Source organism: Hordeum vulgare, chromosome 1H, assembly GCF_904849725.1.
Source record: "Hordeum vulgare subsp. vulgare chromosome 1H, MorexV3_pseudomolecules_assembly, whole genome shotgun sequence".
Taxonomy (NCBI): domain Eukaryota; kingdom Viridiplantae; phylum Streptophyta; class Magnoliopsida; order Poales; family Poaceae; genus Hordeum; species Hordeum vulgare.
The window spans coordinates 346,969,301-347,041,389 of NC_058518.1; the positions used below are offsets into that span (position 1 = coordinate 346,969,301).

The 72,089-nt window shown below is 44.3% G+C and overlaps 2 protein-coding genes and 1 non-coding gene across 5 annotated transcripts; all 3 read left to right on the forward strand.

Moving 5' to 3' along the window:
* The first annotated feature begins 23,170 nt into the window (after window positions 1-23,170).
* On the forward strand, window positions 23,171-24,677 carry LOC123410817 (protein SAR DEFICIENT 4). The gene has a single exon (XM_045103761.1). The coding sequence runs from the start codon at window positions 23,279-23,281 to the stop codon at window positions 24,275-24,277; it is 999 nt and encodes a 332-aa protein (XP_044959696.1). The 5' UTR covers window positions 23,171-23,278; the 3' UTR covers window positions 24,278-24,677.
* A 1,418-nt stretch (window positions 24,678-26,095) lies between these two features.
* Window positions 26,096-26,167, forward strand: TRNAH-GUG. Its single transcript has one exon. It is a non-coding gene; the product is annotated as a tRNA-His (tRNA).
* Window positions 26,168-26,208: 41 nt separating this feature from the next.
* LOC123435443 (GDP-mannose transporter GONST3-like) lies at window positions 26,209-29,574 on the forward strand. 3 transcript variants are annotated; one of them, XM_045115571.1, is made up of 3 exons: window positions 26,228-26,483; window positions 26,667-27,249; window positions 28,064-29,574. In XM_045115571.1, the coding sequence occupies exons 2-3, from the start codon at window positions 27,100-27,102 to the stop codon at window positions 29,168-29,170; spliced, it is 1,257 nt and encodes a 418-aa protein (XP_044971506.1). In that variant the 5' UTR covers window positions 26,228-26,483; window positions 26,667-27,099; the 3' UTR covers window positions 29,171-29,574. The 3 variants fall into 3 exon arrangements, with proteins under 3 accessions (XP_044971507.1, XP_044971506.1, XP_044971505.1); XM_045115572.1 differs by lacking the exon at window positions 26,667-27,249 and having other exon boundaries at window positions 26,209-26,483; XM_045115570.1 differs by lacking the exon at window positions 26,228-26,483 and having other exon boundaries at window positions 26,490-27,249.
* The last annotated feature ends 42,515 nt before the right edge of the window (window positions 29,575-72,089 follow it).

The window sequence follows — 72,089 nt, forward strand, 5'->3', positions numbered from 1 at the left end:
TCATCGTAGGCTTGCTGGACGGTGATGGGTTGGATGAGATCTATCATGTAATTGAGTTAGTTTTGACGGGGATTGATCCCTAGTATCTACTATGTTCTGAGATTGATGTTGCTACTACTTTGTCATGCTTAATGCTTGTCACTAGGGCCCGAGTGCCATGATTTCAGATCTGAACCTATTATGTTGTCGCCAATATATGTGTGTTTTAGATTCTATCTCGCAAGTTGTAGTCACCTACTATGTGTTATTGACCCGGCAACCCCGGAGTGACAATAGTCGGAACCATTCCCGGAGATGACCATAGTATGAGGAGTTCATGTATTCACCAAGTGTTAATGCGTTGGTCCGGTTCTTTATTAAAAGGAGAACCTTAATATCCCGTAGTTTCCATTAGGACCCCGCTGCCACGGGAGGGATAGACAATAGATGCCATGCAAGTTCTTTTCCCTAAGCACGTATGACTACATACGGAATACATGCCTACATTAGATTGACGAACTAGAGCTAGTTACTTATCTCTCCGTGTTATAACTGTTGCATGATGAATCACATCCGGCATAATCATCCATCACCGATCCAATGCCTACGAGTCTTTTACTACTGGTCCTTGCTACGTTACTTTGCTGCTACTGCTGTCACTGCTGCTACCGTTACTCTGTTGCTACTGATGTTACTTTGCTGCTACTGGTTACTGTTGCTACTGCTGCTATCACCCTACTCTACTACTGGTACTTTGCTGCAGATACTAAATCTTTCAGGTGTGGTTGAATTGACAACTCAACTGCTAATACTTGAGAATATTCTTTCGCTTCCCCTTGAGTCGAATCAATAAATTTGGGTTGAATACTCTACCCTCGAAAACTGTTGCGATCCCCTATACTTGTGGGTTATCAAGGCTTAAGTCAATGTTATATTCATGCCCCAATCATGAGCTCTCGAGAGAAATTATCATTCAGAACTTCTATGCTCGGCTTTCTCATGATGATCGCACCATGCTTGACACTTCTTGTACCGGTTCTTTTATGAAGAGAGATATTGACTTCAAATGGAATTTATTGGAAAGAATTAAACGCAACTCTGAAGATTGGGAGCTTGAAGAAGGTAAGGAGTGAGGTATGAATTTCAAGTTTGATTGCGTTAAATCCTTTGTTGAAACAAATACCTTTTGTGATTTTAGCACTAAGTACGAACTTGACTCTGAGATAGTAGCTTCATTGTGTGAATCATTTGCTGCTCATATTGATCTCCCCAAAGAGAAGTGGTTTAAATATCATCCTCCCTTAGAAGTCAATGTAGTTAAACCCAATCCAGTTGAAGAGAAAGTCATTGCCTATAATGATCCTATTGTTCCCAGTGCTTACATTGAGAAACCACCTTTCCCTGTTAGGATAAAGGATCATTCTAAAGCTTCAACTGTGATACGTAGAGGCTACATTAGAACACCTAGACCCCCTGAGCAAATTAGACTTGAACCTAGCATTGCTATTATCAAAGATCTCCTGTCCGACAATGTTGATGGCCATGATATTCACTTCTGTGAAGATGCTGCTAGAATTGCTAAACCTCACGCTACATAGGCATGTTGTTCGCACGCCTGTTGTTTCTGTTACGATAGGAGATCATTGCTATCATGGTTTATGTGACATGGGTGCTAGTGTTAGTGCAATATCTCAATCCTTATATGATGAAATCAAAGACGAGATTGCACCTATTGAGATAGAACCTATTGATGTCACTATTCAGCTTGCCAATAGAGATACTATCTGCCCTGTGGGAATTGTTAGGGATGTTGAAGTCTTGTGTGGTAAAACGAAGTATCCTGCTGATTTCCTCGTTCTTGCTACCGCACAAGATAGCTTTTGTCCCATCATATTTGGCAGACCTTTTCTCAATACTGTCAATGCTCATATTGACTGTGAGAAGCAAACTGTCACTGTTGGCTTTGAAGGTGTGTCACACGAGTTCAATTTCTCCAAGTTTAGTAGACAACCTCATGAAAAAGAGTTGCCTAGTAAGTATGAAACTATTGCCTTAGCTTCTATTGCCATGCCTCCTACTAATCCTTTAGAGCAATACTTGCTTGAGCATGAAAATGATATGCATATGGATGAAAGGGATGAGATAGATAGAGTTGTCTTGGAACAATATCCTATCCTTAAGAATAACTTGCGTGTTGAACTACTTAGGGATCCACCCCCACCAAAAGGTGATCCGTGTTCGAGCTTAAACAGTTGCTTGATACTCTTATGTATGCTCATCTTGATGAAAAAGAGATATATCCTATTATAATTAGTGCTAGCCTCTCAGAGCATGAAGAAAAGAAGTTACTAAAAACTCTGAGGAAGCACCGTGCTGCTATTGGATATACTCTTGATGATCTTAAGGGCATTAGTCCCACTCTATGCCAGCACAAGATTAAAACTGATCCTGATTCCAAACCAGTTGCTGATCATCAACGGAGATTAAATCCTAAGATGAAAGAGGTAGTAAGAAAAGAAATACTAAAGCTCCTGGAAGCAGGTATTATCTATCATGTTGCTCATAGTGATTGGGTGAGTCCGGTGCATTGCATCCCTAAGAAGGGAGGTATTACCGTTGTCCCTAATGATAAGGATGAATTGATCCCACAGAGGATTATTACTGGCTATAGGATGGTGATCGATTTTAGGAAATTGAATAAAGCCACTAGGAAAGATCATTACCCTTTGCCTTTTATCGACCAAATGCTAGAAAGACTGTCTAAACACACACACTTCTGCTTTCTAGACGGTTATTCTGGTTTCTCCCAAATACCAGTTGCACAATCTGATCAGGAGAAAACCACTTTCACCTGCCCTTTCGGTACCTTTGCTTACAGATCCATGCCTTTTGGCTTATGTAATGCACCTGCCACCTTTCAAAGATGTATGATGGCTATATTCTCTGACTTTTGTGAAAAGATTGTTGAGGTTTTCATGGATGACTTTTCCGTTTACGGGTCTTCTTTTGATGATTGCCTCAGCAACCTTGATCGGGTCTTGCAGAGATGTAAATATACCAATCTTGTCTTGAATTGGGAGAAGTTCCACTTTATGGTTAATGAAGGCATCGTCTTAGGACATAAAATTTCTGAAAGAGGTATTGAAGTCGATAAGGCTAAGGTTGATGCAATCGAGAAAATGCCATACCCCACAGATATCAAAGGTATAAGAAGTTTCCTTGGTCGTGCTGGTTTCTATAGGAGGTTTATTATAGACTTCTCTAAGATTTCTAGGCCTCTTACCAATCTCTTGCAAAAGGATATTCCTTTTGTCTTTGACGATGATTGTGAGGAAGCCTTCGAAATACTTAAGAAGGCCTTGATAACTGCACCTATTGTTCAACCACCTGATTGGAAATTACCTTTTGAGATCATGTGTGATGCTAGTGATTATGCTGTTGGTGGTGTCCTAGGGCAAAGAGTTGATAAGAAGTTGAATGTTATTCACTATGCTAGTAAAACTCTAGACAATGCCCAAAGAAACTATGCTACTACAGAGAAGGAATTTTTAGCAGTCGTGTTTGCATGTGAAAAGTTCAGGTCTTACATAGGTGATTCCAAAGTACCTCATGGAGAAGAAAGACGGTAAACCTAGACTTATCAGATGGGTTCTCTTGCTACAAGAGTTTGATTTGCACGTTGTCGACAGGAAGGGTGCTGATAACCTCGTAGCAAATAACTTGTCTAGGTTGGAGAATGTTCTTGATGACCCACAACCTATTGATAATAGCTTTCCCGGTGAGCAATTGAATGTCAGCAATGCTTCACGTAGTGCACCGTGGTATGCTGATTATGCAAATTATATCGTTGCCAAATATGTACCACCTAGTTTCACATACGAGCAAAAGAAGAAATTCTTCTTTGACTTGAGGCATTACTTTTGGGATGATCCTCACCTTTATAAGGAAGGAGTAGATGGTATTATTAGACGTTGTGTACCTGAACATGAACAGGGACATATCCTACAGAAGTGTCACTCTGAGGCCTACAGAGGACACTATGCAGGAGATAGAACTGCACACAAGGTATTGCAATCAGGTTTTTATTGGCCCACTCTCTTTAAGAATGCCTGTAAGTTTGTCTTGTCTTGTGACGAATGTCAAAGAATAGGTAATATCGGTAAACGTCAAGAAATTCCTATGAACTATTCACTTGTTATTGAACCATTTGATGTTTGGGCTTTGATTATATGGGACCTTTTCCAAAATCCAACGGGTATACTCACATCCTAGTTGCTGTTGATTACATCACTAAGTGGGTAGAAGCTATCCCCACTAGTAGTGTTGATCACAACACATCTATTAGGATGCTTAAAGAAGTTATCTTCCCTAGATTTGGAGTCCCTAGATATCTAATGAACGACGGTGGTTCACATTTCATTCATGGTGCTTTCCGTAAAACGCTTGCTAAGTAGGATGTCAACCATAGAATTGCGTCTCCCTATCACCCTCAGTCCAGTGGTCAAGTAGAGCTAAGCAATAGAGATATTAAACTAATTCTGCAAAAGACTGTCAACAGGTCTAGAAAGAATTTGTAACGCCCCGGACACACCCGCCGGCGGACGTTACTCCTCGCAGGATCTAGACTGGCCGCACATATCAATACTAGTCTTTTCTGTGCACTTTGTCCTCACTCATGCGCAACCGGGATCACTTCCTGGTCGGTCACCCATCCTAGAACTACTCCAAGCTGAGCACGCTTAACGTGGGAGTTCTGTTCGAATGGCTCCCGGAAAAGAAGGAATTCCTTATTGATATGAGTAGTCTATCATCCCTAATAAGCCAGGCTATCACAGAATTGGTCTAAGAAGCTCGATGATGCACCGTGGGCTTATAGAACTGCCTATAAGAATCCCATGGGCATGTCTCCGTACAAAATGGTATATGGTAAAGCATGTCATTTACCTCTGGAGCTAGAGCATAAAGCTTATTGGGCAATCAAAGAGCTCAACTTTGATTTCAAACTTGCTGGTGAGAAGAGGTTATTTGGTATTAGCTCGCTTGATGAATGGAGAACTCAGGCATATGAGAATGCCAAGTTGTTCAAAGAAAAGGTTAAGAGGTGGCATGATAAAAGGATACGAAAGCGTGAGTTCAATGTAGGTGATTATGTCTTGCTATATAATTCTTGTTTAAGATTTTTTGCAGGCAATCTTCTCTCTAAATGGGAAGGTCCTTACATTGTTGAGGAAGTATATCGTTCCGGCGCCATCAAGATCAACAACTCGGAAGGTAATTGTCCGAGAGTGGTAAATGGGCAGAGAATCAAGCATTATATCTCAGGTACTCCCATAAATGTTGAAAGCAATATTATCAATACCATAACTCCGGAGGCATACCTAAGGGATATTTATTAGCCTGTTTCAGACTCCAAAAACGAAGAGGTATGTGTTTCGGTAAGTAAACAGACTCCAAAACTTTTCCAATAGGAATTTTTCTCCGTTTTGGAATATTTAGAAAAATAGAAAAATTGGAAGTAGTCCGGAAAGCGCACGAGGAGGCGACAAGCCTGCCAGGCGCGGGCCCACCCCCTGGCCGCGCCTGGGGGGGCTTGTGGCCACCTCGTGTGCCTCCCGGACTCCATTTTCTTGCGGAGTACTCCTTCTGGTCGGAAAAAAATCATTATATATTCTCCTGAAAGGTCTGACCCTCGTATCACGCGATTTTCTTCTGTTTTCGTTTCGAGCCTGTTTTTTACCACAGATTTAGAGCAAGGATGCCGTCTCAGGAGTCTGTCAGGGAGAACAACCTCCCTCAAGTATATGGAGAAGTAAATGCTGATCTGAAAAGAATGGAGGTCATGGAGGCTAAGTAAAGGCTACCTAAAGAAGCCAAGGGCAAAACTAAGGAGAAGAATCAGGCGTGGGACGAAGTATAATGTGTGTTCAACAAGGAAGAAGTTGAAGAAGTGGATTTCCTCCAACCCTACCTCCACCTACTGTCTCCATCCTTGATTGAACTCTTGAGGTTTTGTGAAACAACTCGTGCTCGCAATACTTATCTCACTCGTCAAGTTGTTTTGCTGGAGCAACATATCACAGATCTCCAAGGTATAAATCAAAGATTAATGGCCCTCTTGGAATCAAAGATTGCAACAACTCCACCACCATCATTTCCAAACGAAGACAACTAAGCATGGGTATGGGCAATCCCCTTGGCTTGTGCCAAGCTTGGGGGAGTTGCCCCGGTATCGTATCACCATCACATCTTTTGCCTTTACCTTTGTTTTAGTTTGTTCCTTTTCAGTTTTCTCTTTCTCTAGTAGAATAAAGGTCTTAGTGTTTTAGGCTTGAGTTTTGCTTTGTGTCACCCCCGATGTATTCGAGCTCGTGAGCCATATAATAAAGAGTGTCTTAGTTGAAGGGCCTTGCCTCTTGCCATGATCAAAAGATTGAGAAAAGAACAAAAGCATGAAAGATCATGTAATGATCTTATGGGAAGTGATGTCTTCACATATAAAAATAATGTTGATTGAAACTTGTTGAGGGTAGACAAACGTAGACCTTGGTCATTGTTGCAATTAATAGGAAGTGATAAATAAGGAGAGGTTCACATATAAATATATCATCTTTGACACAATCCATGATTGTGAACACTCACTAAACTATTGCATGCTTAGAAGTAGATGTTGGACAAGGAAGACAACATAATGAATTGTATTTGCTTGGTTCCGAACAATGTTATATTACTAGAGATCCCTTAGCATGCGACGATTGCTTCCACCTCACATTAGCCAAAACTCCCGCACCAAGTAGAGATACTACTTGTGCATCCACAAACCTTCAACCCAGTTTTTCCATGAGAGTCCACCATACCTACCTATGGATTGAATAAGATCCCTCAAGTAAGTTGTCATCGGTGCAAGCAATAAAAATTTCTCCCTAATATGTATGATCTATTAGTGTGTGGAAAATAAGCTTTGTACGCACCTGTGATGAGGAAGACATAAAATCGACAGACCGCATAATAAAGTTCTTTATCACATGAGGCAATATAAAGTGACGTTCCTCCGCACTAAGAGGACATTACATCCAAACCTCAAAAGCGCATGACAACCTCTGCTTCCCTCTGCGAAGGGACTTTCTTGTACCTTTAATTTTTGCCCTTGAAAGAGTCATGGTGATCTACACCAATTCCTTATTTCGCCTTTATCTTGGCTAACGTCATATGCTAGGAAAAGATCTATATTCATATGTCAACTTGGAAGTAAGTATTCTTGAATTATTATTGTTGACATTACCCTTGAGGTAAATGGTTGGGAGGCGAAACTATAAGCCCCTATCTTTCTCTGGGTCCAGCTGAAACTTTGATCTCATGAGTACCACATGAGTTGTAGCAATTGTAGAGAACGAAAAGATGATTGAGTATGTGGATTTGCTTTACAAGCTCTTATTTGACTCTTTTTGATGTTGTGATAAATTGCAATTGTTTCAATGACTAAAGGCTATCGGTTGTTGATTCTCGGTAAGGTTCTTGATCCATGCTTTACTTTATGAAGGAATTGTCACTTTAGCATAAGAGATGATATGATGGTATTGCTGTTCTGATCATGATCATGATGCCTCATGTTCGTATTTTGTTTTGTTGACACCTCTCTCCCTAAACATGTGGGCATGTTTATTGATCAAGGCTTTCGCTTCAGGACAAATGAGATCTAAGCTTGGGGGAGTTGATACGTCCATTTTGCATCATGCTTTCATGTTGATATTTATCGCTTCTTGAGCTGTTATTTCACTTCACGGTACAATACTTATGCCTTTTCGCTCTTATTTTGCAAGGTTTACATGAAGAGGGAGAATGCCGGCAGCTGGAATTCTGGCCTGAAAAAGAAGCAAGTTTGAGATACCTATTCTGCACAACTCCAAAAGCCGTGAAAATCAACGTGGATTTTTTTTGGGATTTATAAAAAATACTGGGCCGAAGAAGTGCCGGAGGGCGCCAGCAGGGGGGCCACAAGTCTGTTAGGCGCGTCCACCCCCTGGCCGCGCCTAGGGGGCTTGTGGGCTCCCAGCTGGCCCTCTGGCTCCCCCCTTTTGCTACAAGAAGGGTTTCGGTCTGGAAAAAAATCAAGAGGAGGCTTTTCGGAGGATTCGCCGCCGCCACAAGGCGGAACTTGAGCAGAACCAATCTAGAGCTCCGGCAGGACGATCCTGCTCGGGAAACTTCCCTCTCGGAGGGGGAAATTGTCGCCATCATCATCACCAACACTCCTCTCATCGAAGGGGACTCATCACCATAAACATCTTCATCAGCACCATCTCATTTCCAAACCCTAGTTCATCACTTGTAACCAATCTCCGTCTCGCGACTCCGATTGGTACTTGTAAGGTTGCTAGTAGTGTTAATTACTCCTTTTAGTTGATGCTAGTTGGATTACTTGGTGGAAGAGTTTATGTTCAGATCTTTGATGCTACTCATTACCTCTCTGGTCATGAATATGATTATGCTTTGTGAGTAGTTACTTTTGTTCCTTGGGATAAGTCATGCTATAAGTAGTCATGTGAATTTGGTATTCGTTCGATATTTTGATGTTGGGTAACGTAGCATAAATTCAAAATTTTCCTACGCATGTTCAGATCTTCCTATGGAGAGACCAGCAACAAGAGAGGGGTAAGAGCATCTTCGTACCTTTGAAGATCGCTAAGCGGAAGCGTTGCTAGAACGCGGTTGATGGAGTCGTACTCGCGGCGATTCCGATCTAGTGCCGAACAACGGCACCTCCGCGTTCAACACACGTGCAGCCCGGTGACGTCTCCCGCACCTTGATCCAGCAAGGAGGAGGGAGAGGTTAGGAAGAAGTCCAGCAACACGACGGCGTGGTGTTGGTGGAGAGACGAGGTCTCCCGGCAGGGCTTCGCCAAGCGCCGGCAGAGAGGAGGAGGGAGAGGAGCAGGGCTGCGCCGAGAGAGAGATGAAAACCGTGTGTCAAACAGCCCCGAACCCTCATCTATATATAGGGAAGAGGGAGGGGGCGCAGCCCCTAGGGTTCCCACCCCCAAGGGGTGCGGCAGCCCCAGGTGGGAGAGGGGGCGGCGGCCAGGGCAGGGAGGAGGGGTGGCGCACCCCTCTGGTGGGCCTTAGGCCCACCTGTGCTAGGGTTCCCCCCTTCCCCCCTTTCTCTGGTGCGCATGGGCCGGGTGGGGGGCGCACCAGCCCACTTAGGGGCTGGTTCCCTTCCCCACTTAGCCCATCTAGCCTCCCAGGGTCGTTGCCCCCTTCGGTGGTCCCCCGGGACCACCTCCGGTGGTCCCGGTGGTCCCGGTACGTTACCGGTGACGCCCGAAACACTTCCGGTGTCCAAAACCATCCGTCCTATATATCAATCTTTACCTCCGGACCATTCCGGAGCTCCTCGTGACGTCTGGGATATCATCCGGGACTCCGAACAACTTTAGGTAACCTCGTACAACAATTCCCTATAACCCTAGCGTCATCGAACCTTAAGTGTGTAGACCCTACGGGTTCGGGAGACAGGCAGACATAACCGAGACACCTCTATGGCCAATAACCATCAGCGGGGTCTGGATACCCATGGTGGCTCCCACTAGCTCCACGATGATCTCATCGGATGAACCACGATGTCAAGGATTCAATCAATCCCGTATACGATTCCCTTTGTCTGTCGGTATAGAACTTGCCCGAGATTCGATCGTCGGTATACCTATACCTTGTTCAATCTCGTTACCGGTAAGTCTCTTTACTCGTTCCGTAGCACATAATCGTGTGAGTAACTCCTTAGTCACATTGAGCTCATGATGATGTTCTACCGAGTGGGCCCAGAGATACCTCTCCGTCACACGGAGTGACAAATCCCGATCTCGATTCGTACCAACCAAACAGACACTTTCGGAGGTACCCGTAGTGCACCTTTATAGTCACCCAGTTACGTTGTGACGTTTGATACACCCAAAGCACTCCTACGGTATTCGGGAGTTGCACAATCTCACGGTCGAAGGAAAAGATACTTGACATTAGAAAAGCATTAGCATACGAACAATACGATCTAGTGCTAGGCTTAGAATTGGGTCTTGTCCATCACATCATTCTCCCAATGATGTGATCCCGTTATCAATGACATCTAATGCCCATGATCAGGAAACCATGATCATCTATTGACTAACGAGCTAGCTAACTAGAGGCTTGCTAGGGACACATTGTGATCTATTCATTCACACATGTATTACTATTTCCTGTTAATACAATTATAGCATGAACAATAGACGATTATCATGAACAAGGAAATATAATAATAACCATTTTATTATTGCCTCTAGGGCATATTTCCAACAGTCTCCCACTTGCACTAGAGTCAATAATCTAGTTACATTGTGATGTATCGAACACCCATAGCATTATGGTGTTGATCATGTTTTGCTCGTGGAAGAGGTTTAGTCAACGGGTCTGCAATATTCAGATCCGTGTGTACTTTACAAATATCTATCACTCCACTCTGGACATGGTCCTGGATGGAGTTGTAGCGGCCCTTGATGTGCTTCGTCTTCCGGTGAAACCTGGGCTCCTTGGCTATGGCAATGGCTCCAGTGTTATCACAGAAGAGTGTCATAGGACCCGACGCGCTTGGAACCACTCTAAGGTCGGTGATGAGCTCCTTCATCCAAATTCCTTCATGAGCCGCTTCTGAAGCAGCTATGTACTCCGCTTCACATGTAGATGCTGCCACGACTTCTTGCTTGCTGCTGCACCAGCTCACTGCCCCACCATTCAACACATATACGTATCCGGTCTGTGACTTAGAGTCATCCGGATCTGTGTCGAAGCTAGCGTCGACGTAACCCTTTACAACGAGCTCTTCGTCACCTCCATAAACGAGAAACATTTCCTTAGTCCTTTTCAGGTACTTAAGGATATTCTTGACCGCTGTCCAGTGTTCCGTACCGGGATCACTTTGGTACCTCCCTACCAAAACTTATGGCAAGGTTTATATCAGGTCTGATACATAGCATGGCATACATTAGAGAGCCCACGGCTGAAGCGTAGGGGACAGAACTCATCTTCTCTCTATCTGCTGCCGTGGTCGGCGACTGAGTCTTACTCAATCTCATACCTTGCAAAACTGGCAAGAACCCTTTCTTTGAGTTTTCCATATTGAACTTCTTCAATATCTTGTCAAGGTATGTACTTTTGCGGAAGACCTATGAGGCGTCTCGATCTATCTCTATAGATCTTGATGCCTAATATGTATGCAGCTTCTCCAAGGTCCTTCATTGAAAAACTCTTGTTCAAATAGGCCTTTATGCTCTCCAACATCTCTATATTATTCCCCATCAATAATATGTCATCTACATATAATACGAGGAAAGCTACAGAGCTCCCACTCACTTTCTTGTACAGACAGGCTTCTCCGTAAACCTGTATGAACCCAAACGCTTTAATCACCTCATTAAAGCGAATGTTCCAACTCCGAGATGCTTGCACCAGCCCATAGATGGAGCGCTGGAGCTTGCACACTTTGTTAGCACCCTTAGGGTCGACAAAACCTTCTGGTTGCATCATATACAACTCTTCCTTAAGGTTCCCGTTAAGGAACGCTGTTTTGACGTCCATTTGCCAAATTTCATAATCATAAAAGGCGGCAATTGCTAACATGATTCGGACTGATTTCAGCTTCGCTACGGGAGAGAAAGTCTCTTCGTAGTCAACTCCTTGAATTTGCCGAAAACCCTTTGCGACAAGTCGAGCCTTGTAAACGGTTACATTACCGTTTGCATCAGTCTTCTTCTTGAAGATCCATTTATTTTCTATGGCTCGCCGGTCATCGGGCAAGTCCATCAAAGTCCATACTTTGTTCTCATACATGGATCCTAGCTCGGATTTCATGGCCTCAAGCCATTTGTTGGAATCCGGGCCCGCCATCGCTTCTTCATAGTTCGAAGGTTCACCGTTGTCTAACAACATGATTTCCATCACAGGGTTGCCGTACCACTCTGGTGCGGAGCGTACCCTTGTGGACCTTCGCGGTTCAGTAGTAACTTGATCCGAAGCTTCATGATCATCATCATTAACTTCCTCTTCAGTCGGTGTAGGCACCACAGGAACAACTTCTTGCGCTGCACTACTTTCCTGTTCGAGAGGGGGTGTAATTACCTCATCAAGTTCTACCTTCCTCCCACTTACTTCTTTCGAGAGAAACTCTTTCTCTAGAAAGGATCCGTTCTTGGCAACAAAGGTTTTACCTTCGGATCTAAGATAGAAGGTATACCCAATAGTTTCCTTAGGGTATCCTATGAATACGCATTTCTCCGCTTTGGGTTTGAGCTTTTCTGGTTGAAGTTTCTTCACATAAGCATCGCAGCCCCAAACTTTAAGAAACGACAACTTAGGTTTCTTGCCAAACCATAGTTCATATGGTGTCGTCTCAACGGATTTAGACGGTGCCCTATTTAAAGTGAATGCTGCAGTTTCTAATGCGTATCCCCAAAATGATAGCGGTAAGTCGGTAAGAGACATCATAGATCGTACCATATCTAATAAAGTGCGATTACGACGTTCAGACACTCCGTTGCGTTGCGGTGTGCCAGGCGGCGTTAGTTGTGAAACGATTCCACACTTCCTTAGGTGTGTGCCAAACTCGTGACTCAAATATTCTCCTCCACGATCAGATCGTAGACATTTAATTTTATGTCACGTTGATTCTCAACCTCCCTCTGAAATTCCTTGAACTTTTCAAACGTCTCAGATTTGTGCTTTATCAAGTAGATATACCCATACCTACTCAAATCATCGGTGAGGGTGAGAACATCACGATAACCACCACGAGCTTCGACGTTCATTGGACCACACACATCAGTATGTATTATTTCCAATAAGTCGGTTGCTCTCTCCATTATTCCAGAGAATGGAGTCTTAGTCATCTTGCCCATGAGGCACGGTTCGCATGTTTCAAATGATTCAAAGTCAAGAGACTCTAATAGTCCATCAGTATGGAGCTTCTTCATGCGCTCAACGCCGATATGACCAAGGTGGCAGTGCCACAAGTATGTGGGACTATTATTATCAACTTTGCATCTTTTGGTACTCACACTATGAATATGTGTAACATCACGATCGAGATTCATCAAGAATAAACCATTCACCAGCGGAGCATGACCATAAAACATATCACTCATATAAATAGAACAACCATTATTCTCTGACTTAAATGAGTAGCCGTCTCGCATTAAGCAAGACCCTGATACAATGTTCATGCTTAAAGCTGGTACTAAATAACAATTATTAAGGTTTAAAACTAATCTCGACGGTAGATGTAGAGGTAGCGTGCCGACGGCGATCACATCGACCTTTGAACCATTCCCGACGCGCATCGTCACCTCGTCCTTGGCCAGTCTCCGCTTATTCCGCAGTTCCTGCTTTGAGTTGCAAATGTGAGCAACAACACCGGTATCAAATACCCAGGAGCTACTACGAGCGCTGGTAAGGTACACATCAATAACATGTATATCACATATACCTTTAACGTTGCCGGCCTTCTTGTCCGCTAAGTATTTGGGGCAGTTCCGCTTCCAGTGACCCTTTCCCTTGCAATAGAAGCACTCAGTCTCAGGCTTGGGTCCGTTCTTTTTCTTCTTCCCGGCATCTGGCTTACCGGGCGCGGCAACAGCTTTGCCGTCTTTCTTGAAGTTCTTCTTACCCTTGCCTTTCTTGAAACTAGTGGTCTTGTTGACCATCAACACTTGATGCTCTTTCTTGATTTCTACTTCTGCAGACTTGAGCATCGAGTACAACTCGGGAATGGTTTTCTCCATCCCTTGCATGTTGTAGTTAAGCACAAAGCCTTTGTAGCTTGGTGGGAGAGACTGGAGGATTCTGTCAATTATAGCATCATCCGGAAGTTTGACTCCAAGTGAAGTCAGATGACCGTGTAACCCAGACATTTTGAGTATGTGCTCATTGACAAAACTGTTCTCCTCCATCTTACAGCTAAAGAACTTGTCGGAGACTTCATATCTCTCGACACGGGCATGAGCTTGAAAGACTAGCTTCAGCTCCTGGAACATCTCATATGCCCCGTGTTGCTCAAAACGCCTTTGGAGCCCCGTTTCTAAACTGTATAACATGCCACACCTGACCAGAGAGAGTCATCACTCCGCGCTTGCTAGACGTTCAGAATGTCCTGGGCTGCTGCGGGAGCGGGAGGGTCACCTAGCGGCGCATGAAGGACATAAGCCTTTTTAGCTGCTTCAAGGATGAGCTTCAAGTTGCGAACCCAGTCCGCATAGTTGCTACCATCATCTTTCAGCTTGTTTTTCTATAGGAATGCGTTGAAATTGAGGTTGACGTTGGACATCTACAATATTTATAAAGACAACTTTTAGACTAAGTTCATGACAATTAAGTTCATTTAATCAAATTAAGTATGAACTCCCACTTAAATCGACATCCCTCTAGTCATCTAAGTGATACATGATCCATGTTGACTAACCCGTGTCCGATCATCACGTGAGACGGACTAGTCACCATGGTGAGCAACTTCATGCTGATCGTATTCAACCATATGACTCATGTTCGACCTTTCGGTCTCTTGTATTCGAGGTCATGTCTGTACATGCTAAGCTCATCGAGTCAACCTAGGTGTTTCGCGTGTGTAAATCTGGCTTACACCCGTTGTATGCGAACGTTAGAATCTATCACACCCGATCATCACGTGGTGCTTCGAGACAACGAACCTTCGCAACGGTGCACACTTAGGGGAATACGTTCTCGAAATTTTAAGAGGGATCATCTTATTATGCTACCGTCGTTTTAAGCAATAAGATGTAAATCATGATAAACATCACAATGCAATCATATAGTGACATGATATGGCCATTATCATCTTTGCTCTTTCGATCTCCATCTTCAGGCATTGCATGATCATCATCATCACTGGCGTGACACCATGATCTCCATCATCGTGTCTCCGTGAAGTCGTCACGCCAACTACTACTATCACTACTACTGTGGCTAACCGTTAGCAATGAAGTAAAAGTAGTAAGCACATGGCGTTGCATTGTTGGGGAACGTCGCATGGGAAACAAAAAATTTCCTACGCGCACGAAGACCTATCATGGTGATGTCCATCTACGAGAGGGGATGAGTGATCTACGTACCCTTGTAGATCGTACAGCAGAAGCGTTAGAGAACGCGGTTGATGTAGTGGAACGTCATCACGTCCCTCGATCCGCCCCGCGAACAATCCCGCGATCAGTCCCACGATCTAGTACCGAACGGACGGCACCTCCGCGTTCAGCACACGTACAGCTCGATGATGATCTCGGCCTTCTTGATCCAGCAAGAGAGACGGAGAGGTAGAAGAGTTCTCCGGCAGCGTGACGGCGCTCCGGAGGTTGGTGATGACCTTGTCTCAGCAGGGCTCCGCCCGAGCTCCGCAGAAACGCGATCTAGAGGAAAAACGTGGAGGTATGTGGTCGGGCTGCCGTGGAAAAGTCGTCTCAAATCAGCCCTAAAACCTCCGTATATATAGGTGGGAGGGAGGGGGCCTTGCCTTGGGGTCCAAGGACCCTCAAGGGGGTCGGCCGAGCCAAGGGGGAGGACTCTCCCCCCCCAAACCGAGTTGGACTAGGTTTGGTGGGAGGGAGTCCCCCTTCCTTCCCACCTCCTCCTTTTTTTTTCTTTCTCTCTTGATTTTTTTCTCCTTGGCGCATAGGGCACTTGTGGGCTGTCCCACCAGCCCACTAAGGGCTGGTGTGTCTCCCCCAAGGCCTATGGGCTTCCCCGGGGTGGGTTGCCCCCCCGGTGAACTCCCGGAACCCATTCGTCATTCCCGGTACATTCCCGGTAACTCCGAAAACCTTCCGGTAATCAAATGAGGTCATCCTATATATCAATCTTCGTTTCCGGACCATTCCGGAAACCCTCGTGACGTCCGTGATCTCATCCGGGACTCCGAACAACATTCGGTAACCAACCATATAACTCAAATACGCATAAAACAACGTCGAACCTTAAGTGTGCAGACCCTGCGGGTTCGAGAACTATGTAGACATGACCCGAGAGACTCCTCGGTCAATATCCAATAGCGGGACCTGGATGCCCATATTGGATCCTACATATTCTACGAAGATCTTATCGTTTGAACCTCAGTGCCAAGGATTCGTATAATCCCGTATGTCATTCCCTTTGTCCTTCGGTATGTTACTTGCCCGAGATTCGATCGTCAGTATCCGCATACCTATTTCAATCTCGTTTACCGGCAAGTCTCTTTACTCGTTCCGTAATACAAGATCCCGCAACTTACACTAAGTTACATTGCTTGCAAGGCTTGTGTGTGATGTTGCATTACCGAGTGGGCCCCGAGATACCTCTCCGTCACACGGAGTGACAAATCCCAGTCTTGATCCATACTAACTCAACTAACACCTTCGAAGATACCTGTAGAGCATCTTTATAGTCACCCAGTTACGTTGCGACGTTTGATACACACAAAGCATTCCTCCGGTGTCAGTGAGTTATATGATCTCATGGTCATAGGAATAAATAATTGACACGCAGAAAACAGTAGCAACAAAATGACACGATCAACATGCTACGTCTATTAGTTTGGGTCTAGTCCATCACGTGATTCTCCCAATGACGTGATCCAGTTATCAAGCAACAACACCTTGTTCATAATCAGAAGACACTGACTATCATTGATCAACTGGCTAGCCAACTAGAGGCATGCTAGGGACGGTGTTTTGTCTATGTATCCACACATGTAAATGAGTCTTCATTCAATACAATTATAGCATGGATAATAAACTATTATCTTGATACAGGAATTATAATAACAACTATACATTTATTATTGCCTCTAGGGCATAATTCCAACATGCATCTCATACAATAAATTAAGACAACTCCTATGGCTCCTGCCGGTTGTCATACTCATCGACATGCAAGTCGTGAAACCTATTACAATAACATGATCATCTCATACATCATACATGCAACATCACAACTTTGGCCATATCACATCACATGTCAAAACCCTGCAAAAACAAGTTAGACGTCCTCTAATTGTTGTTGCAAGTTTTACGTGGCTGATTTGGGTTTCTAGCAAGAATGCCTTCTTACCTACGTGACAACCACAACGATGATATGCCAAAGCTATTTACCCTTCATAAGGACCGTTTTCATCAAATCCAATCCGACTATACACCCGCTAGCCACCTTTATGCACGATGTGCATGTTTGTCGGTGGAACCAGTATCACGTAAGCGTACGTGTAAGGTCGGTCCGGGCCGCTCCATCCCACAATACCGCTGGAAAAGAATAGGACTAGTAACGGCAAGCAAATTGACAAACCATCGCCCACAACTTTTGTGTTCTACTCGTGCAAAGAATCTACGCATAGAAAACCTGGCTCGGATGCCACTTTTGGGTAACGTAGCATAAATTCAAAATTTTCCTACGCATGTTCAGATCTTCCTATGGAGAGACCAGCAACGAGAGAGGGGTAAGAGCATCTTCGTACCTTTGAAGATCGCTAAGCGGAAGCGTTGCTAGAACGCGGTTGATGGAGTCGTACTCGCGGCGATTCCGATCTAGTGTCGAACAACGGCACCTCCGCGTTCAACACACGTGCAGCCCGGTGACGTCTCCCGCACCTTGATCCAGCAAGGAGGAGGGAGAGGTTGGGAAGAAGTCCAGCAACACGACGGCGTGGTGTCGGTGGAGAGACGAGGTCTCCCGGCAGGGCTTCGCCAAGCGCCGACAGAGAGGAGGAGGGAGAGGAGCAGGGCTGCGCCGAGAGAGAGATGAAAACCGTGTGTCAAACAGCCCCGAACCCTCATCTATATATAGGGAAGAGGGAGGGGGCGCAGCCCTTAGGGTTCCCACCCCCAAGGGGTGCGGCAGCCCTAGATGGGAGAGGGGGCGGCGGCCAGGGCAGGGAGGAGGGGTGGCGCACCCCTCTGGTGGGCCTTAGGCCCACCTGTGCTAGGGTTCCCCCCTTCCCCCCTTTCTCTGGTGCGCATGGGCTGGGTGGGGGGCGCACCAGCCCACTTAGGGGCTGGTTCCCTTCCCCACTTAGCCCATCTAGCCTCCCGGGGTCGTTGCCCCCATCGGTGGTCCCCCGGGACCACCTCCGGTGGTCCCGGTGGTCCCGGTACGTTACCGGTGACGCACGAAACACTTCCGGTGTCCAAAACCATCCGTCCTATATATCAATCTTTACCTCCGTACCATTCCGGAGCTCCTCGTGACGTCCGGGATCTCATCCGGGACTCCGAACAACTTTCGGTAACCTCATACAACAATTCCCTATAACCCTAGCGTCATCGAACCTTAAGTGTGTAGACCCTACGGGTTCGGGAGACATGCAGACATGACCGAGACACCTCTCTGGACAATAACCATCAGCGGGGTCTGGATACCCATGGTGGCTCCCACTAGCTCCACGATGATCTCATCGGATGAACCACGATGTCAAGGATTCAATCAATCCCGTATACGATTCCCTTTGTCTGTCGGTATAGAACTTGCCCGAGATTCGATCGTCGGTATACCTATACCTTGTTCAATCTCGTTACCGGTAAGTCTCTTTACTTGTTTCGTAGCACGTCATCGTGTGACTAACTCCTTAGTCACATTGAGCTCATGATGATGTTCTACCGAGTGGGCCCAGAGATACCTCTCCGTCACACGGAGTGACAAATCCCTATCTCGATTCGTACCAACCCAACAGACACTTTTGGAGGTACCCGTAGTGCACCTTTATAGTCACCCAGTTACGTTGTGATGTTTGATACACCCAAAGCACTCCTACGGTATCCGGGAGTTGCACAATCTCACGGTCGAAGGGAAAGATACTTGACATTAGAAAAGCATTAGCATACGAACAATACGATCTAGTGCTAGGCTTAGAATTTGGTCTTGTCCATCACATCATTCTCCCAATGATGTGATCCCGTTATCAATGACATCTAATGCCCATGATCAGGAAACCATGATCATCTATTGACTAACGAGCTAGCTAACTAGAGGCTTGCTAGGGACACATTGTGATCTATTCATTCACACATGTATTACTATTTCCTGTTAATACAATTATAGCATGAACAATAGACGATTATCATGAACAAGGAAATATGATAATAACCATTTTATTATTGCCTCTAGGGCATATTTCCAACAATGTTGTATGTTGTTTTTCCTCTAGTGGTGTTATGTGAACGTCGACTACATAACACTTCACCATTATTTGGGCCTAGAGGAAGGCATTGGGAAGTAGTAAGTAGATGATGGGTTGCTAGAGTGACAGAAGCTTAAACCCTAGTTCATGCGTTGCTTCGTAAGGGGCTGATTTGGATCCACTAGTTTAATGTTATGGTTAGACTTTGTCTTAATTCTTCTTTCATAGTTGCGGATGGTTGCGAGAAGGGTTAATCATAAGTGGGATGCTTGTCCAAGTAAGGGCAGTACCCAAGCGCCGGTCCACCCACATATCAAACTATCAAAGTAACGAACGCGAATCATATGAACATGATGAAAACTAGCATGACAGAAATTCCCGTGTGTCCTCTGGAGCGTTTTTCCTCCTATAAGAGTTTGTCCAGGCTTGTCCCTTGCTACAAAAGGGATTGGGATACTTTGTTGCACCGTTGTTACTTTTGTTACTTGCTACGAATCATCTCACCACACAACCACTTGTTACCGATAATTTCAGTGCCTGCAGATATTACCTTGCTGAAAACCACTTGTCAGATCCTTCTGCTCCTCGTTGGGTTCGACACTCTTACTTATCGAAAGGACCACGATAGATCCCCTATACTTGTGGATCATCAGACGGTTCGAGGGACGTGAAGACGTTCCACTACATCAACCGCGTTTCTTAACGCTTCCTGCTGTGCGATCTACAAGGGTACGTAGATCCAAATCTCCTCTCGTAGATCGACATCACCATGATAGGTCTTCGTGTGCGTAGGAATTTTTTTGTTTCCCATGCAACGTTCCCCAACAGGTCCATCCAGACATCGGCGCAGAAGGCGCCGAGTAGGATCTCTCGAGAGGGGGGACCACATCGGCTGGCCCACCAGCACGGGAGGCCATAACCTCCTTTTTTTTGTTTTTTTTTGTTTTTTTTGTTTTTTTACTTTTGTTATATATATATATATAAACACTATTGAAATGTTTGAATAATGTTGAACAAATTTTGAAAATTGTTGAATTGGTATTTGAAAAATGTTGATATTGTATATAATATGTTAATAGAGCATTTGAAAAAAAATGTTGAACAAGTATTTGATTTTTTTTAATAAATATAAAAATGTTTAACAAGTATTAAATAATGTTGAACAAGTATTTGAAAAAATGTAGATCATGTATATAAAAATGTTGAACAAGTATTTGGATAGTGTTGAAAAAGTATTCAAAAACGTTGAATAAGTACTAAAAATGTTGAACAAGTATTTGAAATTGTTGAATAAGTATGAAATATGTTGAACAAGTATTTTTGAAAATGTTGAGTAAGTATTCACAAAATGTTAAACGTCTATTTGAAAAATATTGAACATGTATTTAAAAAATGTTGAATAAGTATTAAAATATTGAAGAAGTATTCAAAAAAATAGCCCACGAGCTAGCAGCCCTTAGAAAAGAAACATTGAAAACTCAGTTCGACTCTTTTTAAGTTGGTCCAACCTACTAGTTCATCACCAATGTAATCCTAGCCCCTTGGCTAGCAACCCTTGTTGCGAGCGAGGAGATCATGGTTTAAATTCCTCCCGACGCTCTTTTTCTTTTTTATTCTATTCAAGAGCCCATTATTGGGCTGGTCCGTTATTGTAGCGTCGACATGATCGAACATTCTCACCTCGCTTAAGGCAAAAAATAGTCGTCGCGCATCCCCGCTACCTATTACGGGGTAGGCCCATGTTGGTCAAAATCTAATGGAAGCTCGTGGCCCAAGCCTATATCTTATAAAGGTATCGAAACACCATCCACGCGTCAAGAAATGTAGCCTACTCAGACGAAGTCACGACATTGATTCATTGGGATGAGATACGTATGAGCACGCGGGTGAATCACCACTTGGGCAGAAGATGCACACCAATCAGGAACATTAACTAAAGTGTTATGATCGTCGGTGGAAGTGTGAGTTACTAGGCATCATTGGAATGATGTTTGTGAATTTTCATCTGCATCACGAGCTGTGGGATCTAGCCTGATCTACTATCTGAGTTAGCTAGCGCACATGGGATTGGGTGTGTTGAACCACACAACATTGGTGACTCTTGTTAGAGTATATATAATATAGCCAAGTACCCTTTTGTACTTATCCCATTGTATAAGGAGTTTTCTGCATATATTCCATACCTGTATATATATATATATATATATATATATATATATATATATATATATATATATATATAAAATACAAGTTGCTTATTCTTAACATGGTATTACAGTCTACGTTTTTTAGCATGTGCAACTCGTGCTTGATCCTCTTCTCGTCACCGCCGCCGCCGTGTTTTGTCTGGTCCGGCTGCTGCTTCCTCCTCCCGGCCAAGGATCCAGTCGCGCTGGTTGATGTTGTCGATCGCCTCTGCCCTGCAGTCGATCTCGGGCCGCCCAGTCTCCCGTCCCGATCTAGCCACCGACCGCTGGGTTTCTCCCGATTGGATCGACCCCCCTCCGGATCGCAGTCAACCCCGCCACCAACCCCGCTCCGGATCCAACCACCGGTCGCTGGGTTTCTCCCGCTCGCAGTCAACCCCGCCACCAACCCCGTTCCAGCCAACGCTCGCTGGATTTTGCCTCCAGGTGTCCTCTGCTACAGTTCCGCCGGATTCCGCTGGCGGTCTCGCTGGACTTTGACGCAGCCTCCGTCGTGCCGGTCCTTCGCTGCCCCAATCCGGTCTCGCCCTCGCCGGTCCTCTGCTGTAGCCGCCGATTTCGCCGGATCTCGCTACTGCTGCTGCAGCACTCCGTCGTTCCTCCAGGCCGGGTGGATTTCCAGATCGCGCAACCTCCAGGTCGGGTTCCAGATCGAGCAGAGTAGCCTCGAGGCCGGGTCCCGGATTCCCACGCAACAGATTGATTCTGCCCTGCCCGCACGAGTGTCGAGTGCGAGTGCGAGTTGATGTTTTCTATGTGTTTTTTACTTTTGAGGTTTATAATACCAAACGAAGTCGAGTTGCCTCAATTTTTTATGATATTTCCTAGACCAAAAGAAGACGTGGAAGCTTCGGGAGAGGGCTGGAAGTCACACGAGGGAGGCACAAACCAACAGGGCGCGACCGGGGGGTCGACACGCCCTGATGGCTTGTCCCTACCTACTATCCCCTCCACCTCCATTCTCTACCATATAAATTCACATATATTTCAAAAACCCTAAATATTAAAGAGAAATACTTTTTTCGTCGTCGCAGTCTCTGTTCCATGACGATCCCATCTGGAGCTTCGTTCTGGCACCCTTTCGGAGGGGGATCAATCACGAAGTGCCTCTTCATCTACCTTGCTGCCATCGTGATGATGTGTGAGTAGTTCACCAAAGACCTATGGTCCGTAGTTAGTACCTAGATGGTTATCTCTCTCTTGATCTTCAATACAATGATCATCGCATCTATGCTTTGATCTATCTAATGTAATTCTTTTGTATGGTGTGTTGTTGGGATCCAATGAATTATGGGTTTATGTTTAGATTATTCACGAAAAGTATTTGGGTCTTCTGTGAAGTTATTATGATTCTTATTTGCATGATCATCATACCTTCGTAATTCTCTCTCGTATAATGAATTGCTTAAGCCAAATAGTTTGGTATTCCTTCAATGAGAAGGGTGCCGACTGTCTCGGCTGGTGGCGGCAGGGCCCGTTGCTCCTGTCCATTCCATCGCGGAACAGCGCTGCAACGGGATTCCAGGTCGGCTGCCTGAACCGATGGCAGCAGACTCCAGCTGCCTCGCCCGGCATGTGCTACACATCACCTGACGCATGTGTCGTCAGAATGGTACGGAGTCTTTTCTCGCAATGCACTTCACGGATGGTCTTTTCTCGCAAATCGATTCATCTAGTGGTGCCTTAAACAAAAATCCCTGTGTATCGAGTGTGTATGGCTGAGAAAGCACGGGACGGAGGGGGATGATGCCACGTTTGTCATCTCGTAAAAGTCCGTTAAGGCTGTCCGTATATTTAGCATTATTGGGACGGAGGGAGTGTAAACGACTATGACTCCCTGGTCAACTCAATCCCCGTTCCCAAACACGCAATCCCGAACGCCGCGAGCAGAGCAGAGCAGGAGCATTCCCACCGCGGCACCATGGCAGCCCCGCCGTCCCACCCGTTCGTCTACATCGACGCCGAGGCGCTCCACGCCGTCCTCCCCTTCCCGTCGCTGATCTCCCACCTCCGCACGGGCCTCCCCGCCTTCTCCGGGGACATCCACTGCCCGCAGCGCGTCTCCTTCCCGGTCCCCACCTCGCCCTCCGCGGCGCTGCTCCTCATGCCCTCATGGTGCGCCCACCCCTCGCTCCCCTACCTCGCCCTCAAGGCCGTCACCTCCTTCCCCGCCAACTCCCCGCGCAACCCCTCCATCCACGCAACTGTCTCCCTCTTCAGCTCCGCCTCCGGCGTTCCCCTCGCGTCCGTCGACGGCTCCGTGCTCACCCTCCTCCGCACCGCCGCGGTCTCCGCCCTCGCCGCCTCCCTCCTCGTCTCCCCCTCCCGCCCCCCCTCCACCCTCGCGCTCGCGGGCGCCGGGGCCCTCGCGCCCTACCTCGCCGAGGCGCACCTGTCCGCCCTCCCCTCACTCTCCCGCATCTTGGTGTGGAACCGCACCAAGGCCAAATCCGCCGCACTCGTCGCCAAGCTCCGGCACGCGCACCCGGGGGTGGCCGTCGAGGAGGTCGACGGCATGGACGAGGCGGTGTCCGCGGCGGACATCGTGAGCTGCGCGACGGGGTCGCAGGAGCCGATCGTGCGGGGGGAGCTGCTGAGGCCCGGGGCGCACCTGGACCTGGTGGGGTCGTTCACGCCGGCGATGCGGGAGTGTGACGACGAGGCGCTCCGTCGGGGCAGGGTGTTCATCGACTTCGAGGCGGCGCTGGAGGAGGCCGGGGAGCTTGTGGGTGCGATGCAGCGCGGCGTGCTGCGGAGGGAGGATGTGGCAGGGACGCTCGCGGAGTTGGCCGCCGGGGCCGTGGCCGGGCGGCGCAGCGACGATGAGATCACCGTGTTCAAGTCCGTTGGCACGGCCGTGGTCGATCTCTTGGCGGCGCAGTTGGCCTACGAGAACTACATTGCAACCAAGAGCGCGTGAGGTGGATCGATGCATGGAACTCATGGATTGCGCCAAGGCTCTTCTTCTTGCAGGCGGATTGCACTGGCTGTTCCTTCCAAACAGTCATCATCAGCGAAATACAGATAAATAAACCGATCAGATTAGCACTTGCGCTTCTGATCATCAGCTGTGGCACATTCACTTGACGTTAGGCCGATTCGAATAAGGAGGTGTTGTCATCTCATGATACCTTGTCTTTGTATCTGATTCTAATAATATACTGTACTGTGGTTTTTATCAAGGAGAATTACAGTGTAATAGCTTAAGTGTGAACTCAAATCTCTTGTATTGTTGGCATTGTCGCTGAGTGTACTGCAATGTCAGGACTCAGGACCAACATGGCTGCACATCTGGATGCTCTCTCGGAGCTTATGATTTATTGAATTATTGTGCACTCTGTCTATCGGGTGAGGATGAACTCAGACCTTAATATGAGTTTTTTTTTTCAGATAACGGGAGAGACCCTAATAAGTGGGACGAAGCAGATGCAAAAGCATCACCGGATGGTTGTAGTTGAGCCATTTTTATCTTCAGAGCAAGCGATGGACATCATTTGTTGCTTGGTTTTCAATGTTATTAGCCTATATCGCAATTGTAATATAGTATCGATATTCATCTAGACCTGTGACAGCCTAGTTAGCTCGGTTCTCTGCAAAAAAAAACTCATGTTGAGTGACCGACATGTCCTGGAGGACCTGAATTTTGTTGAAGGAACACCGAGCGTAACAGCTCCATGAGCGTCAGAACGAGCTTATAATGTGTCTTGTCTATATTTGGATGGCATTTGCAGGGCCGGTCCTATGTTTGGGAAGGCCCTAGGACAAACTCGGTGACATAGGCCCCTAAGACTATATATATGTGTGTGTCTACTCAAAATAAAATGTATCTGTGTGCTCTATATGAACATACATATTATTTTGGGACGAAGGGAGTATGTCCAACTCATTTACAAGACCTTAAGAGTAAACTTTCAACAACCATACACCCTTAGCTCTAGATTTCTAATAGTAATTATTGGGGAATGTCATATTACAACGAGAAGACTAGAAATATAGCAAAATAAAATAGGTATGATTACCTCAAATAAGAACCAATTTCTAATGACTTGATCGGCCACAATAATGCTTTGGCGCTTCAAAAATAAGTAAAAGCCCCTACGGTGGTTTAATTGAGAGATCACATTGTTTTCTTTTTCTCTTTTGTTCAAAACCAGGCAAGTACTTCTTAGGAAACATTGTAACCTAAAATTATGAAAAGAAAAAAGAGAACACATAGAATTAAAAATTTATGCATTAGATCCTTAACAATAACATACTATGTAGATTGAAAATTGGGGATGCTTGAATTATATACATATTTGTGAATGTGAAACACCAAAAAGATCAGACGACAGTGAAGTGAACTCGCGGTTGCGCATGGTCGGGCGTGAGTGGCCGCCGGCCAAGGCAGGCGGGTAACAACCAACAGGCCAATGGCGGCACATCGGCATGGCGCAAGAGCAAACTGGACGGCGAGCGGCCACATGAATCGCAAAGAATGCAGCGTTTGGCGCTAAGATAAAGCACGAAGACATTCATGATATTATGCTTCCTTCACTTTACTCATGTACTACGTTTTGAGGACGTAGTAGTAGCTTTTGTCATCGCGTTTACAGTAGCAGAGATTGAGCTCCCAAATGATCCAGATTCTTTATACTGAGTTCCCTGCTGTTATGATGTACAGTATGTAAATAAATACATGTATATTCTCTTACGGAGGTTCTGTTATGTTAGGAATACATGACATCCAAACATCAAGGTGGCTGTAGTTTAGTGGTGAGAATTCCACGTTGTGGCCGTGGAGACCTGGGCTCGAATCCCAGCAGCCACACTTCCATTTTTTCTTTAGTCTTTTCCTTCAGTTAGCAGATTAATTTTTTTATTTTGAGAAACTCGCTCTCCCCTGTCTCAGCCCCGCGCCGCCACCCCCCGCAGCCTTTCCTCCGCGCCGCCACCCTCCCGCAGCCTCTCCTCCCCGGCGCCCACCTCCCGCACCCTCTCCCCTCCGGCATGGGCTTCCATACCTAGCTGCGGGTGGCGGCTACCTGGCAGCGGGCGACGACCAGGCAGAGGCGCGGCGGGAGAGGAAGGAGGGACGACCAGGCACAGGCACAGGCGCGGCGGGTTCCAGGCACAGGCGCAGCAAGGTATATCCAGGCCCCCACGTTTTCTGCTGCTGTGTAAATCCATGTTTCTTATATATTTGCTGCTGTGTAGATCCATGATTTCCCATGTTTTTTCTCAATAAGTGATGGTGTGTATTACCTAGATCTGATCCATGGTTATTCAGATTTGGTACTCATATTGTTGATAGGATGCATCATTTGTAGATGGCCAACAAGATGAACAAAAGAAAAAGGATGGCTAGGGGAGCTGCTGTTTTTGTAGCACTAGCTGCAATGGCAGTCGCTGTTCGGGCTATAATAAAGAAGAGAAGACCACGTATTACCTATGGCCCAATGCACGAAAGAGATCGAATCAGATACGATTATCTAAACCAAAAATTTTGGCAAAGCGATGTCTTATGTAAAAACATGCTAAGGTTTGAAAGAGCTGCGTTTTTCAATTTGTGTGCTATAATGAGGGACTGCAAGTTGCTAGAAGATAGTCCACATGTTAGCGTCGAGCAACAATTAGCAATGTTTTTGCATACAGTTGGGCATAACCTTCGGAATAGGGTGGTGTCAGCCAATTTTTGTAGATCATATGGCACAACTAGCATCTATTTTAGAAAGGCTCTTCATGCCATAGGCGAGCTTCGTAATGATTATATACAGCCACCATCATTGGAGACCCCAACAAAAATTGAAGGAAATCATCGATTTGATCCCGGTGAGGATCACGAGCCCTCGACGCCTCCCACCCGGAGATTTCGCTCCAATTCCAAATCCCGGCCCGCAGAAAGCAGTCCAGGTATACGCTTCGATTCTTCTTCGGGTTTGATCTAGGGTTTGGGGGCGGCTCTGGGGTGCATTTCGTCATTTATGTCGCCTAGCTTCTTCTCAGCTTCGATTAGAGTGAGTGATTGCGGGAGGCGCTGTCTACCCTCTGCTCATACTCTGTATTACCTTGGCGAGTGGATTTTGATTTGCTCGAGTGCGGAAACGTTAGGGAATAGGGATGCGTAGCTTTCTACCAAATTTGTAGCATTTCGTCTGTGCTAATTAAGCATGCTGCATGTTTATAGGTGCCACCGTTTGAAATTTTGGATCCCTGAACTTGCATTTGTTGTTGCATAGTCACTACTTCTGAGAATCTGGGTCGCTACAGATAACGATAAACTCTTCAACTGGTACTTTTGAACTTAACTATGGTTTCTCAGTTTCTCTTGCATGCTATGTGTATGCTCCGTTACCCCTGTGGATGTAGGATACTTGAGTTATGTGATCATACAATGCTTAATTGTTTCTTTTAACATCACAAAGTGCTGCTCTTTCACTAGAGGGATTAATACGGAAACAATGTTGTAATTCCCTGTAGTATTTTGTCAGTTTTGTTATCTTGCTCGGCACATTCCAAATGTTGGTAGCTCATATTTTTCTCATCAGTTTTTCAACACTCCTCAAATATCATGTGTGTAGAATTTTGAACTGAGAGTTTTGTTTATGTCATATGTTACTGTGGGCTCCTGATTGCGTATTCCAATAAGATGAGTAGGATTCATCGTGTATTTTAGAAGTTCATTTATTTGTTCCGAGCACTTATAATATAATTTTGGATGCTGCAGATGTCTGATCCCTCGGAGCCCTCGAAAGAAGGTTCGTCAGCCAATGGTTCGAGTGCTCTCCAAAAAACTGGAGCATGGAGTAGCATATTGAGCACTCTTGTCCAGCAAGCTTCAGTGTATGGCTTGGCTGTTGGTTATTGCCTGTCAGCATCTTTGCTCTCCATTATCAACAAATGGGCAATCATGAAATTCCCGTACCCTGGGGCATTGACAGCTCTACAGTACTTGACTAGTGTTGTTGGAGTTCTCCTATGTGGACAAGCAAAGCTTATTGAGCATGATGGCCTTAATTTCACAACCATGTGGAAGTTCTTACCTGCTGCTGTGATGTTTTACATCTCCATCTTCACAAACAGCGAACTCTTGCTGCATGCCAATGTGGACACTTTCATTGTCTTTCGCTCTGCTGTGCCGATATTTGTGGCCATTGGAGAGACATTGTACCTTCACCAACCATGGCCGTCATTCAAGACATGGCTTTCACTATCCACCATACTCGGTGGAAGTGTGATCTACGTTTTCACAGACAACCAGTTCACTGTGACTGCTTATAGCTGGGCAGTGGCCTACCTAGCAAGTATGTCCATTGATTTCGTATACATCAAGCACGTTGTCATGACAATTGGCCTGAATACATGGGGCCTTGTGCTCTACAACAATCTTGAGGCTTTGATGCTGTTCCCCATTGAGCTCTTTATAATGGGAGAGTTCAATCAGATGAAGGTCGACAGCTCTAAGATGACAAACTGGCTGTCATTCGACGTGATTCTTCCGGTTGCTTTGTCGTGCATTTTTGGCTTAGCAATATCTTTCTTTGGGTTCTCTTGCAGACGGGCTATCTCAGCTACTGGATTTACGGTCCTTGGTATAGTAAACAAGCTCCTCACTGTGGTGATCAATCTGCTTATCTGGGATAAGCATTCATCCCTTGTGGGAACAATTGGGCTGCTGATCTGCATGTCTGGTGGCGTTCTGTACCAGCAATCCACCACAAAGACCAAGGCACCAAGTGTTGAGCCGAAGAAAGAGAATGACGAGGAAGAACAGAAGTTGCTTGAGATGCAGCAAGGGTGTGAGATCAGTTCAACTGAAGAGCATTCGTCATAAGCCTCATCGCTGAAGTTTGTTATTGTTACTTCACTTCCGGCAACAGCTTCCGTGGACCGTTGGAAAGAAATGTTTGGCTACAGGGCATAGTTGACATTAGAACCTTGCAATGCTGAAGCATTAGGAAATGCAGAGTAACATGAGTATCATTCTACGATTCTTTTGTTATTGTTTATCGTTTCGTTTTTAAGAGAGAATTGCTGAGCTGTAGGGCCTAACCCCTGAATGCTGATTGTATACAGTAGCCCTTCTCTTATTTAGTTATTTGTCATTTCTCTTTCTTTTCTTTAGTTTTAGCAGTAGCAGGTGGCACCTTGTGTGCACATATTGTATGTTCGTACTGTATTGGGCTACCTTTCTGGCGAGCCATCACCGCATGCAATGCTGTTTTTGGTTCATTTTGAGATAACTTACCACAATTATGGAAAAGTAACCTTTGAATAATACATTTAAGGGTTAAACATTCATAAATTGCTATAGGAGCTCGGGCTCGGGCTCCATGGAGCCCCTTTAAAAAAATTCAGTTTATAAAGTTTCAAGAAATTCCAAAAAATACACACATAGAATAGGATGTACTTGCATGTGTGTGAATTTTCGATTTACGTTAAGATGTGAGATAAAAAATCATCCTAAATGATAACGCCCACACATGTGGCACGAGGCAACATGGTCCACACGGCTTCATAATCATCTATCTTGTCTCTGGCCTTTGTTCCCTTGTCCCTTTTTTCCTTTCCATCGTGCCTTTTCGACTTAGCCACCAAGTTGGGAGTACAACTTCTTTTCCCTTCCGCCCCACTTGATGTATCATCATCATGCTCAACCGAGCTCTTCTCTTGTTTGGAATTGCAAATATTTTCCGGTTTCTCCATTTCTCGTCATTCTCAAGCTCGACCAACAATGATGCAAAGTGAATGTCTTCCCTATCTCCCTCTTCTCCCCTTTCTTCCCTTTACTCTGGAACATCCCCTCAGCAAGGTTGAGCTACAAACATCAACTGAGTATAAAAAGTAGTCACCTATACATACTACAATTGAGAGCAAACATCATTGAGAAAGAGCAAACAAATATATACTACAGTTGAGAGCAAGCATCATTGAGAAAGAGCAAACTCCCCACGCACAAGATAGGCCAGGATGAGTTCGATCTAGGTTGGGTTAACCGCCATAATCTCATGGGCCAAGGAATTGACGTCCACTTCCGAGCCCCCTGACCCATCACCGGGGTCCGAGTCCCTGGTCGCCATGTTGTCGGGCTCGGAAGTCGGATCCTGTCTAATCTGTAGCTTGATGGATGACTTGAAAAGCCACTCGGGGAAGGTGTTTTTGGGAACAGGGTCACACCGTGCGCCCATCTTGGTCAGTACATCGATAACCTGGTTGTTGTTGCACTAAATGTGATGGAACTCCAGGTTATCGAAACGAGCCAACACCTGCATGCTGACATCCTTGGGTCCTTGGCATCAAAGTTGTCGTTCGTCTGGAGATCGCGAGATTAGAATCACCTCGGACCTTGAGCCGTTGGATCCTGATTAGTCTCTCGTAGGAGTGGTTGGGTAAACCCCCCCAGGGTGTAAGGGTGATGTAACCTAGTAATAAGTATTTACCTCGATTGATAACAAAGGTTTATCGAACTAGTAGGAATTATCACTACAACGAATAATGATGAGTACCTGCACATAACACACAAAATAGACTTGTCCCCAATGATTCCAGTAGGTTGTCAGTCTTCTTATCTTGTTAGTTACAAGGGTAAATTGTACGGTATGGTAGGAATTGATAAATAGATGCAACTAATAAATAGTACAACACGGAAACAAACTAATAGTGGTTGATTGCAATGATAGGAAAATAGACATGGGGTCATAGCATTAGTGAAGGCATCTCTACAAGCAAGATAGATGTGTTGTGGTGAACAAATTACATTTAGGCATCGACTAAATTGCAATATTTATGAGTATGATTGTTCATGCCGCACTTAAACATAGGCATTAGGTCTATGATACATATACTGTTAATTCGACTGCATCTACAATTAATACACCACCCAAAGATCGCCATCGAGCATGCATCTTGAGGTATTGAGTTCATAACAAGCACATCATTGCAATAAGCATTATAACATAATGTAGACAGTACAACTATCATCGAGGTGTGATAAAAAAACCATCATATTATCCTTAGTAGCAATCATGCAATACATGTGTTGTCCCTCTACCACTTGGATATAGAAGAATGCAAGATTGAACCCACTATCATACACAAGTCCCTTTGAGGATCTAAGCATCAAACTTGGCCAAAGAACAACACATAGATCGAAGAGCATATACAACTACTTAATTATGCAGCAAAAACTCATATATAACCTGATAATATTCACGAATGGATCTAATTATAAAGTGACAATTCATCATATCCGAACAAACACAACACCAGGTACATCGTATATCGATCTCGATCATGTGAGACAACTCACTGGAACTTTGTATTGAGGCATAAAGGAGAGATGATGCCATCTAGCTACTGCTATGGACTCAAAGTCCTAAGGGAACTACTCACACATGGACATGGTGGCAACAAGGTTGATGAAGATGTCTCCAATGATGGATTCCCACTCTAACAACATGTCAGAACTTGCTTCCAAATTGGATCCCCGGGAACATGAACTTGCAGTGGCGAATTTTCTTTTGAGGAAATGGTACAAAGGGTTTCAAGAAATATATGATTTATAGGTCGACGATGGGCGAAAGGCGGTGCAGGCGGGCACCAAATGGGCCCACCACACGGTCCCCTCCTCGCTGTGTAACCTGGTCGCGTGGGGCCCCTGGATGCCCCCTCGACAACTTTCAGTGCTTTTTGAATTTTTATTCCTCCTAAAAACCCGTCAAAAATATTCGGGGGATTTTGAGATCCGAAGATATCGATTTTCTGTAAAACCAAAAAGGTGCAGAAAGGACAACCAGCTCTAGGCACTGAATTAATAGGTTAGTAGAGAAAAATAATATAAATTACCATGAAAAGTATCTAAGTGAAAATATAAAGGCATGAAACAATGAAAAGTTAGATATAGGTTTGAGACATATTAATCCCCATGGATACGACCATCTAAAGACCGTGTAGGAGGGCCTCGTGTTCTACAACGTTGTTCGAGTCCATATACATCATCCACAACACATATTTCATCATATCACTAGTTGGTGAGACGAGGACGACACCAGCACCTAGGTCGGCCAACATCTTAGACCTATTGAAATACATGGTCCAATTCGTGTAGTCAATGGGCTGCCTCGGGAGCACGGCCTTTGTCCACTCAACGACAGAGTCAACCAACACCTGGGACTTGATGTCCTGATGGATCTTGAAGGGTAAGAGCTCTATGACCCATTTTACTATATGACCTCCGGCATGCCGGTTATTGATGATGTCAACTATGGGAAATTTGAGAACCTACAATGATGAGACACTCCTAGAAATAGTGTCGGAGCCTTCGAGGTAGTGAGACCCGTCTTACATGGAGATAGCACCTCAGAAACATAGTAAGCTGACCTCTATACCTTGTAGGTGTGGCCTTCTTCTTCCCGTTGTACCACTAGCACACCGTTAGCTGCTTAATTTGTGGCTGCTATGTATAACAACATTGGATCACCGATGTACGATATTGCGAGGATTTGGTTGGTCGCCGCGAGCGTCTTGATTTCTTCCAAGGCTCTGCCGGACTCTGTTGTCCACTCAAAGTTGTCCATCTTCTTTAGTAGTTGGTATAAGGGGAGCACATTTTCCCCAAGCCTAGATATGAACCTGCTTACACAAGCGACACAACTGGCTAGCCTCTGAACCTTCTTCAGCTTTGTGGCCATGCCGACACTGGTGGAGATATGCTAGCCACAACTCTTGTTGGTGGCGCATAATTTCCAACTGACGCCAGAACTATATATTCAAATAGTGCTAGCGTCGGCCATTTTCGTACGACATAGGTACTTACTTAGTGTTGGTGTTGAACTTTCATGGAACACCACTTATATGCGGTTCCAACGCTGTGTGCGGGTGTAACTTACTGTTGGCGTAGCAAATATATACCACGTAGACAATACTTCCTACAGCTATGGCGTTGCTTTCGTCCAGACACCAACAATATATTGGGTCCATTTTGGGGGCCCACATAACACCGGCGTACCGTACTATGGCACACCATGAATATACACATTAGTGTTGGTGTTGCATTGTTTAGCAACGACAGTAATAAAGTCACATAACTATTCCCACGTGATAACCCTTGTGTATCCACCTAGTATATTCCCTTCTTCTTCCTCTTGATCTTCCTCTTCCTCCTCTCTCTCCCCTCTTCATCTTGAGAAACCCAAGTATTGTATCATGATTCTCAATTAGGTAGTTATATCTAGCTAGGTGATGCATTACTTCAGTTTGTTAGCCTCCACATACCCACTCTCTAAGCTAGCTAGCATGCTCTCTCCTCCACCCACTTGCATTAAATTTTCCTTCACCCTCCATTAGTTATGCCCTCCAACCTACGTATGGTTGACCGACTACTCGCACGATCGATCGAGGACTAGCTCGACTCGTGTCTCTTCCCTTGAGGTAACTAACACAAATACTTTCTTGTTATTTAATTATGTGTGTGTGACTCCTATATATATATGGAGAAACATGGATGGGAAATGTGTATAGAGAGTTTTCAATGTTTTGGCGAAACTTTGATTCTTCCAGTTTCGTCAAATTTATGGTACTCAATATGTCCATTTTTTTAGCAAAGGTCATGCGTAAATTTTGCATGCCCTTGTTGTTAATATATGTAATCCTTTTTGTATTTCCCTTTGCACGCTACTTTGACCTATTGAAAGATTCAATATGGATTGAAGTGCGAAGGCCCTTCTCAATTTCGCGGTGACAAATAAGATACAAAAGTGCAAACACATATATTATGTCCATGTAAGATATGCAAAAATGGAATTTTCCATAACCCATTCGATGGTAGCATCCTCGCACACTTGCTTCGTCGTGGTTTTGTTGAAGGTTATGCACGATGGACAAAGGATGGTGAGGAGAATGAGGATGTTTGTGATGACGAGGATGGAGCGGTGGATATGGAAGCGGAAAACCCTTTCGATGAATTAGCAGGGCCGCCAGAAGAAGGAAACAATAATGAACATGCGCATGGAGGAGGAAATGATGAAATGCCACCCGAACATGAAGAGTATCATGTCAGCGAGGATATGTCGTTAGTGTTAGGGCATATTTCTCCCTTAGTTGTTTTGGTACTTGATGACAATGCATTTGTGGACTAATCGTGTGCATTAAGTCTTTCAGAGAATTCTTCATATATCACAAGACGATTATATCCCCTTGGTGGATAATAGTGAAGACGGTTATTTTCCCACGGTTCATTTTCGGTGGAATTGAGTCATAGGAGAACCGTACTATTAAGAGGGGGTTCACATCAGAAAGGTTTGGGTGGAATCAACACATACACTTTCATTTGCACCCGTTTTCCTTCCCTGCATCAATGGTGTTGTTCCAACTATGCCTCTGTTCTGGTCCTGAAGGAACCAAGCGGTAGTACCGCTTACTGTGCAAGCAATGGTACCGCTGTGGGATGGCGCTAGTACCGCTCCGAGATAGTAGTAGGGCTGCCCAGTGCCGCGCTCGGTACTGCTGGCTCTCGAGTCTCGACTTTTTATCTCGGACTAAGTGGCTTTCGGTCAGCAGTACCGCTCCCAAGCGGTAGTACCGCTTGTTAATACCGCTCCATTACCGCCCTTCTTTCTAGACCCTGGACTGTTAGTGGACTTCAGGTGGCAGTAGGGAGAGGCACTACCGCCTTTAAGCGGTAGGACCGCTCACGCGGCAGTAGGGAGAGGCACTACCGCCTTTAAGCGGTAGTACCGCTTCTGCAATACTACCTCTGCTCTTGCCACTACCCTGCATTCGTAGGGCCTCTACACTTCAACCCCAACGGTAGTACTGCTGGGGCGAGCAGTAGTACCGCTCCGGAGGCACTATAGCCTCATGGCCTCGTGCCATTGTGTGACGGCCTCATTTTAACTATACGCTAATCATACACGCAAATGCGTATGACCAAGCTCAAGGACTCATGGGAAGATATCACAACACAACTCTAGACAGAAATAAAAACATACAAGCTTCATATTACAAGCGAGGGCCCTCGAGGGCTAGAATACAGAAGGTCGATAAACACGCGAGTGAGCAGAAGCAACAAATATATGAGTACAGACATGAAACATGATAATGCCTTAGAGAAGGCTAGCACAAAATATACAATGATCGAATGAGCTGAGGCCTCCTTCCTGGGAATCTCCTAACTACTCCTGGTCGTCAGCGGCCTCCACGGAGTAGTAGGCACCGTCGTGGTAGCAGGCGTCATCGGCGGGATACGCCATCTCCTGGGCTCCCTCATCTCGTTGCAGAAATCGAATCAAGGGGAAAAGGGGGAGCAAAGCAACGGTGAGTACTCATCCAAAGTACTCGCAAGACTGACATCGGAACTATGCTAAGTATGCATCAGTATCAAAGGAAAGGGGTTTTATGTGGACTGACTGCAGCAATGCGAGAATGGAGAGAGGGGACTAGTCCTATCGAAGACTAGCATCTTCAGTGGTCTTGCAGCAATAGACGAGAGTAGAGCAAGCAGAATAAATATATAGTCATATTGTTGCAGCAATATTAATTAAGGTCACGCCCAGAGATTCTTCCTCGACTCCCTGCGAGGAAGCAATCCCGGAGCCAACATTCCAGTTAAATAACACTTGTAGTTGTATAAGATCGGGGCACAACTCCAAGTCGTCCTTTAATCGTGGACACGACTATCCAAATAGCTAATTTTCATCCCTGCAGGGGTGCACCATCTTACCCATCACACTTGATAAACTCTGGCCAGACACACTTTTCAGGGTCAAGCCCGGCCTCGGAACATCAACACGTCATAGCCCTACCTAGGCTCATCAGAGAGGCCAGCCCGCCGGTCTAACTCCTAAGCGCACATGGTTCATGGGCCCATCACCCTTTGCACTCCTCCATGTTGTGTGGGCGGCCGATGTCAGTCCTGGCACCTCTTATACTAGAACGATGCTTATCCAGACCACTCGGGCGCGCGCCGCTCCAATGGTGACGTCTGAAGAACTTCGGTTGATACCACGACGTCGAGTACTCATAACTTCTCCTATGTCAACGGTGAGTGTGAAAAGGTCTACAACCAACCCAGATCAAATACCCAAATCCATTAGCATTTTAATTAACACATAGCCACATCCACGTGGGAATCCACCTGCAACACCCTTTCATGTTCCCAGTAGCACGGTCAAGTAACCGTGTGGTTGTAACACCAGAGGGATCCGAGGTATCACCCTCAATGGATTCCGAACAATTTAATCGTCAAGGTGGCTATGAAGGAATCACCCTCGATGGACCACGCTTAATGGTTTGCACGACAGAGTCGTTTATTGTAGGTGGTGAAGGAGGAATCACCCTCTGAGAACCACCGCTAGTCGACTACACTATAGAGCTAACATCGGGAGTACGTATCAAGGTGTCACCCTCGATACTCGATAGTAGCTTTGTAGTGTCGTACAACTAAGGGGGTGTGAGTGTTGTGACAGATCTTGACTCGTCGATCAGATGATCGAGGCTTGATGAAAAAGCAGGGGCAATTGGACTAATGGCCAAAGGGGATCACTGCTCCACCTATACTAAGCAGTTTAAAGTGTGGTACAGTAAGGTAGCAGTTCATCAAAAACAGGATATGCATCAGATATAGGAGCTAACTACAACGGTAGCAAAATCTAATGCAAGCATGAGGGAGAAAGAATATGCGATATATGAATGATCAAGGGGTTTTTGCTTGCCTTCTTGCTCTACGGAAAGGGCTGGTCGTTAGGTGGGTAGTCGTACCAGGCAGCAGCGTCACTCTCGGGGTCTACCAGTAAGAAGAGGGGGAAGAAACAATAAATATAATGCACAAATGCAACACGATGCACGACATGGCAATATGCAGGGCTAGGCATGAGCTAACGTAGTATCACCCGTCATGGACGGATCACGATATTTCCCGGGCCTCTAGCTACCACCGGACACGCGAAACCGATGGAAAAGTTTCATGTTCGCTATGCTAGGGACGCATGACACACGAAGAAACAACATATCGAGGCTCGTCTCTTTTTTTATCAACTTTCTTGTACAAATTATTTTCATGCAGATTACAGATTTTTTATATTAATTTTCAAAGTTTTATTAATATCCTGAAATTTCTTTTAATTTTAAATTTGAATTACCCAAAACTGTAGAATTACTTTTTATACACACATCTAGCCACCCAGAGTCAATGACATGTGGGGCCACGGGTTGAGTTAGCAGCCAAGTTGGCAGTCAACTGGGTTGACTGTTGACTGGTCAAACTTAAAGGTGGGTCCGAGGTGTCATAGACTATTTAGTTGGAATCAATTATTTTAATTACACTAACTGTTTAATTAGGGGCTGATGGTAAGGGCCCACATTTCATTTGTTGTTAATTAATCTAACATGTTTTATTTAACCAATCAGTTATAATTAACCTAATTAATTAGGCAGAATAATTAATAATTAACTTAGCTAACTAATTACATATTAATTAAATAATTAACTAGTTAATTAATTAATTTATATTTATTTATTTTATTTTGTTTTTACATTTTTTACTTATATATATACATAACTTCTTTTAAAACATTTCGGGGTGGGCCCATGTTGTCATAGAGTGTGTGTGTGTGTGTGTGGGGGGGGGGGTGCTTGCCCCATTGGACCGTGGACCTAGGCCGGCCACAGTAGGGCATGCCCGCACGCATCCACTAGCCTGGGGAGGCTAGGGCGCGGCAAGGTCGCCGGTGGGAGGAGGGGCGAGTAGGGCACGCGAGTCGAGCGTGGCGCGGGCGCGTTAGCGGGGCCGGTGCAGCGCGGGGAGAAGGGCGTGGGCGAGCAAGCAGTGTCGGGCTCGGGCACGTCCAGCGCATGCATAGTGCACGGGGGTGTCGCGATGGGATATGCAGGGGGAGGGTGGCTCGCCGCAGTGGCGGGACGCGTGCGGCGGCGCGGCACCAGATCGGGACAGAAGAGTAAGGTAGGGGGAGGAGTGGCTACTCACATCCGATGTAGGGTGGAGGCAACGGGCTCGGGGGGGGGGGGGGGTGAGGCGGGAAGACGACGGTGAGGGAGGGGCATCGGTGGGGGAGGGGTGCCGCTAACGTGGTCCAGTGAGGTGGCACCGGTGACGACGAGCGGTGGCAAGAGGTCGGGGCTGAGGGCGCCGGTTTCCTCTGGGATCGGGAGCGATGGCCGATGGGGGCCGGCGGGGGTGGCGACGGGGAGGCACGGGCAACGGATTAAAAAAACTTTTCTGTTTTACATTTATTTAGTTAATAAATAGGCTTAGTAAAATTTGGAGCCTGGCCCATTATTACTAATGCAATATTATGCATTCCCTCAAAAAGTTCAAGATTTACTTAAAGTAGTTTGCAATTTTTATAATTTGAAAAGATTTTAAATTATAGCTTTGGCCTCTACCTTAAATGTCTCACAGAATATAACCATTTCAGAAAATGTTGGTTTCACCATGGCAACTATCCAAGAAATATTTGCAACACTAAGAACATTTTAGGTTTTCATATTTGAAGAAATAATAATTTGTCCTTATTTTAAATTAGAAATTTGGCTTTGACTCTTGACAAGTAAAAGTTTAGCTTAGTTTACTTGATGACGTGACGCCATTAGTGTGACGTTACTCTAGCATAACTAGATGGATTACTGTACCATAATACGGGGTTGTCACACATTGCTATGTGTGGGTGGCTCAGCCGCTCAAGTGATAGTACCACTCAAGCGGTAGTACCGCTCCCATGAGCGATAGTACCGCTCGTGTGGGGGCTGAGAGGGGATAATAGTTGGATTTGTTCCCCCACTATATAAAGTGGATCTTCTTCCCCAAGAAGACCACCTCTTCCTGCCCTGAGATCCATTATTGCTCCAAGCTCCATTTTCGCTCGATCCCTCTCCCTAGCCAACAAATCTTATTAATCTTCTAGGGTTTGGTTGAGAGGGCCCCGATCTACACTTCCATCAAGAGAAATTTGATCCCCCACTAATCCCTTACGGATCTTGTTACTCTTGGGTGTTTGAGCACCCTAGATCGTTGAGGTCACCTTGGAGCCACAATCCACTGTGGTGAAGCTTCGTGGTGGTGATAGGAGCTTCCAATTAAGTTTTTGAAAGGACGCGGATGTCGCCTAGAGGGGGGTGAATAGGCGCTTTAAAATAGTCATGGTTTAGGATTGAACAAATGCGGAATAAAACTAACCTTTAATTAGTCAAGCACAAAACCTAGAACAACTAGGCTCACCTATGTGCACCAATAACTTATGCTAAGAAAGATAATAAACTAAGTAATAGCAAGATATAAAACACAACACAATATGACTATCACAAAGTAAAGTGCATAAGTAAGGGGCTCGGGTAAGAGATAACCGAGGCACGCGGAGACGATGATGTATCCCAAAGTTCACACCCTTGCAGATGCTCATGTACGTTTGGAGCGGTGTGGAAGCACAATGCTCCCCAAGAAGCCATTAGGGCCACCGTAATCTCCTCACACCCTTGCACAATGCAAGATGTTGTGATTCCACTAAGGGACCCTTGAGGGTAGTCACCGACCCGTACAAAAAAGGTTGGGGCAATCTCCACAACTTAATTGGAGGCTCCCAACAACACCACGAACCTTCACCATAATGGATTGTGGCTTTGAGGTGACCTCAAATGCTCGGGGCAATCTCCACAACCTAATTGGAGACCCTGATGCTTGCCCAGAGCTTTACACCACAATGATTGAGCTCTGTGGCACTACCAACCGTCTAGGGCACCAAAGCGCCCAATAGGAACAAGCTCTAGGGTACCAAGCACCCAAGAGTAATAAGCTTCTAAACTTTTTAGTTCCACGTATCACCATGGAGAACTCAAACCGGTGAAACTAATGCAATGGCAAGAACACACGAATTGGTCAAGTCTCTCACACTCAAATCCCTCCAGAACAAAAAAATTATGGAGGAATATGAGAGGAAGAATAAGGAGATCACAAATAACTCCAAGACCTAGATCCAAGGGGTTCCCCTCACATAGAGGAGAAAGTGATCGAAATGTGGATCTAGATCTCCTCTCATTTTACCTCAAGAAAAAGCAAGAATCATTGGAGGGATTGAGAGTTAGCAAGCTCGAAGAATGTCAACAATGAGGGAAGAATACGAGCTCAGGTAATGGGGAACAATTGGGGAAGAAGACCCCCTTAAATAGGTTCCCCCAAATCCAACCGTTATGCGCACAGGTTGTGCCCTAGCGGTACTACCGCTCGGCTGAGCGGTACTACCGCTTGGTGTGGTGGTTCCAAGAAAAGTGTGCAAAACAGTCGAATCCTCGAGGCAGTAGTGCCATTGGAGCGGTATTACCGGCCTACCTAGTGGTACTATCGCTCGGGATGCAGTAAGAATCCATTATTCAAAAATAAGCGGTAGTAGCAGTGGTAGTACCGCGCGGGTGGTACTACCATGCTACTGCCATGAGTGAAGAGTAGACCAACAAAACCACAAAATAAGCGGTAGTAGCGGTGGTAGTACATAGCGGTATTACCGCTTAAGTGGTAATACCGTGGTTCTGAGCGGTACTACCGCCTAAGCGCTGAAAACTGTCCTCAGAAATGAAACTGCCATAACTTTCGCGTACGAGCTCCGAATTTAGCAAAATCAAGCTTGTTGGATAGCACATGATGCGTACTCGCTTCGAAGAAGAGGCAGTATTGAAAATTACAATGATATAGAGATGTTAAACCTTTATGAATGAAGAACCAACAAAAACTCCAACATAAAAAACATCATAAATGATGCATATGGATTCTATTTTCAATCAACTCGAGCTTGTCATGAAGATGACCATAAGTTCTAAAACTCACACACAGAAACACCAAACAAGAACCAAGAAATAAGATGATGCAAGGATGGAAATAGTTTGATCTCTCAACAAACAATGCGATCAAGCTACTCACTTGAGAGCCCCCCTTGATAGTACGACAATCGATCGTGTAACACGGTCTCCCAACTTCCACCATGAGACTGGTAAAATAGAAAACCTATCAAGGGTAGACCTATACCTTGCACATAGTCCATTTGAGCTAGACGATGATGATCTTGACTTCCTCAAGATGGACCACCTTTCTTGATGTTGTTGGCTCGATAAGAACTAGTTGATTGCTCCCCACACGCCACTATGGGTGAGTAACTCCCCGCTGATTTGCCTTGGTTTCCCACCAAGCTTAAAGGGTGATGTAGCACAACGACGACAAGTATTTCCCTTAGTTATGAAACCAAGGTATCAATCTAGGAGGAGGATCCGCAAGAGTATGTAAGCGATACATGCACACTAACAATAAATCCTCGCAACCCAACGCGACTAGGGGTAAAGTAGAAGATAGATTGTCAGATGCAAATAAAGTGATAGCAAATAAAATGCAGCAAGGTATTTTTGGGTTTTTGATAATATAGATCTGAAAATAAAAGAGCAGATAAAATGGAAACACGAATAGCAAAGTAGAGATTGCAAATAGATGATGTGAAATAGACCGGGGGGTGTTTCACTAGTGGCTTCTCTCGAGAAAATAGCAAACGGTGGGCAGAAAAATTACTGTTGAGCAACTGATAGTACAACGAATAATTATGACAATATCCAAGACAATGATCATGTATATAGTCATCACGTCCAAGACAAGTAGACCGACTTCTGCCTGCATCTACTTCTATTACTCCACACATCGACCGCTATCCAGCATGCATCTAGTGTATTGAGTTCATGGAGAAACAAAGTAATGCCTTAAAAACAATGACATGATGTAGAAAAGATATATTCATGTAGGAATATATCCCATCATTTTATCCTTGATAGCAATGATACATACATTTCACGTCTCTTTCTGTCATCGAGATTGAGCACTGCAAGATCGAACCCATCAAAAAGCACCTCTTCCCATTGCAAGATAAAAGATCAAGTTGGGCATTCAAAAACCAAATATCGGTGAAGAAATACGAGGCTATAATAATCAAGCGTGAATATAATTTCATAGATCCGATCAAAAACTCACAATTCATCAGATCCCTACAAACACACCAAAAAAGAAAGAGTTACGTCAAATAGACCTACAAGATACCATTGTATTGAGAAGCAAAATGAGAGAGAAAGCCATCTAGCTACTGCCTATGGACCCTTAGGTATGATATGAACTACTCACACATCATCGGAGGAGCACCAATGAGGATGATGAACACCGCCGTGATCGTGTTCCTCTCCGAAATAGGCTCTAGATTGGATTTTGTGGCTTCTGGAACTTGTGGACACTGAAATAATTTTTCGTCGACTTCGTGAGGGTTTCTGGAATATTTGGGTATTTATAGAGCTCACATGCGTCGGCGGAGGCGCCTGAGGCACCCACTAGCCACCAGGCCGTGCCAGGGGCCCTAGGCGCACCCTAGTGCCTAGTGGGCTGCCTAGGCCTCCTCTAGTGATCATCCTTGGCTCCCAAGTTTCCTTCTGGTCCAAAAAAAATCTCCGTAAAGTTTCATGGCATTTGGACTTCATCTGATATTGATTTTCTACGAATGATAAAATAGCAACTGGCACTTGGCACTTCCCCAAAAATGATATAAAGTTGCTATAAAATGATCATAAAACATCCAAGAATGATAATATAATAGTATGGGACAATCAAAAAATGTAGATGCATTGGATATGTATCAGCATCCCCAAGCTTAGTTCTTGCTCGTCCTTGAGTAGGTAAATGATAGAAACAGAATTTTTGATGTGGAATGCTGCCTCACGTGTTCATCATATTCTTTTTCTTTTTAGCATGGACATATGGACTTGTAGATGATTCAAAACAATAATCTATAGTTTGACATGAAAATTTCAATACTCAAGCATATCAACAAGCAACCAAGTCTTTCAAAATATCAATGCTAAAGAATGCTATCCCTAGCCCATCATGCTCCATCATTGATCCGTTCATGCAACACACCCAAATATTAGCTACATCCAATACTCAAGTATGATAATGGTGTTCCTTAGTTGGTGCTTTGTAAGAGAAGATGGAGACTCAAAGTCAAAAAATAAAAATTGCATAAAGTAAATAGATAGGCCCTTCACAGAGGGAAGCGGGGACTTGTAGAGGTGCCAGAGCTCAAAGTGAAAAAGTTAGAGATAAAATATTTTCGGTGGTATGCTTTTCCTGTCAACGAAAACGACCAAGAGTTTTGAATATCCTCCATGCTAAACAAATTATAGGCGGTTTTCCAAACTGAAAAGAAAGTTTATTCCTTTTTCCACCACTCTTTCACACTCCACGGGTAGTCGCATCCACGGGTACCGTCCATACCAACATTTTCCAAGGAATTTATTATTTGACAACATAAAACAAATTTTCTTTGCATTTTGGAACTGGGCGTCCCTATTGACGCCATACTCTCATGCAATGACAAGTGAATAAACACTCATCTTGAGAATAACCTATTTAACATGGAAGATACTGGCCACCCCTCGCCGCTTCATGAGCGGTACGGGCACACAAAACAGAAATTTATTTTGAACATTAGAGTTGGCACTTGCAAGTTTACTTAGAATGACATTGAAATACCGCATATAGGTAGGTATGGTGGACTCATTTGACACAACTTTGGGTTTAGGATTTGGATGCACAAGCAATATTCCCATTTAGTACAAGTGAAGGCTAGCAAATAGATTGAGAAGCGCCCAACCAAGGAACGAAAATCATCATAAGTGAATATTAAATATAACTAGCACCGAATAATGCAACACAAGTAGGATGTTATTGTTGGAAATATGCCCTAGAGGCAATAATAAAATGGTTATTATCATATTTCCTTGTTCATGACAATCGTCTATTGTTCATGCTATAATTGTATTAACAAGAAATAGTAATACATGTGTGAATAAATAGATCACAATGTGTCCCTAGCAAGCCTCTAGTTGGCTAGCTGGTTAGTCAATAGATGATCATGGTTTCTTGATCATGGGCATTAGATGTCCTTGATAACGGGATCACATCATTGGGAGAATGATGTGATGTACAAGACCCAATCCTAAGCGTAGCACTAGATCGTATTGTCCGTATGCTAAAGCTTTTCTAATGTCAAGTGTCTTTTCCTTCGACCGTGAGATTGTGCAATTCCCGGATACCGTAGGAGTGCTTTGGGTGTATCAAACATCACAACGTAAATGGGTGACTATAAAGGTGCACTACGGGTACCTCTGAAGGTGTCTGTTGGGTTGGTACGAATCGAGATCGGGATTTGTCACTCCATGTGATGGAGAGGTATCTCTGGGCCCACTCGGTAGAACATCATCATGAGCTCAATGTGACTAAAGGAGTTAGTCACACGATGACGTGCTACGGAACGAGTAAAGAGACTTACCAGTAACGAGATTGAACAAGGTATAGGTATACCGATGATCGAATCTCGGGCAAGTTCTATACCGACAGACAAAGGGAATTGTATACGGGATTGATTGAATCCTTAACATCATGGTTCATCCGATGAGATCATCGTGGAGCATGTGGGAGCCACCATGGGTATCCAGACCTCGCTGATGGTTATTGGCCGGAGAGGTGTCTCGGTCATGTGTGCCTGTCTCCCGAACCCGTAGGGTCTACACACTTAAGGTTCGATGATGCTAGGGTTATAGGGAATTGTTATACGAGGTTATAAAAAGTTGTTCGGAGTCTCGGATGAGATCCCGGACGTCACGAGGAGATCCGGAATAGTCCGGAGGTAAAGATTGATATAAAGGACGGATAGTTTCGGACACCGGAAGTGTTTCGGGCGTCACCGATAACGTACCGGGACCACTGGGACCACCGGAGGTGGCCCCCGGGGTCCACCGGAAGGGGCAACGACCCCGGGAGGCTAGATGGGCCAAGTGCGGGAGGGAACCATCCCCTAGGTGGGCTGGTGCGCCCCCCACACTCAGCCCAAGGCCTAGGAGGTGGAGAGGGGGGGGGGGAACCCTAGGCGCTGGTGGGCCTAAGGCCCACCTAGGGGTGCGCCACCCCTCCCCCTTGCCCTGGCCGCCGCACCTCCCATCTAGGGGGGATGCCGCACCACCTAGGGTGGGAACCTTAGGGGTAGCACCCCCTCCCCTCCTCCTATTTATAGTGGGCACTTTTGGGCTTTTGGAGACACAATTTTCCCTCTCCCTCGGCGCAACCCAGCTCTTCTTTCTCCTCCTCTCTGCCGGTGCTTGGCGAAGCCCTGCCGGGAGACCTCGTCTCTCCATCGACACCACGCCGTCGTGCTGCCGGAGATCTTCCCCAACCTCTCCCTCCTCCTTGCTGGATCAAGGTGCGGGAGACGTCACGGGGCTGCACGTGTGTTGAACGCGGAGGTGCCGTGGTTCGGCACTAGATCGGAATCACACCGCGATCTGAATCGCCGCAAGTACGACGCCATCAACCGCGTTCTAGCAACGCTTCCGCTTAGCGATCTTCAAAGGTATGAAGATGCTCTCACCCCTCTCTTGTTGCTGGTCTCTCCATAGGAAGATCTGATTATGCGTAGGATTTTTTTAATTTATGCTACGTTACCCAACAGTGGTATCCGAGCCAGGTTTTCTATGCGTAGATTCTATGCACGAGTAGAACACAAAAGGTTGTGGGCGATGATTTGTCAATTGCTTGCCGCTACTAGTCTTCTTCTTTTCCGGCGGTATTGTGGGATGAAGCGGCCCGGACCGACGTTACACGTACGCTTACATGAGACTCGTTCCACCGACAGACATGCACACCGTGCATAAAGGAGGCTAGCGGGTGTTTGTCTCTCCCACTCTAGTCGGATTGGATTTGATGAAAAGGGTCCTTACGGAGGGTAAATAGCTTTGGCATATCATCATTGTGGCTGTCATGTAGGTAAGAAGGCGTTCTTGCTAGAAACCCAAATCAGCCACGTAAAACTTGCAACAACAATTAGAGGACGTCTAACTTGTTTTTGCAGGATTTGACATGTGATGTGATATGGCCAAAGTTGTGATGTTGCATGTATGATGTATGAGATGATCATGTTATTGTAATAGGTTTCACGACTTGCATGTCGATGAGTATGACAACCGGCAGGAGCCATAGGAGTTGTCTTAATTTATTGTATGAGATGCAACGCCATGTGCTTACTACCTTTACTTCATTGCTAACGGTTAGCTATAGTAGTAGTGATAGTAGTAGTTGGCGTGACGACTTCACGGAGACAAGATGATGGAGATCATGATGATGGAGATCATGGTGTAACGCCAGTGACGATGATGATCATGCGATGCCTGAAGATGGAGATCGAAAGAGCAAAGATGATAATGGCCATATTATGTCACCATATGATTGCATTGTGATGTTTATCATGTTTTTCATCTTATTGCTTAGAATGACGGTAGCATAATAAGATGATCCCTCTTAAAATTTCGAGAACGTATTCCCCTAAGTGTGCACCATTGCGAAGGATCGTTGTCTTGAAGCACCACGTGATGATCGGGTGTGATAGATTCTAACGTTCGCATACAACGGGTGTAAGCCAGATTTACACATGCGAAACAGCTAGGTTGACTAGACGAGCTTAGCATGTACAAACATGACCTCGAATACAAGAGAACGAAAGGTCGAACATGAGTCGTATGGTTGAATACGATCAGCATGAAGTTGCTCACCATGGTGACTAGTCCGTCTCACGTGATGATCGGACACGGGTTAGTCAACATGGATCATGTATCACTTAGATGACTGGAGGGATGTCGATTTAAGTGGGAGTTCATACTTAATTTGATTATATGAACTTAATTGTCATGAACTTAGTCTAAAAGTTGTCTTTATAAATATTGTAGATGGCCAACGTCAACCTCAATTTCAACGCATTCCTAGAGAAAAACAAGCTGAAAGATGATGGTAGCAACTATGCGGACTGGGTTCGCAACTTGAAGCTCATCCTTGAAGCAGCTAAAAAGGCTTATGTCCTTGATGCGCCGCTAGGTGACCCTCCCGCTCCCGCAGCAGCCCAGGACATTCTGAACGTCTGGAAAACATAGAGTGATGACTACTCTCTGGTTAGGTGTGGCATGCTATACAGTTTAGAAACGGGGCTCCAAAGGCGTTTTGAGCAACACGGTGCATATGAGATGTTCCAAGAGCTGAAGCTAGTTTTTCAAGCTCATGCCCATGTCGAGTGATATGAAGTCTCCGACAAGTTCTTTAGCTGTAAGATGGAGGAGAACAGTTCTGTCAGTGAGCACATACTCGAAATGTGTGGGTTACACGGTCGTCTGACTTCACTTGGAGTCGAACTTCCGGATGATGCTATAATTGACAGAATCCTCCAGTCTCTCCCACCAAGCTACAAAGGTTTTGTGCTGAACTACAACATGCAAGGGATGGAGAAGACCATTCCCGAATTGTACTCGATGCTCAAGTCTGCAGAAGTAGAAATCAAGAAAGAGCATCAAGTGTTGATGGTCAACAAGACCACTAGTTTCAAGAAGGGCAAGGGTAAGAAGAACTTCAAGAAAGACGGCAAAGCCGTTGCCGCGCCCGGTAAACCAGATGCCGGGAAGAAGAAAAAGAATGGACCCAAGCTTTAGACTGAGTGCTTCTATTGCAAGGGAAAGGGTCACTGGAAGCGGAACTGCCCCAAATACTTAGCGGACAAGAAGGCCGACAACGTTAAAGGTATATGTGATATACATGTTATTGATGTGTACCTTACCAGCGCTCATAGTAGCTCCTGGGTATTTGATGCCGGTGCTGTTGCTCACATTTGCAACTCAAAGCAGGAACTGCGGAATAAGCGGAGACTGACCAAGGATGAGGTGACGATGCGCGTCGGGAATGGCTCCAAGGTCGATGTGATCGCCGTTGGCACGCTACCTCTACATCTACCGCCGGGATTAGTTTTAAACCTTAATAATTGTTATTTAGTACCAGCTTTGAGCATGAATATTGTATCAGGGTCTTGCTTAATGCGAGACGGCTACTCATTTAAGTCAGAGAATAATGGTTGTTCTATTTATATGAGTGATATGTTTTATGGTCATGCTCCGCTGGTGAATGGTTTATTCCTGATGAATCTCGATCGTGATGTTACGCATATTCATAGTGTGAGTACCAAAAGATGTAAAGTTGATAATGATAGTCGCACATACTTGTGGCACTGCCGCCTTGGTCATATCGGCGTTAAGCGCATGAAGAAGCTCCATACTGATGGACTATTAGAGTCTCTTGACTTTGAATCATTTGACACATGCGAACCGTGCCTCATGGGCAAGATGACTAAGACTCCATTCTCAGGAATAATGGAGAGAGCAACCGACTTATTGGAAATAATACATACTGATGTGTGTGGTCCAATGAACGTTGAAGCTCGCGGTGGCTATCGTTATGTTCTCACTCTCACCGATGATTTGAGTAGGTATGGGTATATCTACTTGATGAAGCACAAATCTGAGATGTTTGAAAAGTTCAAGGAATTTTAGAGTGAGTTTGAGAATCAACGTGACAGAAAAATTAAATGTCTACGATCTAATCGTGGAGGAGAATATTTGAGTCACGAGTTTGACACACAGCTAAGGAAGTGTGGAATCGTTTCACAACTGACGCCGCCTGGCACACCACAACACAACAGAGTGTCTGAACATCGTAATCGCTCTTTATTAGATATGGTACGATCTATGATGTCTCTTACCGACTTACCGCTATCATTTTGGGATACGCATTAGAAACTGCAGCATTCACTTTAAATAGGGCACCGTCTAAATCCATTGAGACGACACCGTATGAACTATGGTTTGGCAAGAAACCTAAGTTGTCGTTTCTTAAAGTTTGGGGCTGCGATGCTTATGTGAAGAAACTTCAACCAGAAAAGCTCGAACCCAAAGCGGAGAAATGCGTATTCATAGGATACCCTAAGGAAACTATTGGGTATACCTTCTATCTTAGATCCGAAGGTAAAACCTTAGTTGCCAAGAACGGATCCTTTCTAGAGAAAGAGTTTCTCTCGAAAGAAGTAAGTGGGAGGAAGGTAGAACTGGATGAGGTGATTACACCCCCTCTCGAACAGGATAGTAGCGCAATGTGGGAAGTTGTTCCTGTGGCGCCTACACCAACTGAAGAGGAAGTTAATGATAATGATCATGAAGCTTCGGATCAAGTTACTACTGAGCCACGAAGGTCCACAAGGGTACGCTCCGCACCAGAGTGGTACGGCAACCCTGTAATGGAAATCATGTTGTTAGACAACGGTGAGCCTTTGAACTATGAAGAAGCGATGGCGGGCCCGGATTCCAAGAAATGGCTTGAAGCTATGAAATCCGAGATAGGATCAATGTATGAGAACAAAGTATGGACTTTGGTGGACTTGCCCGATGACCGGCGAGCCATAGAAAATAAATGGATCTTCAAGAAGAAGACTGATGCGAACGGTAATGTAACCGTTTATAAAGCTTGACTTGTCGCCAAGGGTTTTCGACAAATTCAAGGAATTGACTACGAAGAGACTTTCTCTCCCGTAGCGAAGCTGAAATCAATCTGAATCATGTTAGAAATTGCCGCCTTTTATGATTATGAAATTTGGCAAATGGACGTCAAAACAGCGTTCCTTAACGGGAACCTTAAGGAGGAGTTGTATATGATGCGACCAGAAGGTTTTATCGACCCTAACGGTGCTAACAAAGTGTGCAAGCTCCAGCGCTCCATCTATGGGCTGGTGCAAGCATCTCGGAGTTGGAACATTCGCTTTAATGAGGTGATTAAAGCGTTTGGGTTCATACAGGTTTATGGAGAAGCCTGTCTGTACAAGAAAGTGAGTGGGAGCTCTGTAGCTTTCCTCATACTGTATGTGGATGACATATTATTGATGGGGAATAATATAGAGAGGTTGGAGAGCATAAAGGACTATTTGAACAAGAGTTTTTCAATGAAGGACCTTGGAGAAGCTGCATACATATTAGGCATTAAGATCTATAGAGATAGATCGAGACGCCTCATAGGTCTTTCGCAAAGTACATACCTTGACAAGATATTGAAGAAGTTCAATATGGAAAACTCAAAGAAAGGGTTCTTGCCAGTTTTGCAAGGTATGAGATTGAGTAAGACTCAGTCGCCGACCACGACAGCAGATAGAGAGAAGATGAGTTATGTCCCCTACGCTTCAGCCGTAGGCTCTCTTATGTATGCCATGCTGTGTACCAGACCTGATATAAACCTTGCCATAAGTTTTGGTAGGGAGGTACCAAAGTGATCCCGGTATGGAACACTGGACAACTATCAAGAATATCCTTAAGTACCTGAAAAGGACTAAGGAAATGTTTCTCATTTATGGAGGTGACGAAGAGCTCGTCGTAAAGTGTTACGTCGACGCTAGCTTCAACACAGATCAGGATGACTCTAAGTCATAGACCGGATACGTATATGTTTTGAATGGTGGGGCAGTGAGCTGGTGCGTCAGCAAGCAAGAAGTCGTGGCAACATCTACATGTGAAGCGGAGTACATAGCTGCTTCAGAAGCAGCTCATGAAGGAATTTGGATGAAGGAGCTCATCACCGACCTTGGAGTGGTTCCAAGCGCGTCGGGTCCAATGACACTCTTCTGTGATAACATTGCGGCCATTGCCATCGCCAAGGAGCCCAGGTTTCACTGGAAGACGAAGCACATCAAACGCCGCTACAACTCCATCAAGGACCATGTCCAGAGTGGAGTAATAGAGATTTGTAAAGTACACATGGATCTGAATGTTGCAGACCCGTTGACTAAACCTCTTCCACAAGCAAAACATGATCAACACCATAATGCTATGGGTGTTCGATACATCACAATGTAACTAGATTATTGACTCTAGTGCAAGTGGGACACTGTTGGAAATATGCCCTAGAGGCAATAATAAAATGGTTATTATCATATTTCCTTGTTCATGACAATCGTCTATTGTTCATGCTATAATTGTATTAACAGGAAACAGTAATACATGTGTGAATAAATAGATCACAATGTGTCCCTAGCAAGCCTCTAGTTGGCTAGCTCGTTAGTCCATAGATGATCATGGTTTCCTGATCATGGGCATTAGATGTCATTGATAACGGGATCACATCATTGGGAGAATGATGTGATGGACAAGACCCAATCCGAAGCGTAGCACTAGATCGTATTGTTCGTATGCTAAAGCTTTTCTAATGTCAAGTGTCTTTTCCTTCGACCGTGAGATTGTGCAACTCCCGGATACCGTAGGAGTGCTTTGGGTGTATCAAACGTCACAACGTAACTGGGTGACTTTAAAGGTGCACTACGGGTACCTCTGAAGGTGTCTGTTGGGTTGGTACGAATCGAGATCGGGATTTGTCATTCCGTGTGACGGAGAGGTATCTTTGGGCCCACTCGGTAGAACATCATCATGAGCTCAATGTGACTAAAGGAGTTAGTCACACGATGACATGCTATAGAACGAGTAAAGAGACGTACCGGTAACGAGATTGAACAAGGTATAGGTATACCGACGATCGAATCTCGGGCAAGTTTTATACCGACAAACAAAGGGAATTGTATACGGGATTGATTGAATCCTTGACATCGTGGTTCATCCGATGAGATCATCGTGGAGCAACTGGGAGCCACCATGGGTATCCAGACCCCGCTGATGGTTATTGGCCGGAGAGGTGTCTCGATCATGTCTGCCTGTCTCCCGAACCCGTAGGGTCTACACACTTAAGGTTTGATGATGCTAGGGTTATAGGGAATTGTTATACGAGGTTATCGAAAGTTTTTCGGAGTCCCGGATGAGATCCCGGACGTCACGAGGAGATCCGGAATAGTCCGGAGGTAAAGATTGATATATAGGACGGATGGTTTCGGACACTGGAAGTGTTTCGGGCGTCACCGGTGACGTACCGGGACCACCGGAGGTGGCCCCTGGGGTCCACCGGAAGGGGCAACGACCCCGGGAGGCTAGATGGGCCAAGTGCGGGAGGGAACCAGCCCCTAGGTGGGCTGGTGCACCCCCCACACTCAGCCCAAGGCGTAGGAGGTGGATAGGGGAGGAAACCCTAGGAGCTGGTGGGCCTAAGGCCCACCTAGGGGTGCGCCACCCGTCCCCCTTGCCCTGGCCGCCGCACCTCCCATCTAGGGGGCTGCCGCACCACCTAGGGTGGGAACCCTAGGGGTGGCACCCCCCTCCCCTCCTCCTATATATAGTGGGCACTTTTGGGCTTTTGGAGACACAATTTCCCCTCTCCCTCGGCGCAGCCCTGCTCTTCTTTCTCCTCCTCTCTGCTGGTGCTTGGCAAAGCCCTGCCGGGAGACCTCGTCTCTCCATCGACACCATGCCGTCGTGCTGCCGGAGATCTTCCCCAACCTCTCCCTCCTCCTTGCTGGATCAAGGTGCGGGAGACGTCACCGGTCTGCACGTGTGTTGAACGCGGAGGTGTCGTGGTTCGGCACTAGATCGGAATCACACCACGGTCTGAATCGCCGCGAGTACGACTCCATCAACTGCGTTTTAGCAACGCTTCCGCTTAGCAATCTTCAAAGGTATAAAGATGCTCTCACCCCTCTGTCGTTGCTGGTCTCTCCATAGGAAGATCTGAATATGCGTAGGAATTTTTTTGAATTTATGCTACGTTACCCAACAGTTATTTCATATCATAATTATTGACTTCATGTGCATGCATAGCGAATCACACACCTTAACACCAATATTCTTACTAAGGCATAATTACTCATCAACATACTCACATATCACTATTTTCATATTGCAAAACTATTATAAAGAATCAAGTTTAATATCCAAAGATCTTCATGAAAGTTTTTATTATATCTCCCCTATATATTTATCACTTTGGGACTAATTTTAGTTAAAGCAAATTTCCATTGCAAATAACAAGCTCTCAAACAAATATAAGTGAAAAACGAGAGCACAAGTTTCTTTAAAAAAATTAACTCTCAAAATAATATAAGTGAAGCAAAAGAGGATTTCTTCAAAATTTCTACAAACTCTCAAAATAATCTAAGTGAAGCATGGGAGTAAATTTCTTCAAACTAACAGGACCACCGTGCTCAAAAAGATATCAGTGAAGCGCTAGAGCAATTCCATGGCTCTAAAAAAATAAGTGAAGCATAAAGAGTGATTCTAACGAATCATAGCATAATTTGGCTCTCTAAAATGGGTGTACATAGCAAGGTTTATTATGATAAACTAACCATCAAATCAAACAAAGACTCATATAGTACAAGACGCTCCAAGCAGAACTCATGATATGTGACGAATTAAAATATAGCTCCAAGTAAAATTACCGATGGTTGTTAGAAGAAAGAGGGGGTGCCTTCTCGGGCATCGCCAAGCTTAGCTGCTTGTTACTCTTTGGATATTAACTTGGGGTGTCATGGGGCATCCCCAAGCTTAGGATTTTATCACTCCTTATTCCTTCATCCATCGTGATCTCAGCCAAAACTTGAAAACTTCAATCACATGAAACTCAACAAAACTTTCGGGAGATCCGTTAGTATAAGAAAACCAAACTTCACTTTAGGTTCTGTTGAAAACCTATTCCAATTTTGTTTCTGAATTATACCTAATGTATTTTAACTTTACCATGGCTTATACCCCCAGATATAAACCATAGAACCATCAAAATAAGCACACAACAAAAAGAAAACATAATATATCAAAAACAGAATAGTCTGTAAAGACTCGAATTTTAATCATACTTCTCTAACTAAATTTTTTCAGAAAAATACGAAAACATAGGGAATTTATATATAAATCCTGTGTAAAAATTTCACACAGTTTTGACGCTTTTGTGATTTTTTGAATTTCTGCTACTAAATGCAAATGTTTCTGTTTTCCAACAAGATCAAAGCAACTATCACCCAACATGGTCCTAAAGACTTTGCTTGGCACAAACACTAACTAAAACATGAAAAACACAATCATAACAGTAGCATAATTGGGTTGCCTCCCAACAAACTCTTTCTTTATAGCCATTAAGATAGGCTTGAATTTTTATTGATGCTCACATGAAAGATAGTAGTCAAAATAAAAAGAAAGCATCATGTAGCATAAGACAAACACATTTAAGTCTAACATAATTCCTATGCATAGGCATGTCATAGGCAAACAAATTATCAAGACAAGAAATACCTAACATATGCATGGAAGAAGAAAGAAACAATAGCAATCTCAACATGAAGAGAGATAATTTCATAACATGAATATTTCTAGAACCATATTACCCTCTCTCATAATAATTACATTTAGGATCATATTCAAATTCAACAGTACAACTATCTGATGACTATGACCTGTGTTGGGTTTTCCATGAAGAGGAACAGGTTATCGCAACACAATGCGGGTAAGTATTTCTCTCAGTTATGAAACCAAGGTTTATCGAACCAATAGGAATACCAATCCTCAACCGTCTTCAGCGAGTGCACACGAAGAAACAAACAACTTGCACCCAACGTGGGCAAGAGGGTTATTAATCCCCTTAATATCGTTATTTGCAAGCAAATGAGGTGTGTAGATAATTGTAAATTGCAAAATAAAATAAAGCACAAATAATGGCAACAAGGTAGTAGTAGCCTTTATAAATATATAAGTGAATAGACCCGGGGGTCGTAGTGTTCCCTAGTGGCATCTCTCATGGCAAAGGCATATGGTGGGTAAATAAATTACTATTGGGCAATTGATAGAACATCAAATAAAATTATGCAATTTTCACGGCAATGATCATGTGTATGTAGTCATCATGATCATAAGCAAATAGTCCGACTCCTGCAAGCACCTATTACTATTAGTCCACTTCAAGAGCACTTCTATGCTTGCCTCTCTATGTATTAAGTAAAAACAGAGTAATACTTGGAGAACAATGACATGATGTAGACAAAGTAAACTCAATTAATATGAATAAACCCCATCGTTTTATTCTTAGTAGCAGCAACACAAAGACACAACTTGTCCCCTTCCGTCACTGGGATATAGAAATTTGCGAGGTTGAGCCTATTACAAGGCACCACTCCCATTGAAGAAATATTAATCTAGTTGGCCAAACTATCTCAATAGATCGGAGAGCATTACAAAGATATGATAATCATGCAATTAAGAATCATAATAATTAGAGGCGACTCAAATAATTTTCATGAATAATCCATACATAAACCCACAATTCATCGGATCCCAACAAACACACCATACATAGTGATTACATCGGATAGATCAAAGCGAAGATGCGATGAACATGGTATTGAAGATCATAAGAGAGAGATTGCCATCTAGGTACTGCCTACAGACCCGTAGGTCTGTGGTGAAGTACTCACACATCATGGTGAGGGCAGCAAGGTTGATGTAGAGGCCCTCCATGATTGATCTCCCCTCCGGAAGATAGCTAGAACGGAGGTTTAGATGGCCTACCGTCAAAACGGAGACTTGCGGCGGCGGAGAAAGTGTTTCGGGAGTGCTCTTAGGGTTTTTGGAATATTTGTGAATTTATAGGCCAGAGAGGGACGTCGGGAAGCATCTAGGGGGGCCACAAGCCATCAGGGCGCGACCAAGCCCTAGGTTGCGCCTCCCTCGTGCGGCCTCTCGTCCACTTTTGATGCTTGCACGTCTTCATATAGTCCAGAAAAAATCATATTAAAGTTTCGTGGCATTTGGACTTCGTTTGGTAGGGTAAACGTGCAAAGCAAAAAACGCGCAGAAAACAAGAATTGGCACTCTGCACTGGGTCAATAGGTTCGTGCTAAAAATATTATAAATTGGTATATAAATGCCCAAAAAGTATCCTAGAATGATAATATATCAGCATAGAACAATAAAAATTTAAAGATACATTGGAGATGTATCAGCATCCCCAAGCATAATTCATACTCGTCCTCGAGTAGGTAAATGATAAAAACAGAATTTTTGATGTGACATGCTATCCATAATGTAATCTCTTGTATGTATGATCATTGAAAAATGATGAATTAACAAACATCAACATAATAATTTTTATTACGTATAAGCAACATAATTATTGATTTTCAAAGTATATGATCCTAAAAGAATGTTTACCCCCTATTCATCTTTATTGTATTTGCAAGGCATGACTCCGTCTTCACCACATAAATACAAATGTTAAGCACCACAATGTTCAAGTCAGGCAATTGGATCTTACTTTTTCAATATGCGTCAACTTTTTATTCTTCACACAATACATGAGTGTGAACCATTGGACATAGCATATAGGTGGAATAGAATATGGTGGTAGATATGAAAGGGGTAAAAAGTGGAGAAGATAATCTCACATCAACTAGGCGTACGAACGAGCTATGGAGATGTGCATCGATAGATGTCAATGTGAGGAGTAGGGATTGTCATGCGAATGATGCACTAGAGCTACAAGTGTATGAAAGCTCAACTGAAGCTAAGAGGGGTGTCCATCCAACTTGCTTGCACATGAAGACCTAGGGCGTTTGAGGAAGCCAAGTTTATTATGATAAGATATTTCCCACTAGCATATGGAGGTGACAGCATAGGAGACTCCCGCTATGAAGATCATGGTGCCACTTTGAGGCACAAGTGTGATAAAGGATAGTACCATTGTCCCTTCTATCTTTTCCTCTCATTTTTTTATGGTGGACTTTTCTCCTTTTTTGCCTACCCCATAATATATATATATATATATATATATATATATATATATATATATATATATATATATATAGGGATTGACTATTCCTCACCCTCGGTGAGAAATAGTTATTCTTCACCCCCTCTATTTTCATATCAATGCGCCACAATTTTATGTTTCGTAAATTTTGTTTTATTTCATACGTAAAAACAGATCGTAAAAAATATATAGCCATCGTAAAAAATATTATATGTCATGTAAAATTACAAACACAAAAACATAGTGTAAAATATACATAAAATGTTATTTTTCTGGTCTTACGACCTATATTTTTGTTTTTTATGTTAAACTTTACGTAATGAATCAATACAAATGTAAATATTTACATTTCAAATGTAATTTATTTATGAAACGATCATAAGATTACCTCGGATGAAAAATAACTTATTCTACCCCCTGAATGATGAGTTGACTTTCTATATATATATATATATACACATATATATATATGTGTGTGTATATATATATATATATATATATATGGTGGGCTCATTTGGCCTCCCCCATTTTATTTATTTTTCGTCCGGAGTCTCATCCCGACTTGTGGGGGAATCATAGTCTCGATCATCCTTTCCTCACTGGGACAATTCTCTAACAAGGATGATCATCACACTTTTATTTACTTACAACTCAATATGGAGAACTAATAGGAAGATATGACTCTCTGAGAATGCATCTGGCAGTGTACCGGGATGTGCACTGATCTAGCGTGACATGTATCAAAAACATGATGGAAGGTGGTTTTGCCAATATGATCATGCAAAGCAATATGACGATGAACGAACTAGTCATGTGAAGTGACGATGGAATTTGCATGGAAATATATCTCAGAATGGCTATGGAAATGCCATAATAGGTAGGTATGGTGGCTGTTTTGAGGAAGATATAATGAGGCTTATGTGCAATAGAGCGTATCATGCCGCGGGGTGTGGATGCACCGGCGAAAGTTGCACCAATCCTCGAGGTGAGAATGGGCTTTGCACGGTACCGAAGAGGCTAGCAAATATGAGAAGGTAGAGATGCGTATGTCTGATAACCCACAAGTGTAGGGGATCGCAACAGTTTTTGAGGGTAGAGTATTCAACCCAAATTTATTGGTTCGACTCAGGGGAAGCGAAAGAATATTCTCAAGTATTAGCAGCTAAGTTGTCAATTCAACCACACCTGAAAGATTAGTGTCTGGAAGCAAAGTATCAGTAGCAAAGTGGTATGATAGCAACGGTGCCAGAAACAGGTCTGTTGACGGCAGACTATTCCTAACTGGTTGTATCAATGGCGCCAGTAAAGTGTTGCAGCAAGTAACATCCAAGTAGCAAGTAACAACAGTTGTGACAACAGTAGCAAGTAACAACAGTAGTGACAACAGAGTAACATCAGTAGCGACAGAGCAACAACAAAGTAACAACAGTAGCAATAGAGCAACAGTAACAGCAGTGACAACAGTAGTAAAAGACTCGTAGGCATTGTATCGGTGATGGATGATTATGCCGGATGTGATTCATCACGTAACATCTATAACACGAAGAGATAAGTAACTAGCTCCCGTTCGTCGATCTAATGTAGGCATGTATACCGTATGTAGTCATACGTGCTTAGGGAAAAGAACTTGCATGACATCTATTATCCATCCCTCCCGTGGCAGCGGGGTCCTAATGGAAACTACGGGATATTAAGGTTCTCCTTTTAATAAAGAACTGGACCAACGCATTAACACTTGGTGAATACATGAACTCCTCATACTATGGTCATCTCCGGGAGTGGTTCCGTCTATTGTCACTCCGGGGTTGCAGGGTCATAACACATAGTAGGTGACTACAACTTGCAAGATAGGATCTAAAACACACATATATTGGCGACAACATAATAGGTTCAAATCTGAAATCATGGCACTCGGGCCCTAGTGACAAGCATTAAGCATGGCAAAGTAGTAGCAACATCAATCTCAGAACATAGTGGATACTAGGGATCAATCCCCGTCAAAACTAACTCGATTAAATGATAGATCTCATCCAACTCATCACCTCCAGCAAGCCTACGATGAGATTACTCACAAACGGTGAAGAGCATCATGGAATTGTCGATGGAGGAAGGTTGATGATGACGATGGCGACGATTTCCCCTCTCCGGAGCCCAGAACGGACTCCAGATCTGCCCTCCACATGAAGAACAGGAGGTGGCGGCGCCTGCGTATCGTAAAACGTGATGAATCCTTCTCCCTGATTTTTTTTCTGGGCGAGACGGAATAAATAGAGCTGAGTTTGGGGGGCGGTGGAGCCACGTGGGCCCCACAAGCCCTCGTTCCCTAAAAACACAATGGGCACAACTATCTAGGTGGTCTTTGGAAGCATCAGTAAGTCCATTATAGAAGATATCAAGTATTTCATTCTTCTCAAGAGGGTGATCAGGCAAAGCATTCAGTAGCTGGATGAGCCTCCCCCAAGCTTGTGGGAGACTCTCTTCCTCAGCTTGAGCAAAGTTGTATATTTCCTGCAAGGCAGCTTGCTTCCTATGGGCAGGGAAATATTTTTCAGAGAAGTAGTATACCATATCCTGGGGGCTACGCACACATCCAGGAGCAAGAGTAGTGAACCAGGTCTTAGCATCATCCTTTGGCGAGAAAGGAAACAACTTGAGGATATAGTAGTGGTGGATCTTTTCCTCACTAGTGAATAGGGTGGCTATATCGTGCAATTTGGTAAGATGGGCTACAACCGTTTCAGACTCATAACCGCGAAAAGGATCAGATTCGACTAGAGTGATTAACTTAGGGTCGACAGAGAATTCACAATCCTTATCGGTCACAAAGATAGGCAAAGTAGCAAACTTTGGGTCGTATTTCATCCTAGCGTTCAAAGATTTTTCTTTCCACTTGCGCAGTAGTTTCTCAACATCATAGCTATCCTTACACGCAAGAAAATCCTCGGCTATCTCTCCCTCCATAACATAGCGTTCAGGCATAACAGGCAATTCAGGCATAGTAGCAGGTTCTACTACAATAGTATCATCAGTTTCACAAGTATCATCATGTCTAGCAGCAACTCTAGCAATTTGTGCATCAAGGAATGCACCTAGTGGCAAAGCAGTATCAGGCATAGCATCAAGCATAGCATCATCAGGCATAGTATCAAGCATAGCATCATCATAAGCATCATGAGCAACAGAAGTAGTTTCATCAAGCACAGGCGACATATCAAGATTTCTAGCAGGAGGCAATATCGCAAACTTACTCAAAACTAAAGGTGAATCAAGTGCAGAGCTAGATGTCAGTTCCTTACCTCTCCTCGTAGTGGAAGGCAATATTTTAGTTCTTGTATCTTTTGGATTCCTCATAGTGGTCAGCAGACGTCAATCCCAAGTGACTCAGAGAATATAGCTGTGCTTCCCCGGCAACAGCGCCAGAAAAAGGTCTTGATAACCCACAAGTGTAGGGGATCTTAACGTTTTCGAGGGTAGAGTATTCAACCCAAATTTATTGGTTCGACTCAGGGGAAGCAAAAGAATATTCTCAAGTATTAGCAGCTGAGTTGTCAATTCAACCACACCTAAAAGATTAGTGTCTGCAAGCAAAGTATCAGTAGCAAAGTGGTATGATAGCAACGGTGCTAGAAACATGTCTGTTGACGGCAGACCATTCCTAACTTGATGTATCAATGGCGACAGTAAAGTGTTGCAGCAAGTAACAACAAGTAGCAAGTAAGAGCAGTTGTGACAGCAGTAGCAAGTAACAGCAGTAGTGACAACAGAGTAACAACAGTAGCGACAGAGCAACAACAGTAGCAACAGAGCAACAGTAACAACAGTGACAGCAGGAGTAAAAGACTTGTAGGCATTGGATCGGTGATGGATGATTATGCCGGATGTGATTCATCATGTAACAACTATAACACAGAGATATAAGTAACTAGCTCCCGTTCGTCGATCTAATGTAGGCATGTATTCCATATGTAGTCATACATGCTTACGGAAAAGAACTTGCATGACATCTATTGTCCATCCCTCCCATGGCAGCGGGGTCCTAATGGAAACTACGAGATATTAAGGTTCTCCTTTTAATAAAGAACCGGACCAACACATTAACACTCGGTGAATACATGAACTCCTCATACTATGGTCATCTCCGGGAGTGGTTCCGGCTATTGTCACTCCGGGGTTGCCGGGTCATAACACATAGTTGGTGACTAGAACTTGCAAGATAGGATCTAAAACACACATATATTAGCGACAACATAATAGGTTCAGATCTGAAATCATGGCACTCGGGCCCTAGTGACAAGCATTAAGCATGGCAAAGTAGTAGCAACATCAATCTCAGAACATAGTGGATACTAGGGATCAACCCCACCAAAACTAACTCGATTACATGATAGATCTCATCCAACTCATCACCGTCCAGCAAGCCTACGATGAGATTACTCACGAACGGTGAAGAGCATCATGGAATTGTCGATGGAGGAAGGTTGATGATGACGATGGCGATGATTTCCCCTCTCCGGAGCCCAGAACGGACTCCAGATCTGCCCTCTAGATGAAGAACAGGAGGTGGCGGCGCCTCCGTATCGTAAAATGCGATGAATCCTTCTCCCTGATTTTTTTCCGGATGAGACAGAATAAATAGAGCTGAGTTTGGGGGCGGTGGAGCCACGTGGGCCCCATAGGCCCTCATGGCGCGGCCAGGGGGTGGCCGCGGCCCAGGGGCTTGTGGCCCACTCGCACACCTCCTCCGGTCGATCTTTGCGCAGGTATTTTTCATTAATTCTAGAAAAATTCTCTGTAAATTTGCAGGACATTCCGAGAACTTTTATTTCTGCACAAAAACAACACCATGGAAATTGTGCTGAAAACAACGTTAGTCGGGTTAGTTCCATTCAAATCATGCAAATTAGAGTCCAAAACAAGGGCAAAAGAGTTCGGAAAAGTAGATACGACGGAGACGTATCAACGTCCAAGGTGACACAATAGTCATAAAGAACTCACATAATTATTGCAGAGTTTTATTAGTTTTATCACACATCAAAGCACTACTCGCATACCTCGAGGGAGGGGGTTGGTAGGAGTTAACCACCGTGCGCCCCCGACTCGAGACAACACTAGGATTTTAACGAGGAATAAGAATGCTCACACATCATCACCATGCCTATTTCATATTTAGATGAACAACAAGTTAACACCCCTTTAATCTCGACACTTATATGAATAAACAATTATGGACTTACACCTTTTTCATATTACCATATCAGTGTCATTAACTCACAATTTCTCTATGTGAGTGTGATAGCCTGGCTTATTACGGATGATAGACTACTCATATCAATAAGGAATTCCTTCTTTTTCGGGAGCCCATTGAAACAGAACTCTGAGGTTGATCCCGGGTGCGCATGAGTGAGGACAAAGTGCGCAGAAAAGACTAGTATTGACATGTGGGGCCAGTCTAGATCCTGCCAGGAGTAACGACCGCCGGCGGGTGTGTCTGGGGCGTTACAAGTTGGTATCAGAGCCGACCCTCGTGGTTACACGGATGTTTGCGGACATGTGTACGGTCATGTTATTCATGACGTTTGTGACCCGTCGTGGCACACGGGATGGCACATGTACTGGACTGGAAGCACATACGTTTGTGCCAAGAGGGAACGCTCCTGTGGCCCGATGAGGACGTCGATTCCTCTGAGTGGTGGTATATGTGATAGCCTCGCTTATTAGGGATGACAGACTACTCATATCAATAAGGAATTCCTTATTTTTTAGGAGCCCATTGGAACAGAACTCCGAGGTTAAGCGTGCTCAGCTTGGAGTAGTTCTAGTATGGGTGACCGACCGGGAAGTTGATCCCAGGTGCGCATGAGTGAGGACAAAGTGCACAGAAAAGGCTAGTATTGATATGTGGGGCCAGTCTAATTCCCGCCAGGACTAACGACCGCCGCCCGCCAGGAGTAACGACCGCCGGCGGGTGTGTCCGGGGCGTTACAATGAGCTACATGATGATTTTGATTATCATTCATTGAATGCCTATTTTTTTGGACTAGTCTTATGACCCATGCAAATTACCATCACTATTTATTCAGATACCAAACAAATATAAGTGAAGAATCCGGGGCGTTACAGTGAGCTACATGATGGTTTTGATTATCATTCACTGAATGCCTATTATTTTTGGACTAGTCTTATGACCCATGCAAATTACCATCACTATTTATTCAGATACCAAACAAATATAAGTGAAGAACGGGAGCAAATTATTTCTATAAAATGTACACGCCACCGTGCTCAAAAAGATATAAGTGAAGTACTAGAGCAACTGCCAAGCTCAAAAGATATAAGTGAAGCACATAGAGTATTCTAGCAAATCATAATGAACATGAGTCTCTCTCTAGCAGGTGTGTCCAGAAAATGATGATTGTGACAAACTGAAAGTAAAATAAAACAAAAGCAAACGATGCTCCAAGCAAAACACATATCATGTGATGAAAAAAAATTGTAGCTCCAAGTGACATACCGATGGTTTGAGACGAAAGAGGAGATGCCTTGTGGGGTATCCCCAAACTTAGGCGCTTGAGTCTTCCTTAGAATAGTACTTGGGGTGCCTTGGTCATCCCCAAGCTTAGGCTCTTTCTACTCCTTATTCCATGGTCCATCGCGATCACACTCAAAACTTGAAAACTTCAATCACACAAAACTCAACAAAACTTTGCGAGATCCGTTAGTATAAGAAACATATTGCATACTGTAGGTACTGTTATAAATTGATTATTAATTTATAATTTCATAATATGTATTGTATTATAACTTATTCATGCCTTATACGCCCCCATATAATCCATATCATCATCAAAACAAGCAAACTATGCAGGCAAAACAGAATATGTTTAAGACGGAACAATCTGTAGCAATTTGTAAAGATCCCATACTTCTGTAACTCTAAAAATTCTGAAAAATTAGGAAGACATGGAGAATTTGTATGGAAATACTGTGTACGCATTTCAAGAATTTATCACGCTCCAGCAGAGAATTAAAAATTCTGCACTGGGGATAAAAGTTTCTGTTTTTGCACATCATCAATCATACTCATCAAATAAGTTATCCCAAAGGCTTTACTTGGCACAAACACTAATAAAAACATAATCATTACAGAAGCAATAATCATGTTAACACAAAGTAACAGAAAGTAAAAACGAAAATTAACATAACTATTGGGTTGCCTCCCAACAAGCGCTATTGTTTTATGCCCCTAGCTAGGCATAATGCATAGTTTTAAGTGTCGTCATCTTTGACACTTAACCCATAAGTGGCTCTCATAGCTGATTCATAAGGTGGTTTAATTCTCTTTCTAGGAAAGTGTTCCATCCCTTTCTTTAATGGGAATTGGAACCTTATGTTTCCCTTCTTCATGTCAATAATTACACCTATAGTTCGTAAGAATGGCCTTCCATGTATTATGGGACAAGAATGATTGCAATAAATATCAAGCACAATGAAATCTATAGGCACATAATTTTTATTTGCGATAATAATCACATCATTAATTCTACCTAAAGGTTTCTTGATGGTAGAATCCACAAGATGCAATTTTAGGGAACACGCTTCAATATTGGTGAGACCAGGCACATCACATATTTTTTTGGTATGGTTGAAACAGTAGCACCAAGATCACACAAAGCATTGCATTCATATTTATTTATATTTATTTTGATAGTAGGTTTCCACTCATCATGAAATTTTCTAGGAATAGAAACTTCAAGTTCAAGTTTCTCATCATAAGCTTTCATCATAGCTTCTACTATATATTCGGTAAAAGCTTTGTTTTGTTCATAATCATTGTGTGAGCTAATAATGGATTGCAGAAAGGAAATACATTCTGCTATGTAGCATTTATCATAATTAAAGTCCTTATAATCCAAGATAGTGGGCACATCACAAGCTAAAGTTTTGACATCTCCAAACCCATTTTTTTCAATTTTAGCATCAAAATTATCACCCTCCAAGCAAACAGGGCGCTCCTCAACTAGAGTTGAGTTATCTCCAATCCCTTTATCATTTATATTCAGAGAGGTAAACAAAGATTCAATAGGAGAAATATCAATCATTTTAATATCTTCATCATGATTCCGGTAAAAACCGGGTGGAAGAGCCTTTTCTAAGAATTCCCGCTTAGCTCTCAACTTACCGGTCCTCTCCTTACTTTCATTAATAGATATTTGGATAGATTTAACACACTCATTAAAATCATGCTTAGGTGGCAGCACCTTGCTTTTAAGAGTTTCTACATCAAGAGCAATTCTATCCATGTTTTTAGCCAAAGTATCAATAACATGCAATTTTTCTCCTACCATAGTATTGAAAACTTTTTGTGAATTAATAAATTCTTTAATTGTGTTCTCAAGATCAGAGGGTATCCTATTATCATTTTTAGACGAATTTTCATAAGAATTACCATAAGAATTACCATAGTTATTAGAGGAATTACCGGGATACAGTCTAGCAATGAAATTTCCTCTATAAGCATTGTTGTTGAAATTATTTCTAGAGATGAAGTTCACATAAATATCATCATTATTTTGCTCAATCAAGGTAGACAAAAGGCATATCATTTGCATCAACATGGGTATTTTTACTAGCAACCATATTCATAAGATCATCCACTTTTTCACTCAAAGTAGCAATTTCTTCAACATAATTTACCTTCTTACCAGTTGGAGCTCTTTCGGTATACCATTGAGAATAACTTGTCATAATATTGTCCATAAGTTTGGTGGCCTCTCCTAAGGTCACATCCATGAAGGTACCACCTGTAGAAGAATCTAGAAGATTTCTAGACTCAAAGTTTAGTCCAGCAAAGAAATTTTGGATAATCATCCATAAGTTTAAACCATGAGTTGGGAAATTTCTTATCATTAATTTCAATTTCTCCCATGCTTGTGCAACATGCTCATGATCTTGCTATTTAAAATTTATTATTTGATTTCTAAGGGAGATGATCTTAGTAGGAGGAAAAAACTTGGCAATGAAAGCATCCTTATACTTATCCCACGTTCCAATACTATTATGAGGTAAAGATGAAAACCAAGCTTTAACTTTATCTCTTAGCGAAAAAGGAAATACATTTAATTTCACAATATCATTATGCATATCATTTTTATTTTGGATATCACATAATCCAACAAAAGGTATTAAGAAGAGCAGCAGGATCCTCATTAGGACTTCCCAAAAATTGATCTTTCATCACAAGATTCAGCAATGCAGCATTAATATCAAAAGCCTCCGCACTAGTGGAGGGTGGAATAGGAGTACTAATAAAATATTTATTATTAGTATTTGAGAAGTCACACAATTTGGTAGTATCTTGAGAGATGGTGACCGAACAAGCAAAGCAATAAGCAAGACAAGTAAACTAGCAAGCAACGAAGTAAACTAGCAACAAGCAAAGGTAAATATTTTTGTATTTTTAATTTTTATGTGACAAACTAAATATAACAGCAAATAAAAAGAAGAACAAGTGAATCAAAATTTGTGAGAAGCTACTTGATAGTTGGTGATGGTATTCCCCGGCAACGGCGCCAAAAATCCTTCCTGATGACTGTGATCTGCGTTGGGTTTTCCGTGAAGAGGAAGGGGTTATCGCAACACAATGCGGGTAAGTATCCCCCTCAATTATGAAACCAAGGTTTATCGAACCAATAGGAATACCAATCCTCAACCGTGTTCAACGACTGCACACAAAGAAACAAACAACTTGCACCCAACGCGGGCAAGTGGGTTGTCAATCCCCTTGATCTTGTTATTTGCAAGCAAATGAGGTGTGTAGATAATTGTTGATAATTGTAAATTGAAAAATAAAATAAAACAGAAATAATGGCAGCAAGGTAGTAGTAGAGTTTGTAAATATATAAGTGTATCAACTCGGGGCCCGTAGTGTTCCCTAGTGTCATCTCTCATGGCAAAGGCATATGGTGGGTAAACAAATTACTATTGGGCAATTGATAGAACAATGAATAATTATGCGATTTTCACGGCAATGATCATGTGTATATAGGCATCATGTCCATAAGAAAATAGGAAGACTCCTGCCTGCACCTATTACTATTACTCTACTTCAAGAGCGCTTCGATGCTTGCCTATCTACGTATTAAGTGAAAACAAAGTAATGCTTGGAGAATAATGACATGATGTAGACAAAGTAAAATCAATATATATGAATAAACCCCATCGTTTTATCCTTAATAGCAGAAACACAAAGACGCATCTTGTCCCCTTGTGTCACCGGGATATAGAAATTCGCAAGGTTGAACCTACTACAACGCACTACTCCTAGTGAAGAAATATTAATCTAGTTGGCCAAACTATCTCAATAGATCAGTGCGCATTACGAAGCTGTGATGATCATGCAATTAAGAATCGTAATAATCAGAGGTGACTCATATACTTTTCATGAATGATCTGAACATAAACTCACAATTCATCGGATCCCAATAAACACACCATACATAGTGATTACATCGGATAGATCAAAGCGAAGATGTCACATCCCTAACCCTTAAGCAAGTTAGCCTTGTGCTCATGTCTTCTTTGCATTGCATCTAAGATTTTTCAACAAGAACAACAAAGTGGCAAAGGATAAACTCAAAACCCTAGCCACTATGTCAAATAAAGGATTTCTCAAACTAGTTAAAATCAATGAACCCAAAATGGCCTCAAGAAATGTTCAAACTTTCTGATAAATCATGAAAGTAAATGAGCATTGGAGAAAACTATTTTCTTGACACTCTAAGCATTTTAAATTAATGCAAAAGCCACTGGTTTCAAACTTTAAATTTGAAATCAGAAACTATAAATTTTCAAAAATGTTGAAAACTTTGGAAATGGATGGGAATATTATAACAAATATTCAGGTGTGTTTAAAATAGTTTTTGCAATTTGTTTTGGAGCTGAAATAAATAGAAAAATATTGAAGAAACTAAAACAGAAACAAAAATAGAAAAAAAATGGGAAACTCTTACCTGTCGCCTAGCCTGGCCCGGCCCATCTCCCTGGCTCGTCCCCTCCCTCGCGCGAGTAGGAGCAGGAGGTGGCCACCGCCTCCTCCGGCGCGGCCACGCACCTGTGCGCCTGCCTGGCCGCCGCCTCGCGCTGGCAAGGCCGGGGATAAGCTCCCCGAGGCCTCCTCTATCCATTCGCAGCGCTAACTCTCTCCCTCCTCTCGGATCTTGCCCTCCTTCCTGCTGCCGCCATTGGAGCCGAGCTCGAGCTCGAGCCGCAACACCTCTAGCCATGGGAACCCTCCTCCGAGTAGTCTGTTAGCTCCGCCTCGTCGCCCTGGTCGTCTCTGCAGAAGCCGAAGCTTCCCCAAGCTTTGCATCGCCCCCAACGCGGTCGTCTTCCACCTCCGGCCGCCGGACCTCTCCCGTCGATTCGCTCCCTCCGGTGCATCCCCGAGCCCCTCAACAGCACCATCGGAACCGCCGTGAGCTCGTCGTCGTTTCCCCTCTCGCCCCACGCTCTCCCATGCATCGTAGCCTAGTTCCCCACCAAGGCCGAGAGCTCCTCGCCGCCGGCCATGTCGTCGCCGTCGTTGTGGTGTCCGATCCACGCGCTCGAGCTAGGATTCGAGCTCTTGGAGCCTCCAGGAGCGTGATGAGCCCTCCAGCTGCCCTCCCCGTGCCCTAGAGCCATCGCTCGTAGAAGGCCGAGCTTCGGCCGCCGCTCTGGCTCGTCGCCGGCGCCCCTTCCGGCGACCCTAGCCTCCCCTGATGCCTCTGCTAGATCGGCCACTTCACCAGCGTTCCGTAGCTGCAAACCGCGTTCAAATTGGTGCTGTGCAGCGCCGTTTAGGTCGTCTCCGGCGAGCCCTCCGCTGCGGGCTTGGTCGCCGGCGACCACCCTCCGGTGGGCGTCGACGTGGCCGACCATTAGGGCGTAATTGCCCTCCCCTCAGTCGCTGCCAGAGGGCCCCACGCCTGGTCAAACCCCAATTAGGGGCTGGTCAGCGCGGGGTTAGCCCCTGGGTCACTGACCAGTGGGTCCCCCCTGTCAGGTTTGACCTGAACAGGTCGGTGACCTGCTGACGTCAGCCTGATGCAATAAATAGAATTTCCAGTATAAAACTAATTCCAGGAAATTGCTAAAACTTGTAAAAATCATAGAAATTAATCTGTAACTCCAATGAAAATAATTTATATATGAAAAAGTATCAGAAAAATTCAAGGATTCTGATTATGCTATTTTCAACTATGTTTGAAAAAGTTACAGAACCCTAAATTGTGGAATAAGGAATAATTCAATTCTTATAATCACTTTTTAAATGGAATTGCAAGAATATTCAAATTTCATTATGATTGCAATGATCACACACTGTCCTAGTTACAAATCAGTACCATAACATGACATCTCATGCAAGCTAACATCAAGTTGATCTGAGCATCAGGTCGAATCAATTAAAACGGTATCCGAGAATACCCCGTTTGAATTAATATTCGAATGTGATTCAAATCAACTCTAAACCTAATACATGTTGATTATAATAACTTATCACCTTGCATTCTCATGCCATGCTCATGCATCATTTTGATTGCATATGATTGTTATTGAATGTTGCCATTCATTTCGGTAGGCTCCGCACCCCCGGATTCCATCGAATATCCGTCTGACGGATATCGTTCCTCCTCTGAGCAACAAGGCAAGCAACCCTTTTGATCATCCCGATAAATCCCATGTTCTTGCTCCTGCACCTATTTATTGCACTTAAGATAAAATGCTTCAACTGCTTTTGCCACGTTAGTTGAACCCACTTCCTTTGCATTACCTAACTTTGTCATAGTAAATAGCCGAACCTTGCAACCTAGCATACCTGGTAGTTGCTTGAGCTATGATGTGCCTTATCCTGCTATGCATGCTATGCTTAGAGTTGTGTATGGTCTGTCATCTGGGAGATGAACAGAAATGTGGAATGTGTTCGGTGAGCAAAGGTTGTGTGTTGAACTTGATTTGGTAAAGGTACCGGTGAAAGGCTGTGTAGGAGTACATGGCGGGTTGTTTCATTGGAACCGTACTTAGGAACTGAGTTCCGTGTATGTAATCCAAGACTAGATACTACCACATGCTGGGCCCTGAAATATGACCCCGCTCGGCCTATTAATCGCGTAGTACTCAGTCCAGGAGTTGCAAGTAGTTTCTGGTGTTTATAGTAATGCTGGAGGCCGTGCATGGTGCTGACCTGAGAGGTGGGCCGTGATGCGGTAGGCAGTGGCACGGTGTACCAAGTGGCACCCGGATGGTGGGCTTGGGAACCCTGCACACATCGTTTGAGGTCGTGGCGGAAACCTCGGCCGGACTTCCGTACGGGTTACTCTCAGATAGGCGATAAACCTGGACTAGGTACTAGTGTGGTTAACGGTCGTGGCCGACTCCCTCGCTGGGCTTTCGCTTGAAGGTTGCCGAGGTGCATGACGTGCACATGGCGATAAGTGGCGAGAGCGTGTGTGACGAAGTACACCCCTGCAGGGTTATGATCTATTCGAATAGCCGCGTCCGCGGATATGGACTACTTGGAGACATATGTTGTTCATAGATAACTTCAATGGCTACTCATAAAATTGCCAAGATAAGCGTGAGTGTCGTGGACGGCATTTCCTTACGGAGACGGAATGATTCCACGATAGTGTATTGTTGTGGTGTTAGTGGACTCGTGTGCGAGAAATCAAGTTGTCAAAATTATTAAAAATGCAAGTTGTCTAGCCACGAGTCAAATGCTGGCTTTCCGCATGAAACCCCACCATACCTTTTGATACCTTGCATGAGTAGTTAGTTATCCTAAAGTCTTGCTAAGTACCTTCGTACTCATGTTTGCTTAATACATGTTGCAGAGGTTGCTAATGACCCTAATGGAGGGTTCTTCGTAGACATCGACGACGACGAGTAGCTTGTGTCCCAGCTACGATCTGGTCCTACGTTGGCTCTGTAGTATAGTCAGGCCATGTGCCTTCTAGTTGCCCTGTCTGTACCCAGACAGTTTATAACTCTTCCGCTGGCTTGTAATGAATGACTGCTATTATGGGTCGTGAGACCCTTGATGTGTAATATTATGTGTGTGGCTCTTCCGAGCCTCTTAAATAAAGTTTGTATGTTTATGGTTAAGTTGTGATGCCATCGATGTATCTATACATATCGGTATGCCATGCGTACGTGTGTCGTACTTGATATGTATGGGGTTCGATTACCTAGTCATGAACTTTAGTAGCACTCCTTACAAGGAAATGCCCCTTTGTGATCCAACGAGCCTTGGTAGTTCGCTACTGCTCCGGACACATTGGTTGACCGGCATGTGTCCTTCTTAGCTGCTGTGTCTGTCCCCTTTGGGGAAATGTCACGCGATGTAATCGAGTCCTTGTAGCTTGCTACGACTCGTCTACATTCGCTGATGACCGACACCTGCTTTGTTGGGTCATGTATGCATGTCCTTGTGCGGTACTGCCACTTTGGTTTATGACTAGACATGTCGATCCGGGTTCTTTGACATTGGATTGCTAGCGACACTATCGCATACGTGAGTCAAAAGACGCAAACGGTCCCGGCTAAGGTAAGGCTGCAGCCGTGGAGTTAACCGTGCGTGAGACCACAAAGCGATGCGATGTGTTACAGGCTGGATTCCTATGGCTTAGGATCGGGGTCCCGACAGAAGATGCGATGAACATGGTATAGAAGATCATAAGAGAGAGCGATTGCCATATAGGCACGGCCTACGGACCCGTAGGTGTGTGGTGAACTACTCACACATCATGGTGAGGGTGGCAAGGTTGATGTAGAGGCCCTCCTTGATTGATCTCCACTCCGGCAAATCGCCGGAACGGAGGTTTAGATGGCCTCCCGTCGGAACAGAGACTTGCGGCGGTGGAAAAAGTGTTTCGGGAGTTCTCTTAGGGTTTTCGGAATATTTGTGAATTTATAGTCCAGAGAGGGACGTCGGGAAGCATCCATGGGGGGCGGGGGCACAAGCCATCAGGGCGTGACCGGGGCCTGGGCCGAGCCCTGTTGGCTTGTGCCTCCCTCGTGCGACCTCTCGTCCACTTTCGATGCTTGCAGGTCTTCATATAGTCCAGAAAAAATCATATTAAAGTTTCGTGGAATTTGGACTTCGTTTGGTAGG

Bases quoted from the DNA above. Each gene is read 5' to 3' on its own strand.
- LOC123435443 (XM_045115571.1), top strand. From the start codon at position 27,100: ATGATTATATACAGCCACCATCATTGGAGACCCCAACAAAAATTGAAG. The intron at 27,250-28,063 runs GTATACGCTTCG...TGGATGCTGCAG, and splicing joins GCCCGCAGAAAGCAGTCCAG to ATGTCTGATCCCTCGGAGCC.
- LOC123410817 (XM_045103761.1), top strand. From the start codon at position 23,279: ATGGCAGCCCCGCCGTCCCACCCGTTCGTCTACATCGACGCCGAGGCG.